Genomic DNA, 57,975 nt, shown 5'->3' with positions numbered 1-57,975 from the left:
TTGCTAAGGGAGGGGGGGTTGACCAAAACAATGACGATGCGGAGCATCGTCCACGAGCCGCGAAGCGGCGAACCGATTTTTTTTGGGGTGTTTATTTGAACCCCGTAAGTGATGTTTTCCTGGCATCTATAACACAATGGAGACCATAAAAAGCAGTGCATGATAACGTCTTTTTAAATCAAGTAACAGTTAAATACACAGTTATATCCAGAGTTATCATGTGTTTGGTTAAGTTACCAGATGAGTTGAATATCTTCTCACAATATTTGCACTTGAAAGGGTTTCTCTCCAGCGTGCGTTCTTTTTTCTTTCTTTTTTTCTTTTTTTTCTTCTTTTTTTTCCCCCCTTTTTTTTGTTTTTGTTTTTTGGGCCGCCCAAGGGGGGGGGGGTTAAACCCCCTAACCCCCCCCCCCCCCGTAGATCCGCGCCTGTTTAATCTTGTGGTTATCTTGTGGTTTCCAAACCACGAGATAACCACAAAATACTTGTAAGATTTTCTTTTTTTTACCGTCTGAATTGGCTTTCACCGTGTGAATGCGGCTAATAACAATAAACACAATTACAATAATGATGAGGATTATTATTATCATCATCATAATTATTATTATTATTAATATTATAATTGTTATCATTATTATTATTACTATTATTATCATCATTATGACTTATTAAGTAAGCAAATATCATTCCCCAAAACCCGGGGGGGGGGATGATTGTACATGCCATCCCCCCACCTTGTGAGGTGGGGGGGGGGATGCATCCCCCTAACCCCCCCCCCCCCCCCCCGTAGATCCGCGCCTGTTTAATCTTGTGGTTATCTTGTGGTTTCCAAACCACGAGATAACCACAAAATACTTGTAAGATTTTCTTTTTTTTACCGTCTGAATTGGCTTTCACCGTGTGAATGCGGCTAATAACAATAAACACAATTACAATAATGATGAGGATTATTATTATCATCATCATAATTATTATTATTATTAATATTATAATTGTTATCATTATTATTATTACTATTATTATCATCATTATGACTTATTAAGTAAGCAAATATCATTCCCCAAAACCCGGGGGGGGGGGGGGGATGATTGTACATGCCATCCCCCCACCTTGTGAGGTGGGGGGGGGGGGATGCATCCCCCTCACCCCCCCCCCCCCCCGTTGTCTACGCCCCTGGTAACAACCATTATCCAATTTCAAGAATATCATACTTCTACTCTACAACTGATTTAATTGCAATACGTTTAAAGCTGAGCAGTACTGATTTCCAACAGCGCCATCAAAGTAGTGAGCCGGGAAAGAAACAACGAAGGAGTTTTTCGATTTTGTCGTCTTGACATTTGATTGCTATGATTCATTTTCATGCTATACAATGTAGATATCTTTGATATCGTTCTAATAATTATTATAATAATATATAATCCAACTACCGGGTTTAAAAAAAAAATGAAAATAATGCAAGATAATGTCATAAATGGGAAATTATATGTTAAGTGTGCGCGCGTGTGAGTGTTTTGGTATGTGTGTTTTGGTATGTGTGCAAATACGTTGGGAGTGAAAATAGAGAGAGAGAAAGAAAGAGGGAGGGAGTGTGTGTGTGTGTGTGTGTGTGTGTGTGTGTGTGTGTGTGCGTGAGAGAGAGAGAGAGAGAGGGAGAGAGAGAGGGAGAGAAATGCATGGAGAGAGGCGGCGAGAGAGGAGGGAGAAAGGGGAAAGAGAGAGGGATGGCGGTGTGGCAGGGGAGATAAAGTTACCAACAGGGAGAGAGAGAGAGAGAGAGAGAGAGAGAGAGAGAGAGAAAGAGAGATAGAGAGAGAGGGGGAGAGAGAGGGAGAGAGAGAGAGTGAGAGAGAGAGAGAGAGAGAGAGATAAAAGAAGAAGAATGCAAGAACGAGAGAACAAGTAGGAGAGAGAGGGGGAGAAGGGAGGTCGAAATTACAATAGAGGCCACAGTTCTGAAGACATTTTTGTTCAACAGAAGGCTGTTGAAACTATAATTAGTAGTAGAAGTAGTAGACGTATCAGGAGTGGTAGTAGTAGTAGTAGATTTTGCATTCTGTTGTTGTAGTAGAAGCAGCAGCAGTAGTAGTAGTAGTAGTAGTAGTAGTAGTAGTAGTAGTAGTAGTAGAAGTAGTAGTAGTAATAATAGTAGCAGCAGCAGCAGCAGTATTAGTAGTAGTAGTAGTAGTAGTAGTAGTAGTAGTAGTAGCAGTAGTAGTAGTAGTAGTAGTAGTAGTAGTAGTAGAGGTAGTAGAAGTAGTAGTAGTAGTAGTAGCAGCAGCAGCAGCAGCAGCAGCAGCAGCAGTAGTAGTAGTAGTAGTAGTAGTAGTAGTAGTAGTAGTAGTAGTAGAGGTAGTAGTAGTAGTAGTAATAGTATAATAGTTAAAGTAATGGTAGTCGCATCATTAACATATTGATATCTAATTATCATATTATTATCATCATAATAATGATAAATTCTTTTCTTTTATAAAAAAAAGTTTGAGATATGCAATATTGTACCGTGTGACTTGCAGTAGACCTTTTAACTTGTAAAACATGAAGTAACCTTAACAATTCTTTTCTCTCTGAATTAAAATTATTCAAAAGAAAATTTGTTCGATTGTATTATACTTTTCATATCAATTCTTCCCCTGTTACGGGTTCAACTTATTTTGGTATATATAGAGCTGCCCCTGATTAGGTGTAATTTTTATCACGCCTTCTCCTACACTTCCTTACAAAACAATTAATTGCAACTCTGCATTATTTGTTGTCTCATAAGGTATTATTTTACTTGAGCACCCCCCCCCCTTGTCTTTTATATTTTTCTCTCTCTTCTTTCTCGTTATTGTACCACCTCATAATTTTACCTTATATTTACTTTTAAGTTTGAATCGTATAATTTTTTATTTTTATTATTGGGGGAAGTCCTCGACAAATCATTTTTGATTTTTGACTACCCCTTCCACATTTGCATTTTTTTTTTCTTTTTAAAACATACATTGCTCCAACTGGAGTCGTTTTTATATATAATGCACATGTTCTATTATTGTATTGTATGTAATATGTATTTCATTTTATGTAGCTCCCTATGTTTTGCATTTGTGGAAAATAAATTGAACTTGAGTGAATAATCAATCAGTATGTGGTCCTCGCGTTTAGGCCCTTTACAAATAACAGGGTCATTGGTGTCATTAGCGAATACATAACAATGACTTTGGGAAGGAAAGAGGTAGTCGACTGAAGATGGAAACTATGGTTTCATGTCGAGATGCCACAATGTGATTTATTTGAGAAAACGGGAAGGGTAAAAAAAAAAAATCACAACAACGGCATCATTACAAGAGCTTATCAATGCATGCATGCTGTTCTTTTAAAGGTAAAACAAAGTTTTGGTATGGGGTCATGAATTTGGTTCAAATGAACATGTTGGAAGCATAAGTGGTCCTATAATATGCAGTGATCGTTGTCGCGGTTCAACCCGAGCCTAAAGTTATGAAATTGTAAATAATAAACTCTTTATGTTGTATAGCTCCCTCTCAAGGTCAAGATATTAATTAAGCTATAAAACAATGTTTCTCGACGAAAATTGACCGATTAGCTATTCCCGTTTGGAAATTATATATCATATCTACATATTTTGAGATTTTCATGGTCGCAGCTACTATTGTACGGCTGTAGGCGCTATTTGAAATTTATCAAAATTTACCGGGAGCACCGGTAAATTTTAATATTTAATTTTTCTCGAAAGCAGAAGTGTTTTAGGAGCTAAATTTTCTAGTGCTTATAATACATCCATAGGGGCATCCAAATATATCAAAATTGTAAAGAATCCCTACCCCCCTAATTTTCAAAATTTCCCAAAATTTTGCATTACCTTTAAGCTTTAGAGTCCGAAAAACGCCTTTCAAGAAGCCAGCTTGGTACCAAGAGCACGCAAGAAGTACAATGAACTGTGAAATGAAACGAAAACACAAGTACAGTTTTTAAAGGCGTGTTCATTCAACAAACCCCTTACGTTCACTAAACAGAAGAGTTTACATTGTCAAAAAGTGACCCCCGTTTCATACGCAAGCTAGCTACTCATTTACTTTTAACTGCTTTCTAATGCAAAAAAATGTAACAGCAAATGTAAAAGTTGCACAAACAATTTGTTTAATTATATTCCTTAATTACAAACACAATTCATACATTTTCATTTATTTATTTATTTATTCATACATGTTTATACAGGTACACAAGATCTGAAATAAAAACATTTATATACCATTACTTTCTTCTAGATCAAGATTTTTAATATCGCAATCACTTCTTTATGTTTGCTGTCATAATTAAGTCATTTTAATTGCATTGAATATGGTTACACTACATTTCCAAGAGACAGTTTTATTTGTATGACATCATATACAGTGGATAAAAATATATTCTTTGGCAAATGAGTGTGATTTTCCTAAACAAAATGTTCTTTGTATGAGCAAGCGCGTAGCCAGGATTTCATTTTAGGGGGGGGCGGTAGTGAGCACGCGAAGCGTGCGAAGCGCGCTCTCTAGGGGGGGGGGGTGGGTGCAGGGAGGGGGGAGCTTTGAAAGAAGACGATTCGTTGTACCTTTCTCGACTCATAATCCTTGTCTGAATTCAGTCCCTCCCCCCTCTCACGCGAAGCTTTGACGTTTCATTAAATTATTAGAGAAAGAAGACGATTCGTTGAACCTTTCTCGACTCTTAATCATTGTCTGAATTCTGTTCCCCCCCCCCCTCTCTCGTGCGAAGTTTTGACGTTTCATTAAATTATTAGAGAAAGAAGACGATTCGTTGAACCTTTCTCGACTCATAATCCTTGTCTGAATTCAGTACCTCCCCCCTCTCGCGCGAAGCTTTGACGTTTCATCAAAATATTAGAGAAAAGAGACGATTCGTTGTACCTTTCTCGACTCATAATCCTTGTCTTAATTCAGTCCCTCCCCCCTCTCACGCGAAGCTTTGACGTTTCACTAAATTATTAGAGAAAGAAGACGATTCGTTGTATCTTTATCGACTCTTAATCATTGTCTGAATTCTGTCCCCCCCCCCCCCTCTCGTGCGAAGTTTTGACGTTTCATTAAATTATTAGAGAAAGAGGACGATTCGTTGTACCTTTCCCGACCCTTTATCCTAAATTTGAACTCAGTTCCCCCTTCACGCGCGAAGCGCGGAAGCTTTGATGATTCGTTGTACCGTTCTCGACTCCTTTTCCCTTTTTCTTCCTACGTCCTCTTTTTTTCCTCCTCTTTCTCTCTCGATCTCTCTTTTTTTTTGGCCGGCGTTTTTTTTTTTTTTTTTTTTTTTTTTTTTTTTTTGGGGGGGGGGGGGGGGGGCGACCGCCCCCACCGCCCCCCTTGGCTACGCGAAGTTATATTCACTGTATTATCATTCATATCAATACGGGTATATGTGTGTGTGGGTGGGGTGTTTGTGTGTGTTACAGTGTAATAGAGTTATAAGATGGGTTTATTTGCTGTTGAATTCTACAAGCATGAAACTACGACTGTTTCAGTTGATTTGTTTTACTATACCAACACGCACACTGCGCACACACTCAAACACATACACCCACACACGCACACGCACACGCACACACACACAGACAGAGATGCAGAGATTAAAGTTGCCTTGAGCTGGCGTTTTAAATAGATATGGCAGGTTTTGGCAGGGATTGTCGCGGAAGTTGTCGCTCATCTTGGCAAAGGCGGTTGTTAGACACTTAGCGGACAAATTGAGCGACAGTGTAGATCCGGGCAGCGTTTCATGAGACCGTCATAAGTACAAGTCCAACGACATCCCATTGAAATGCGTGTATTAAGTTTAACACACGTTTCAATGGGATGTCGGTGAACTTGTACTTATGACGGTCTCATGAGACGCTGCCCTGTTGATCTTGTAGTTCCGAGAAACGACCCCCATAATGCCTGTGTGTGTACTTACTTTGATTTTTTTTCCTTTTCCATTTGCTTACTTCACGACACAGTATATATATTAAAACGTGCGCACGTGCACAAAAATTTACTGTTCCTTTGCTTCGCCTAGACTTCGAGTCTCCACAGTCGACAAGTTGGTTAATTTAGCTGTATTTCAAAATGGGTAGGAAAAAGGACAGATCGGAGCTGGGCAAAAATAGAGGACCCGGTCGTAAAGCCCGTAAACAGGAGGAACCCTCTTTGCCACGCCATTTGACGAAATCATCTGAAGCGGGTAAATACTTTTCTACAGTCCCATCTACCTAAATTTCTGTTGGGCCGTATGTTGGGGTTGTCAAAGTGAAACTGTGCATGCAGTCAGTCCAAAAATGTACATGTTATATTTTGGTATGCGCAGTAACTGTAAGATCTATAACTATGAGGATAACGATTTAATCTATTATGGGAAAGTTCTTACATTTAAGTTTGATTGAACATGTTGAATGAGATGAATGCGATCTGCGATGAAACAATTTAGGAAATAGAGGTCTAGTCTCGAGTAAAGGAGGGGGTAATCGATCATCACCAGCTTTCGGCCGGTCCATTGGATGCATGGTAAAATCCCTTTAAAATACATCGCATAATAGTAGGGTGTCTGATCGCGCACCCGATGTTGTGTGCTAAAATTCTTCCCATAGAGATTACACGCATCCCTATGCAGCCTACGTGCATTGCGCGACCATGCAAAAAAAGTCAATTTTTTTTTTTCAAATCGAGATTCAAACCTTTATCAGTTGTGATCCTGAAGGTGATAATCAATGAATGAGGTGTCATATGAAAGAGCAGGTGAATTCCAATATTTCCAAAGGGGCGTAGCCCCCGAAATTCTAAAAATATCTTGGTCAAAACAGCAATTTAAACATTGTGTCCTGGCTAACTCTGAGGTTTGTCACTTTTGAGATATGACGCCCCGATCGATAAGTAGTCCCAGTCCTAAGGAACAATTCTATGTGATTATATTTTCGCTAGCCCCCAGGGATCACAACTGATAACAGTTTAAAAATACCCTTCTCGCTATTTGGTGGATCAGCTAATTAGGAGGCGTGCGCTCCGCTCAGTCCAAACCATGGTTACATCGCGTAACATCTCCGCGCACGAACGAAACCCCAAATTCAATTACACATTATAGTGACTGAAATTATGGTTGGCAATTCCCTCGATAAACCCGGAAGTGAATACACGTTATAGTCAATGGCAATATCGCGGAGACAACGTGCGTTGTCTCCGCGATATTGCCATTGACTATAACGTGCATTCACTTCCGGGTTTATTGTGCGACGAACGCCAACCATACTAGTCAATCGCACATGTCGCGGAGACAGCGTAGCTCAAGCTGCAAGTCGCGGATTGGCTTAGCAGCATGCGTACGATATGCATACGCTTGCATATCGCGCGATACAGCTGTTTGGCTAAATTTAGCAAAACAACATCACTCTGCGTGGACGTCTTTTTCGTCGATTTTGACCAAAATGATATGAATATACCAGCGTGTTGGAGGGGCTGTAACTTTTGATAGAAACATCGGTGAGACTTGAAATTTGAAATGTATTATTCTGATAACATTTTTTATTCAAATATCAAACAAAAATGGTGAAAAACGATCCCAAATTGAAAATTGAAAAATCGTTCAGACACCCTAATAATAGCACATCATATATCCCACACATATAATACCATGCCAGAGTCACTGAAGAACCACATTTGCAATGGAAAATATATCCTTAAAAACAAAACAAAAATCACATTTTAACGATGTAATCGACGGTCCCGCTACCCGAATCTGAAAAGTTGAGTATCTTACGCATGTTTGTAAGAAATATGGGTACCATTTAATGAGTTTTATTTCAAGTATTTTTCAGATTTAGAGCCCGATTTTGTGTGAGTTGCAAGCTCAAAAGTATCTCATCGCATGTATTAAATTAATGCAGCCGGGCCGGACACCGCAATGCACACACGATATCTCTGTCTAATTCAGTGCTATAGATCAGCGCGGAAACGCACGGCGTCTTCCTATTGACTTTGTACATGCGACCGAAAACTGGTTCGCTATGCCGATAACTGACTCCGAAACAGTGAAAATTGAAATGAATATTGTCATGGCAATTTGTGATTTTTTTCTGGGATTATTTTTTTGTTCTAATAATAATAGAGTAAAGGAGCCGGTAATCGGCCAGCTCCAGTTTTCGGCCGATTGGCCGATGCAAGGTAAAATCCCTCTAAAATACATCGCATAATAGCATAACACATATCCCACACATACCATACCATGCCAGTGTCACTGAAGAACCACATTTGCAATGAAAAATATATCCTAAAATATCACATTTTAGCGATGTAATCGGCGGTCCCGCTACCCAAATCTGAAAAATCGAGTATCTTACGCGTGTCTGTAAGAAATATGGGTACCATAAAATGAGCTTTATTTCAAGTATTTTTCAGATTTAGAGCCCGATTTTGTGCTAGTCGCAAGCTCAAAAGTATCTCATCGCATGTATTAAATCAATGCAGCCGCACACCGCAACGCACAGGCGATATCTCTGTCTAATTCAGATTCCAATATCCGATCACCGCAGTACTAGTTTTCGGCCTGGCAAGCTCTGGGGAGCTACGGCGTGGGATACCTGCTCCGCCCGCTAGTGCTATAGATCAGCGCGGAAACGCACGGTGCGTGCGCGCGCTTCCTATTGACTTTGTACATGCGGCCGAAAACTGGTACGCTATGCCGAAAACTGACTCCGAAACAGTGAAAATTGAAATGAATATTGTCATGGCAATTCGTGATTTTTTTCTGGGATTCTTGTTTTGTTTAAATAATAATAATATTTGCTTCATGATTTGAACAAAAAATGATAATAAATAGGAAGTAAAGGGTCCAAAAAATAGGATTTTGTCTTAAGTGGCCGAACTAACTATTTTTATTGACTGATAGACAGGGTTTATTGGGAAAAACTTTTTATCACTTGATAAACACGGTTTATTTTGATAAACACTATTTGTCGCCGATAAACAGAGTTAATCCAAATAAACACTGTTTATTGAGTGATAAACGTAGTTTTTCTCAATAAACACTATTTTTCAGTCAAAAACAGTGGTTATTAGTTGATAACATAGTCATGGGCGATATACAGTACACTGTTTACGGGCATTTTTTGTCATCTTTAAGGTAGAAAATTGGAAGTTGTACTGAAATGTTTGTTGATTTTTATATTGTATGTGTGTTTGGATTAGCGTGTCCATGTCCCTGGAAAATGGGACTAGCTTGAATGCTCCCCAGGGAGTAGAGAATGTGAACTGAAATGTGTTAAATAGAAATTGAATCCAGCGACAAGGGTGATAATAATACTGTAATCGCTTTTGTCGGTTATAACCGATGAAGCACTTTATAAGAAACAGTTATTATTATTGGAAGTAATTGCCCCAAAAGAAGAAGAGATAGAGAACCATATAAGTAGTACACTAAAGAATGTCAAAGAAGAGTTGAGAGGAACCAGACGTAGAGGAACAGGACGGAGAGGGAGAGCTCACTTCTGGCCGAGAGGTGTCAGTTTCAAACAGAACAAGGCGTGGCAACAGGATTACAACCAAAATAAACTTGTGAGTAGATGACTAGAAATGTGTGTTTTTACACAGTTTTTTAAAACCTTTTGTGTAGATGTTTAAAAGAGTACCTTTAGTTGTTGCTTACATTGATTTTCTTTTCATAGCAGTTACACAAATTTGAATTTATAATCACATTTTGGAATGGTGAGAAAACTTACTATTTTTATGAAAGAAATTTTGAAGTATCCCTTTAATAGATTTAATACTCCATGGTGTAAATTATGGTTCACTAAAAATTATTATTAATATACTAATGGTCTATGTGTAGATATTTGCAACACATGTGTGACATAGCTGTAATAATTGGGAAACTGATAATAATTCATAATTTGAATGGACTGGGTGCTGATAGCTGTCAACAGTGCTTCAGTTAGGGTAGTACAGGTAGTTCCGAAAACTTTTGGAAGGACAAATAAATGCGGGTTATCAATTACATGTATATGCTCTATAAATATGGAATATTATTATTACTGCTATTATTAAGCATCTGTTTGGTTTGGCTTATAATTAACTGTACTTTTGTATTTTTCTTTCTCTTTCATATCTTGTATAATACTCAAATAGTACTTTTGTTTATATTTCATCTTTTTCACTAGTGCATCTTGAGCATTTAGTTTCCAGTGGATAGACACCCTACAAATCTTATTTTTGTATTATTAATATTAATAATATATTTTCAATTTGAAGATGGTGTGGATATACAGTGATTCCCAACTCAGACCCATCGTTCAAGGAGAATCACTACATGTGGAGGGTCATCTTCAGTTTGGCATCAACTGCACACCAGGCGGAACCTGTCAGCATGTTCAGCAGGAACTCCTGTCGTTTAGTCCTGAGCATGACCCGGATGTAGTTGTGTTGGCCACAGGGACAAACAATCTTCATAACAAGACACACATGGGTCACCTAGAGAAGGCGCTGTATGGAGATAGTGAGACGTTCAGAAGTCTGATCCGATCCGCAGGGGAGAAGTTCCCTGGTGCAGAGGTGAGGTATTGAAAGTAATACTGGGGGTCGTTTCACAAAGAGCCTAAGTCAAACTTAACTCTAAGTTGGACTTAAAACATTATGGAGAGCCATTTGTAGCCTTAAAATAAAATGTATTCAAAAGCAAAAATTCAAATATTTTAGACTTTTCATGAATTCCACATCAACATTTGGCCATAGGAGGTAGTGTAATTCTCTATGCAGCCTGTAGTCAGTTTGGCATCTGTCTTGTTGATGTCACTGAGATATTAGGGTCACTTACCACTTTTAATGCATTCCCACACACTTCCCCATCAAATCTGATCGTTCATTGCAATCTAATACATGTTCCTGACTCTTTTCCTCCAAAGCTGATTGCAACCAGCATTCTCCCTCGTCTAGACTCCTTCGGAGGCTACGTTGATCTCTACAACGGTGGGTTTGCCACGGTCTGTGATGAGGAAGGAGTCTCCTGGATTGACTTGACCTCGTACTACCCAGAAGAGTCCACTGTCTTGTGGGCCAAAGATGGCCTGCACCTCAGTGAATGTACAGGGCTCCCTCTATACATGCACATCCTCAATGATGAGGTGCACAGGGTGTTGTTTGAAAGTAAGCTAGAAAAGATACATACATACAAGTGAAATTTTTGCTTTGTGATTCCATGTTTGATGAATTACCTTCTTGTTATTGAGTAGATCCAAGGTAATTGGGCTTTATGTGTTACCAAGTAAATCAAAGAATAGATACATGGATATTAGCATGAAGAAATCTGATGGTCCTATTATATTTGTTTATATACGCATGTGTTGCGTGAATCAAGGAAAACAAATATACAGTGTATATATCTATTTTTTATATCCCAATTATAATCATTGTTCTATTATACTTATGGGACACAAATAAGTAAATACCTTGGACTTACCATGTAGATTCTAGAACATCTATTTATTGTTGTTCTTGAAAAGAGTTTTAGTTTATACAACGGCACTGCTTCATGAAACTGTCATAAGTACAAATTCACAGATATCTCATTGAAACTTGTGTTTAATGTAGTACACACATTTTAATGAGTTGTCGGTAAACTTGTCCTTCTAAAAAAGGGGTTTTGTGAAATGCTGCCTACAGTGACTTTTGTTTTGTGCTACCCCATTTAAACTTGTTTCACATCACCTTTTATACTGATTTTTAACATACATTTTCATAAGTTAATCAGTACCTTTAATACAATGTAAATGTTGAGGCAAAGTTTCTTTTCTATTTTGAATGTTTTTGTCCATGCTAATGAATTAGAATTAACATTTATATGCTTTAGTGTTTTATATGCTTTGTTTAGTCCAGTGTTCTTACCTCTTTCCAGTGTATGCAAATCCTTTTAAAACAGACAACATGATTGAACGAGCAAACACATCATGAAGATTTATTGTAAAACATGGAAATGTTCTATAGAAGATAATACACTATCGTATGCTGTATTTTGTATGTGTTAAATGCGTTTATGATACGTTTAAGTAGCCCAGCTACTAGATCGAAGGAGTTTTTCCCTCTCTGATTAGAAATTCTAATTGATTAGACCCTTGAATTAGACTAACTTGCCCTGGCCATCTATATCACGTTGGTATTAGTTGCAACTAACTCACCAACAAACTCGGAGACCTTGGAGTTTAGTTAGTCTAATTCCACAATTTTACCATCATTATTTTCTTTGAGAGTTGGAAGACTGTGCTAGCCTGGTAGACAAATAGCCTGTTTTGTATTAAAAGGATTTGCCTTCGTTGTAGCAGTATATTTTACATTTTATTTTGATTAAAATATTAACTTGTGAAATACTTGTCATTGTTGTTGTCTCATCATTTTTCCTGTTTTAAGTGAGAGGCAGAAAAGTGTAACTTGAGAGAGCGAGAGAGAGAAAGGGGGTGTATATTAAAAAAGACAGATTTATGTCATTTTCATTTCATATTATTTTTATGTCGTATGTAAGTTACCATGTTGATGTGTGTGTTGATTTGTTTTGAAGAATCTTTGGGTTTGACACATGTATCTCTTGATTTGCAAGTTGAACAATGAGCAAATATTCAGCTAGTTTTATTCCCGTTTTTATTCCTGTTTCCTTTTTGTTTTCAGAAGTAATTTTGTTATCTTTAACTAGAGTAGCAGATCCTAAATCTGAATGATGTTAGTTGAATTGAAAAATTTACTTTAATCTCCTCATTTGTGTAAATTTTGTCTTTAATTCAACTTGTTTGTTATTTTTTTGCTTTCAGGTCAATCTAAGTCATCCAGCAGGCGTGCAAGGATAAGGTAATTATTTATTATTAATCAGAACTAAAGCTATGGTCACAAATCAGATTTAGGCATCGCCCAACAATTTTTTGGAGAAGTCGAGCAGGCTGTAGAGCCCTAGCGATGCCTAGGCGGTGCCCTGTCGATTTTCCGTCAGTCGCCGGTCGATTTTAGGTAAAATTTGGGCGAAATCGGAGAGATTCTCCGGGCGGCGTCCCAGCAGTGACCGACCGATGAACCACCGATACCCGAGCAGTCTCCCATTGGCCACCGCCTAATTTCAAGGAAATTACCCGGCAGCCAGCCGGTGATCGGCGGGGCGCCAAAATACGCTCGGTGTCCGAGCGTTCGCCGTCGAGTGATTTAAGTAAAAAATCAAAGCCGCTAGGTCAAAGGTTGCTGACCAATTTTAAACCGCACAGTGGCCGACTTGTGGCTTCGATTTTTGACCTAAATCGCTCGACGGCGAATGCTCGATTAGGTCGGTGCCTGGACGGCGACCGCCCAGGCACCGAGCGTACTTTTGGCGGTGTGTGAAAGTGAGCAGGCGCCGCCCAAATTTTAACTTCGCGTTAAAACTTCAGCAGCGACAGAGCGATGCCCGTAAAAACCGTTCGCCGTTGAGTGATTTAAGTCAAAAATCAAAGCCGCTAGGTCAAAGGTTGCTGACCGATTTTGAACTCGCCGCCCAGTGGCTGACTGATCTCCCAGCAGCAACCGGGCGACGAACGCTCAGCAGCCTTTGACTTAGCGGCTTCGATTTTTGACCTAAATCGCTCGTCGGCGAATGCTCGATTAGGTCGGTGCCTGGACGGTGACCGCCCAAGCACCGAGCGTACTTTGGACGGTGCGTGAAAGTGAGCAGGCGCCGCCCGAATCAGGGTCTGAAATAGCCCAGTTTAATAGGGTTAAACATGTATTAAAGGAACCTGTACATAAAGACCACCTGCCTATACCCGACCGGTTACACTGTATATTGCTTGACTCTGTTGGCTTATCTACTATTTATGATTCAGTTATGAGTGTAAGGGCAGTAATAATTATTCAGATATGGAAAGGTGAAAGAAAAACATTTATAGTTGATTGTCTTTTCCTATTTTTCAGCTTGTTCGGTGTTATTATAAGTACGATTTAGTGACCCGATGTCTGCCTTTGGGAATATTGCTTGTGTCTTTATACTCTTAATATTGTTACAGATATAGGCCCAAATTCACAAAGGAGGTTTGTCGACAAACCTAGGTTTATGTGGGTCATACATGTAAGACGTGTTTTTACGCGTTTCAGACTAAGGTTTGTCTGAAACGCAACGAAAAGTGTCATATGACGCACAAAAACCTACGTTTGTTGACACACCTTCTTTGTGAATTCGGGCCACAGGGTTTTGTAAAGTGTTTGGTTCAGGGCTGTAGGAAGGGATTTGGTTAGTGTGTGTACAAAGCAATTGCTTGCAGAAGCATTTGTATTTTGTTGTAGAGCCAAAGATGTCGATGAATGCATCTTGCTTTTACTTTTGTTATACAGAGCAGCAAAGAAAGCAGATAAACAGAGTGGTTTGAAGAGACTGGCTCAGGGACCTAAGAGGGCGCCATTGGTCGAGATAGAGGAATCTAACAGCGAAGATGACTTCGATGATGACATGAGCGACGTGGAAGAAGACCAAGACCTCCAGATGAAGTCCGAGAAGAATCCCGGGACCAAAGGAAAGAAGTCGATAAAGCAGCAAGTTGAAGAGGAGGATGATGAAGATGATGACTACGAGGACGATGAGGAAAGTGAAGAGGAAGAAATAGTGAGCAAGACGAGCTCTAAACAACTGAAAGGGAGGACTAGCAGTAAATCAAGTAATGCTCCTCAGAAAAACTTGAAGAAAGCTAAGCAGCAGTCAGAAGAGGAGGAAGATAGTGATGATGACTTTGATGAAGATGACGATGAGGAAGATGACGATGAGGAAGATGACGATGAAGAGGATGATGAGGAGATGGAGCTTAGCATGGCCGACAAGAAAGGTGAGAAATTGTTCCGGTTTGTTATTAAAAGTTTCGATATAACAAGATACCTGATGGAACAAGGTAATTCTGCTGGTCCCAGCTCTCTCTCTCTCTCTCTCTCTCTCTCTCTCTCTATTTTTTAAATCCTGATATAACAAGTTACATTATAAATCACGGCTTCATTGGTAAGAACCCAGGTTCAACTCCCGGACAGGCCCTTGTATACTGTATAATGAAGTGAGGGGTTTAAATGATCTAATGTATCATGTACATTGGCCAATCACTAACAAAAAATAAAGAAATTAAGAAGAAGAGATGAAAGCAAAAGAAATACTTGCAGTTCTGCACTTATTTCATGCTTGGCAGGTTCACATTTTTCTTCCTTTCCCAAATCTGACTCCACACACATTTACCTATTGACGTAATTTTCATTTACATACCAATTGTCCTTGTTTTAAACACTGCACTACTTTTAGCTACTTGCGCCCTCTATATAGAAAACAAGCCCTAAGCTGTGCCAGTTGGTCCCCCATGATCCTCTTTTTCTTATATTAATTGAGATCTGATTTAATGAGATAACCACCTGTCAGTGACCATGCTGGGTGGTCTAATCCCTCCTGGCCAAACTAGTACAGACTGGCTTTAACTAGTTTCTCCTGTACTGCATTGTCAAATGCTATTTTTCCTCACATTTTGTTAACAGGAGGAGCAAAGAAAGGTTTCACTGACCAGAACCAAGCTTGGCTCACACCAACGAGGAAGTCCAAACTTGCCTTGGGGTCATCAGATGAAGACGACGAGGATGACGACGACGAGGACGATGAATATGAGGATGGAGATGATGAGGAAGGAGACAGCGAGGAGGAGGATGATGATGAGTTGGTAAGATGGAAGGGTATTGAGAGAGTGAAGTTTACTTTTACATCCTGAGACAAAAGACATGTTGAAACGCAGTTTGTTTAAAAGCAAATTACATGCATCTCTCTACCCAGGTGTTAAATGGGTGCCTGGTTGGATGTGAATGTGGATGAGTGTGCTTGTAAAATGGCCTCTACTCCCCAGGGAGCGGAGTGTGTACCTTATCCATGTGGATTGGCAATTTGAATCCAATGACTAGGGTAATTTTAATACAAAGTACAGTACAAAGTAAAGTGCTTAGAAGTATAGTATTCAATGATATACAAATGTAACTGAATATTATTATTGTAACAAACTTCTAGATGAAATATTGTCTAAACAGGGATCATTCATACGTTAGATCTGAAAAAAGGGTGATGTAATGTTTATATTTATTGAATGCAAGAAATGTTAACTTTCTTTTCAGTGTTTTCGAAGTGAAAAATTACATACCGGTAGTTTGTTTTCAGCAAGGGGGAATATAAAAAAAATAGACAGGTTTGAATGTAATCTGAGATGTAGTTTCTGCCTAGAAAGACCATTAACGATCTACAGTGCCCACACTTTATGTCCCCAGAATGGCCTTCTTATACAGAATTGACTATCATGTAGCACCTGTCAAGAAAGGCCACCCATCTATTGCAGTCATTTAAAAAAAAATATTCTCTTAAATAATTCTGTTCTTTGTTCTTCCTTCTGTCTCTCTCTCTCGTGTTTTCTACTGGGCTTTCGCTCTATCTCTCTCTCTCTCTCACTCTTTCCCTCTCTCTCACTCTCTATCTCTTTCTTTCTCCTGTGCTCTCTCTTTCTTCTGTGCTCTCTCTGTTATTTTTTACTTTAAACAAAAACTGTTTCTGTTCCCCTCTCCTCTCTCCAGCTTGATGATGATTTTGGTGGTGCCGATTCAGATGACAGTGATGATGATGACGATGATGAAGGCGACGATGACGAGGGGGACATGCTTCCTATAGAGAAGGCATCTAAGAAACTGGACAAGAAGATCAAACGAGACAAGTAAGCAAAGTATTTCCCATCATTTGTCATGATGTGTAGTGTTTATTTCCTTCATTTTATTCTCGCCCAACATAAATATGCAAATTTAGGACTTTGTAGTCAATCTCATTTGTTCAGCTCCGATTGCACTATTGTTTCATGAAGAACAAAAAGAGAGGAAATGTTGAAAATCTTCATTTTTAAGCAATTGAATTATCAGACAGAGCATATCAATATACATTTTAGGGTATGTAAGTTTGAGCAGCTCATGTACATGTACATATGTTTATGAATCTCTACATCTGAATCTAAATCTGACGACTTAAAACCATTAATAAGTCATGAATCTAATAAAGGAGCTAATTGGGGAGAGAATGTTTCCCTGACTGGATCTTATTGATTGCTCCTATAATATGTGTACCATATATATATGTATGTATGTATCAAATGTGATTTAGATTGGTTGTACACTTGTACTAAAATTTAGCTGAACTAAAAATGTTGCATATGATCGGAAAAGCTTTGAATATCTAATTTCAGAAAAAAAGCTTTAGAAAAAATGAATCCCTTTAAGCCTCGGTCACAAATGCCATTACGAAGTGCTACAAACGATTTTCAGACAATGGAAATTCGGGAAGACAATGGAAAAACTGGGAGATTTGTACAAAATTATCGTTTGTACGAACCTTTGTGACCGTAGCATTATGTAACCATTCAATCCTTAGTATGAAATAAGCTTTTCCTTTATGTCTTTTAACTATTAAGGTAATCAGTTGTTACTCTGCCCCCCGATTCATGATTAATTATTTCCTTTTTCTCCAGGAAACTTGCAGAGGATGAGTTGCAGATCAGCATCTCGCAGACGGAAACGTTTCAGCTTCCAAGCGGTGAAGAGATTGAGAAAGAAGATATCCTTTTGCAATATCAGTAGATATTTCTTTATAGTTTCGTTTTGTTTCTTCAAAAGCAGAAAAAAAGTTCCTCATGTTTTTTCTGAAGATATATTATGGTTTCATTAGCATATTTGTACATGCCCTCAGAAAAAAACAAGTCTGTTCTTTCAATTTGAGGGAAAAAAATTAAATTAAGTTTTGTAGTTTACGTTTCAGCTTAAGTCACATGTTTATAACAACTTATTATATTCTTTGTACTATTGACCAGGGCTGTCGTTTAAAGCCGGTAACCGGTAAAACTTGCCGCCTATTCACTCGTTTCTTACCGGCTATAATTCCTATAATAAACCTTGCAAAAATCACAGAAAGTAGATCTAAATCAATGCTAATCCAAAATTTCCTTAATTTCGTCCAAGATATAATTAGTGCCGCACATACACGGCCGCAGTCGACGAAATCCCTTACGATCACGAACGCGACGTCGTCCGTACTTACCTAGACCTATCTATCTAACGTTACATCGCAGTTCTCCCCCCACAGCGCGGCGGCCAAGCCCGCCCGCCCGTCCCTACCCCATTGCGATCCTGATGCGCACGCGAGAAGACAATGCACTGCACAAAATATATACACACTGATCATAACAAAACTGAAGCTAGCTCGCTGTAACCAAACTATCCGTTGCCGATTTGATATTTGAAGATCACGGAAACCGGGGCCTATACACGTGCGTGCAATGTCTAGAGACAACGTACTTTAGATTCTGAGATGTGCAAAGCGGCAACAGAGTTTTGAACCCGGCTGAGTTTAGGCCGGCCACGGCCGTCCCCGGCGGACCCCCGCAGCTAGCTCGCATGATATATGCAGGCTCGCGCTCCGCGAATATTCAAAACTAACTTCCGATCGCAATCGATCTCGAAATGAACAGGAACTGAAGTAAATTCTTAAATGTATTCAATAATTTCATGTCAAAAAAAAATAATTAAATGAGAATTCATATGGGGAGCCAAATAAAAGTCACAAGTAAAAAAAAAAATCAAAATCTAGCCTCTGCTGCCCATTATTTAAATAGGTCTACTGTACATGTATTCAACAAATCATGATGTAGAAAGATTGAGTAGGCCTATGGTGCATCATCTCAGTTTAATTAAAAATTACAAAGTAATGGTACAAAGTGATAAATAATTATCAACTTAATAACTTTTCTTATGAGTTATGATTGTTCATGTAATATTAAACATGAACAATAGAGGTCTATGTGTGTTTATTACAATATAGACTAGACCCTATGTGTAATACAAGGTAGGAAAGATAACTACAAATTTTCTTCTTAGACTTAGGTATGCACCAGATTGCACGATTTCAAGTGGAAAATCCCAAAAGGTCCCTACCGTGGGAGGGGGGTGTCCACCCTCCCCCCCCCCCTCGGTCGGTTCGCTCCCTCGCAGTGATGGTACCTCCTATAAAATTCAAATTACCTCCTTCAAAAATAATTAACAAGACCCCTGCTATTGACTACTACTACCTATTTTGGAGGAATGATAATTCTTTTGTTATTCAAACCGATGCATTGAACTCTAAATTTCTGTCTTTTTCTGAAAGCTTTAGTGTGAAAGCATACAAAATACACTGTATTCCTCATTTTGTCCATAATCATTGCTTTGAATGTTAATTTATGTGTATAGGTCTCTTGAAAAATGCTTACTCACTAATATATCTTGGAAATATACCTTGGAAGTACCGTATTTGCCGGCATAAAGGCCGCAGTATTTTTGGAAGAGAAAATATCAAAAATTTGGGGTGCAGCCTTTACGACGAAAGAGTAAAAAAAAAAAAGTAAGTCAAAACCAGCACAAATTTGCACATATGGGACTAGATCTACGAACGATACAATAACTATACATTTCCACAATTTTATCTTGCATTGTTGACATGAATACGAAAACAAAGTTCCAAAAACAACATCTGCCGATAGATCTTGATCTAAGTTCGTGCCCATGCATTGCAAAAGTAAAGGAAGGGACCCATCTAACGGAGCTGCTGCGAACATCCATCCAAAGTTGCCATTTTGTTTTTCCATTTCATGCATTTTCGCATTACACCATACATTGTGGTAGGGGTATATCGGACACCAAATCTGCCTGCGATCACTTTTTTTAGCTAAACTTCCGGTAAATTATAAGAATATGGATGAATTTGGTATCAGTTTGTAAAAAAAATTTAGTGTTTTCAAGAAAATTATGATTATTTTTTTTTTTTTTTTTTTTTTTTTTTTTTTCCTCTTTGAAATGTCAAAGTTGGGGTGCCGCCTATGCGGCGGTGCGGCCTATGCAGTGGTGCGGCCTTATCGCCGGCAAATACGGTAGGCATTTAAATTCAAAAACGTATTTGCCTCTCGTTGACATTAGGATGAAGAATCCATCTTGGGACGCATGTTTAGTGGCGCTGTACAGCAGTTGGACAAACGAAGGGCTCTTCTTGGTCAAATTCATCTCTTCTTGACAACCAAAATTTAGACAAATTTGATTTAAAGATATTAAGTGAAGTGCTCTCCACAACTACAGAGGGGAGATTGTTCCATTCATTGATACATCTCTGAGAAAATGATCCATGTCTATTCTTCGAGTAAACTTGCTTCTTAGTGATCTTGTATCGATGACCACGGGTTCTATTATCAGTTGGATGGTCAAAGAAGTGTGCTGGATCCAGCTCTTCTAGGCCATGCATTATTTTGCATATCTGAATCATGTCTGCTCTTTGGCGTATGTAGGCAAGAGATCAATCATACCAAAATCGAGGGTTAGAATTAGGTGGAATTATGTTTTTCCTTGACTGTTCACACCGTCCGAGCCCACTGATCTGAGCATGGTCCATCAGAGGATCAAGGAGGTCATGGAGGTACTCGGTGACTTCAAGAACAGGAGAGAAGAGGACAGGTAAGAAAGAGGATTAATACAAAAGATATTAACATCATATATATCTGTAAAGCGCTTTGAGAGGGCCTGCGGTCCTGAAAAAAACGCTATAAAAGAACAAACTATTAATATTATTATCATCCTTGGTATTATGAAATTTTACTTCACTATCAATTAAAACGAAAGTGTCAACAAAATATAAAAATCTCCCTGAAAGTTACTGAAAATTTTTCTACATTCATTGATGGAAAATGTATAAGATATTTACCTGCACTTGCTACTCTCCACCCAGGTGTTAAATGGGTACCCGGTGGGATACGAACGTTCATGTGGTTGAACGAGCAAGTGTGCGCTTGTAAAATGGCGACTGGCTGGAATGCTCCCCAGGGAGTGGAAAATGTGCATACATTGTGTGTGGGTTAGCCTGAATCCGATAACCTGGGTAATAATATATCTGTAAAGCGCTTAGGCACATCGTTGGATCAATGTATTGAGCGCTATATAAACACGGAAATTATTATTATTATTAACTTTGTTGCTACCTTCATACAAAAAAAATCACCAAATCATGGATATTATCTTAACTTGAGGAGTTATTTCACAAGCAATTTCATTCTTTTACTGATCTCATTATTGAATGCATTTTTCGAGATTTACACTGAATGTTTGAAATGTGTTTCTTTTTAAGATAGTATAATCAAGCTTATTACACTTAATACTTCATGTTTAACTTCTAAATGTCAACCATTCTTGAAGATGATTTCACTAGTTTTCACCTTTGACCTTTCAGATCTCGCCAGGAGTATGTGACCATGCTACGACAGGACCTTATGACCTACTACAGCTACAATGAATTCCTCATCACGAAGATCATGGACCTCTTTCCTCTTTCAGAGGTATGGTAATCTGGAGTCAGGCTTTATTCTTAACCCTATTTAGCCCGGGGGGGGGGGGGGCTTGAGAAGCCCCCCCTCAACATTTTTCGCGATAATTTTTTAACGCGAGAAAATTTTGCACTGAAATTTTGTGACTTTTTTCTTTCAAGTCTTGCGCATCTTTTGAAAGAAATTTTTCGAAAATCGGACCTACCATTACAAAGTCACGTGTCCTTTTGTCTTCGCATGTCAGCCCGAAAATCGCTCATTTTTGTGATTTGTGTACAAAACATATGGAAATCTCATTTTTCAAACAAACAGATAAAACATTGGTTATTTGGTCTTGTTGATAGTTAAAGGTGTTTATTTTGGGGTCAAAATAGTTGAATTATAGGTGAAAATGAAATAAAACAACAAAAACAATAAAATACATAAGTAAAAAAAACAAAGAAATACATAAGAAATTATCAAAACAATAGATAACATAAGGAATAACCCTGGTTTTTCAATTGTTTGTGTTGTATTATTATTCCAAATGGTCTAACAAATATATGCAGTGAGAAAGAATGCTTAAATATGAATAATGTCTGATTTATGGGCAAAAATGTGAATTTTATGACCTTATTTGCATAAATTACCATAAATATGCAAATGAGTGAATTTTTCAAAAAATTGAAATTACCATAGTATTCTTTACACTTCACTTGACATGTATGCAAATTTTTGCGGCGATCGGGCGTTTCACGGCCGAGATCATAGGGGGGGGGGGGCCTGAGAAGCCCCCCCCCCCCGGGCTATGCAGTTTCAAAATAGCCCGGGCTAAATAGGGTTAAAGAATATAGTAACAATAATTATTTTTTAGGTTTTTGTTGAAATAAGTTGTCAGGGACTTGTACTACGTACATAACTACATGAATATTTTTTTGTCGTAATAGAATAATATCTAATATTCATTAGATATGATTTTATTTTGATATACTATGCCTGTTCCATACACTCCCTCTTGAGTTATTTTGGGTTCAGTATTCTGCAAATGTTCTGATTTTTAAATAAGAATGTCATTATTAACTTTTTATCAGATCAATGTAATACCAAAGGTGCCAACTGTCGAATTTGTGTTATGATAATTCATTTATGAACATGTATTAATGAAAGAATCGCACTGGTTGCTGGTTGAGTACAGGATAAAGTTTAAAATCTTGAGATTTAAGGCTGTCCACGATCAGGCCCCAGGATATGTGTCTTCCCTGATTGAAGAACATCATTCTCGTCCGGGTTAACACTCGTCAGGACTACTTCTTCTCCAATTTCCACGTACATGACTACAGATGTATGGTGATCGTGCCTTCTCTTTAGTTGCTCCACGCCTCTGGAATTCCCTCCCACCTACTCTCCGCGACATTGACAAGCTGAAAAGCTTTGAGTCAAGCCTCAAAACCCTTTTTTCTTCAGGCAAATGTGTAGTCCACGACTATTGAAGGAGAGGGCACGTACAAGTGCTATGGATCATCATCATTAGATTGTGTAGTTTACCAGCCAATGCTAAGACTAATCAGCTGTCTTTCTTGTATCTCCTTCTTCTAGCTGATAGAGTTCCTCGAGGCCAATGAGGTAGCAAGACCTGTGACTATCAGGACCAACTCACTCAAGACCAGGAGAAGGGACCTGGCCCAGGTATGTTTCAGAGCTTCAATAATTTAAGTTTTTTTTAATCCAGGGCCCCGTTGGAAGTTCTCCAATCAATCGCAATCTTTTCCAATGAGGTATCATTTGTTTTATTTGTGATATTACAAAATTTTCAATTTCTAGTCTCATCATAATAGACAGAGATTTTGAAATCAGATCTGCATTAGGTTGTGGGCACAGAGTTTTATTTTACTCAGTTTGTTCATGAAAACTTTACATTGTTCAATTATCTCTCGCCTTATATTTGTTTCTGTACTGCAGGCTTTGATCAACCGAGGAGTCAATCTAGATCCAGTCGGTAAATGGACAAAAGTTGGACTGGTTATCTACGATTCAGCTGTCCCTGTTGGTAAGTTTTATCATTTTGTTGTAATTTATATATTCTCCAAATAGTGTATTAATCATTTCATGTTTTAAATTTAGAAATTAAATGTGTGGTGTTATTGTGCAAAAGTCACTTTTTTGGCACCTAAAGGTATTTCTGCATGTTAAAGAGTTAAACAGCAAACAACTCTATTTGTGCTACAGAAGTTAGAACATTTTCAAAATACAAATAAATAGATCATGAATGATTCCAATAGACTTCCAATTGACAACTGCTCAGGAGTCAGTATCCTACACCAAGTGATGTCTAAACTTCAACCCTATGCCTCAACCTGTAACTTTGATGAATTAAAGCCCTAAGTAATTTTCAGACTCATTGGCCCGAATTCACAAAGCAAGGTTTGAGCTCAGACCAAGGTTTGAGCTCAAACCTCCTTTTGTTTCGCCAAACCTCCTTTTGTTATTTACAAACCAGGTTTGTAAATAACAAAAGGAGGTTTGAGGTCAAACCTTGGTCTGAGCTCAAACCTTGCTTTGTGAATTCGGGCCATTGAAGCATATGTCCTAGCACCGTTGTTATTTAAAACAGTTTATTTTATAGGGAGACAACATCGCCACTGACATTACAGATTCTTCAAAACCAGCTTTACCTTTCTTTATGTAGGTGCTACACCCGAGTACATGGCTGGTCACTACGTCCTTCAAGGTGCGTCCAGTTTCCTACCGGTCATGGCTCTCGCCCCTCACGAGGGTGAGAAGATCCTGGACATGTGCGCCTCACCGGGCAGCAAGACGACATATATAGGTGAGATTCCTCCTGAAATCTGCTTACTTCTACTAGAATTGTTGACAAATACTACCGGTAGTGGCAAACAAGAAGGGGAATGCTGTAATTTCCAGGATACTTTCGTCCGTGTTTTATTTTCATGATTTTTTATAACAATTGTTAACGGGTCACTAGTTTAACATCACATGACAGTTCCCATACAGTGCATTACATGGAGATGAGGAAAAACATCTGAAAAAATACCTCTACAATCCTTAATTTGTTCTTGGACTAAGAGATGGTACCTTCTTTCCTCTGGAAAATGTGGTATATAAATCCAGTTTTGTTTTTGTTACAGCCAATAAAATACATGTGTAATTGGAATTGTGGCTTAGATAACAAGTCAAGAAAACAATTAATCTAAAAAATGTCGGTGTCAGTTTCATCCACAAAAATTACCTGTACCGTATGTCATAATTTTGATTGTAACCCTGTGCTATTCTTCTCTCACGTCATCCTTTAGCTGCTCTGATGAAGAACACAGGAATGCTGTTTGCCAATGATGCTAATAAGAAGAGGGTTAGCGCCCTCGTGGGTAACCTTCATAGATGTGGGATCACTAATACCGTCATCTGCAACGAAGATGGAAAGTCATTCCCTAAGGTGGGCATTTACTGTTTACGGTGGACCTTATAATAACAGATGCGTAGTATTATAAAAGTGGAGACTAATTGCCATGCTTTCCTCTGAGAAGTGTAAGACGAAAAGCTCCAGTTTATCATTACTTGAAGCTTCAGTATGTCTTCATTATAAATTATATTCATTTTTTTAGTAGTTTGTCTTGCACACTTTTTTTGTTGTCTCTTACTCTATCCGGTTTTTGTCTCCCTTTTCCTCTCAATCCCTTTGTCTCTGTTTTTGAAAATCTGCCTTCTATCTGCCTTTGCTTTCTTGTCTCTTCTTTGTCTTCCTTCTGTCTGATTGTATGTATGCGTGTGGAAATATCTCTGTGTGTGACTTTGTTTATTATTTGTTAAAGTTTGTTCTCTATCCTTTCTGTCTTGTTTTGCACAAGCCTCCATTTCTGTCACTTTCTTATCCATTCTATTTGATTAGATTTTGGCTTAACATGCATTTTCCTTAAACTACATCACAACTTATCTCAGGCTTTCATATCCAAAGGGTGAAGAAGAGAAGAAGAAAAAAAAATCCCTATCACTATGTAGAAAATTACATTAAAAATCTTGTGTATTTATTGCTTTTGTTGTGTTTGTGACACCTTGTCTGTTAGCATGTCTTTTAGTCTACGTCTTTGATCGAAAATAAATGGCTTGATTGTTTAAAAGTGAAGCTTATGTAATCTCACCCCAGGTAATGGGTGGCTTTGACCGAGTGCTGCTGGACGCTCCCTGCAGTGGTACAGGGGTCATCGCCAAGGATACAGCGGTCAAGCTGAGTAAGGATGAGGGGGACATCCAGCGGTGCTCTCACCTTCAGAAGGAGCTCATCCTAGCAGCGATTGATTCTATCGATGCTAACTCTAAGACAGGAGGATACCTCGTCTATTCTACATGCTCTATCATGGTGGGTACAAAGAGCAACACATCAGTGATGTTCATAGGGAAATCTTCATATTAAGACTTTTTGACTTGGCTTTTACTGTTTGATCCCTTCCTAATGATCTAAACTGCCAAGAGGCTCTCTTTCTCTCTCCACACTCCTCCCGCTGTCTTTCTGCCTCTTCCTTTTCCTCCCTCCCTCCCTTTCCCTCTCTCCATATTTTTTTTCTCTCTCTCTCTCTCTCTCTCTCTCTCTCTCTTTTTATCTGTTAGATCATGGTAGGAACAAACTCTTCATTTTAAAGATTAATTGTAGCCATCTAATTGAATTGTGAAAGAAATGATAAGATAAAAATCACGAAACTAGGTTGATTTTGACATCGTAAGGAGCACCTATGTAGTATACACTATAATTAGCATGATAAGCACTATTTTAGAGAAGAAGGTAATAATATTAGGTTGATTTATATTGTGCTTTTTCCTGAGACAACAAAGTACTGAAGATCTTCATTACCCCTAGCTACTATGATAAGGAATGGCATTTTACGATGTTTAGAGGATGGTAGTATGTGGCAAAGATTGGTACACCATACCTTGTAATCCATAGTCTGGTATAATAACATGGATTGTGAATTATCATTATTATTGTTTCCATGGTTACAGGTTGAAGAGAATGAATGGGTGGTTGATTATGCCCTCAAGAAGCGTAACGTCAGACTGGTACCAACGGGAATAGACTTTGGGCAGGATGGATTCTCAAGGTAATATAACTTGTCTTTCATATTTCTCATATTCTCAAAGAAATGTTTTAATTTGTTTGCCTTGTGATAGGTTATTCTATTTTAGTCTTCAAATCATTAGTAATAGGACCTCATTAAAGAACAGTGGCATTATGTAAATTCCTCTACCCTTTTTGATTAACCACGTTTACTGTAACCCTTTTTGAATATGGTTATGAACATTTTTAAAAATTGTTGATATGTGTGAGGGAATAAATTTTTTTGTAATTGAATATTTAAACATATTATGTGTACAGGACCCTTCTGGAAAGTGTCTTTCTTATCGACACTACCACCCTGTCTAAATGAAATTACAGATAGATATAGTCAAGCCTGCTTTAGTGACTACCTGTCTACAAAGACCACCTGTCTACAAAGGCCACATTTGTTGTTTCCCTTGAAAATGGTTTCTCATTGAATCATGTACTAAAGGAACCTGTCTACGAAGGCCCCTTCTTGTTTTTCCCTTGGGCAGTCGCTATAGACAGGTTTGACTGTATATGAATATTATTATTGAATGAAATAATCAAACAGGTGTAGAATGGTATTCCTATTCAGTTTTACTTATCCAAACTTCTAATTCTTTCACTGATCTGCTTGTAGGTTCAAAGCCCGTCACTTCCATCCGTCCCTGAAGCTGTCTAGACGTATCTATCCTCACACTCATAACATGGATGGTTTCTACTTCGCTAAGCTCAAAAAACTATCCAATAAGATCCCAGGTGAGACACAAGACCTTTTTTTTTTTTCTTTTTTTTTCTTTTTTTTTCTGTCACCCCAACCCTTACAAAGTATGAGAAATATATATGATAAACGTTTATCATATAAAAAAACTGCACAGAATTAAAAGATTGATTTTATACCTCTGAAGGATCTAGAAAGGGGGTTGGGAAGGTTATAAACAGCCTATATAGCTACCTTTTCAATATAGATGAAGACACATTATTGGTAATTTGTCTAAAACAATTATAGCCCATTTAGCCCTATCATGAGATGGTGTAAAATATGTCTGAATAAAGAATAGAAAAGAAATGTATAGAGTTCATTATATCTCTTGAATGTATATTTTGAAATTTTGTAATTATATCATTTAAGTTTTGCTGACTCAAAATTGCTTGCATTCATTTACATGGAAATAATAAATATTCTTAGATTTTACTGAAGATACACCTAAGCCCTGTCTTCAAAAGAGTCAGGTTTGATTACAATCGATCACATGTCCTCCAGTCAATCACAGACTAATACCATCACCTATTTCTCACTTGCCGAGTTCTGATTGATATCAATCTCAAATTCAGCTTCGATTCAGCTTTATACTATACTAGGCTCTTTATTTTTACCAGTTATAAAAAGGAATTGAGAAGTATCCAATATTTTTATTCCCCTGTTCTCTCATCTTATTTCCTCCAATGTGACAGATTCTGAGAAGAAAGAGTCTGAGCCAGCGAATGATGGGGACAACACAGAACCGGTAGAGATAAAGGGAGAGGAGGAGCAAGTAACCATGGAAACCCCTCCAAAATCAGGCAAAGGAGGAAAGAAGAACCAGATGAAAGGATCACCCAAGAAACAGAATGGAAAGATGAAGGATGGACAGAAGGGAAAGGTTGATGAAGGGAAGGGACAAGGAGGGAATGGAAAGGGAAAGAAGAGGACAATGTCACCTGCAGTCCAAAAGAGGAATAAGAAAAGGAAAGATGGAAAATCAGGTTCCTCCTCTGATGTTGCCGAGTCCAAAGAAGAGGAGAGCCCCAAAGTGCCCAAATCATCAAAGGGGAAGAAAGGAGTAAAGCAAGGAAAAGAAAGTGAGAAGGAAGCGGTTAAGGTAACTGTTGATAGTAAGGAAGAAGGAAAGAAGGATCAGGGAGACAAGACGACAAAGAGCGGATGGAAAGTCTCGGTCATGAAGAAGAAAAAGATGAACGTGACACCTAAAGGGGGTGCTCCGAGGCCTAAGAGCTTTGGTGGAAAGGGAGCAAGCAGCGCAGCCTTCAGGAAAGAGAAGAAAAAGAAGAGAAATTCAGCTGGGTCTGCAGACTGAGATTACTCTTTTTAATCATGATCATCAAGAAGCTGATCATTTCCTTCAATATCAGGGACTTTGCTATCACACAAGACCCTCTCTGTAGGAGTCCATCCATGTAGACAGAGTTTTATTTTCTAGCAAATTGCTTGATGCGAGTTAATTTCTTCCAAGTACTAAGGATCATCTTGTTTGTTTAGATCCAGAAGGATGTCTGTTCTTTGTAGAAGCATATGAGTTGATACCCATCTGGATCTCAGTAGACGATGTGCGTTTTTTCAAGTTCCACAGAATGTCAGCTTTTAAAAAACTATATGTGACAAATTGTGGGAATTTGTACATTTTATTATGATGAAACACTAATGTTGTTTCTAATGAGTTGAGTCCTAACTTTTTTAGATTTTATGTTGTAAAAAAACATATGTTGTACCACGATGCTCAAAACAGTTTTCCTGTCAGGGCATTTTTTTTCCCATTTTTTTTTTCCATTTTTTTTTCTGGGGGGGGGGGGTGGCTAAGGGAGATGGTTTACCACATCTTGTCTGAATTACCTTTATGGTTTATAATAATAATAATCAAACATTTTTGTATAGTGCATAACACAAAGGTATAATTGCATCATTGCATGTCTCTATGCGCTTTACAGAACAATACATAAGGAGTGGAAATGGTGCGCTGGGTTCATAATTGTGAGATCAGTGCTAAATAGATATGTTTGCGAATTACTTCTGAACTTCTGAAATATGACTCATATGTTTATGAACTTCTCAGAACTTGTCCAAAGGACTATGGTTAATCAGGCTGGATGTCTGAGTTTAAGCCATAGGCAGATCTCGGAAGGAAATGAATGAGTTGCAGCTCAACCCTTTCAAAACCAACAGTCAGTCGCTATCTAGATGCGATGCTTCTCATTCAAGAATCACAGACTAGGGATGTCAGTTTTTAGACCCTGACACCTCTCAATTGCAGGCTTTAGTCACATAAAAGGGATCCGGTAACATTGTCTCAGATTCTGAAACAAAATCCTGGATTTAGCTCGTGCTGCAATGATAATTATAAACCTTTGGTCAGTCAGGAACCCCATGACTTTTACAAGCCGATCACCTGTCTGATTATCAAGATATTTATGATTGGAAATCAAAACCAAATTTTGCGTTTTCAAAACACAACAGTCTTTTGGGGGAAAGAGTATGGTAAAACCGGTCACTCAAAGATTTTAAACTTTTTTGAGGAACTTCTTGATCATTTTGAAGCGTTATTTTTTTAGGGCTTCACTATAACACCATATTACACACACTGATAACACGTAGGGCCATGCATCTCCGATTTAACATTGTTAAACGATGCCTTTAATAAAATCAATGCCTAAGTGATTCTTACTCCTGAGAAAAAAGAGAAATCTTCAGTTTAATTTCTCTTTCATTTGACTTAGGCTCATCGTATGTTAACTAATAATCAGTTTAAGATTGAAAATCGATGTAGAGCCTCAAATACTAGGAGATCCTCATAGAGAAGACCTGAAGTTAAGCAAAAATCTTAATTTGGTCAAAAACTTCCTAAGGCAATTTCTTTATTAATTTGATGATATTACACTTCATGTATGGGACTCCAACATGTCAGAGTCTCTATTCAGGCTTGCCGCCTTATACTGTGTGAAACCAACTGGTGTCTTTGGTAGACTTCAAGGATTTCAAGATTCAAGATTTAATTGGCCATATAATTATAATACAGAAATTTGTTTTCCATTGGTGTACCATGTAATATGTGAAACAAGACAAAAACAAAAAGTCTATGAGCACGTACGGTCCTCCGGCTTTCAGCACAAAATATAACAAGACAGTTATATGACTTATACATATCAGTAATTTTAAATAGAATTTTGAATCACATCATGAGTAAATTCAGGTATGAAGATAAATGTGAATATGAAACTAGTTTGGATCATTTGTCTATATCCTATCTGACTAACCTGGATCCACCTCACTGGTAGTTTAGAGGCAGATAGGTCTGTAGGGTGAAATATGCTAGAAAATTGTTTGGGAAATTTAAATTGTTGTCTTCTCTTTCACCCTATCAGATCAGGTGTACAAAGATATTTGAACATTCATGAAGTTTTTGAAGATGACAGAAATAAATCATTATTTACTCTTTGAAAAACCTACTAAAGTTTTTTCCTCCCATTTCAAGTATACTTGCATGAATGAAAGTCCTGTTGTTAAAGTTTACTAACTGAAAAGTTTACTAACTGAAAAATATGATGCTTATTATGATGATGATGATGATGATGATGGTGATGATGATGATGATGATGGTGATGATGATGATGATGATGATGGTGATGATGATGATGGTGATGATGATGGTGATGATGATGATGATGATGATGGTGATGATGATGATGATGATGATGATGGTGATGATGATGATGATGATGGTGATGATGATGATGATGATGGTGATGATGATGATGGTGATGATGATGGTGATGATGATGATGGTGATGATGATGATGATGATGATGATGGTGATGATGATGATGATGATGATGGTGATGATGATGATGGTGATGATGATGGTGATGATGATGATGATGATGGTGATGATGGTGATGATGATGATGATGATGGTGATGATGATGTTGATGATGATGATGATGATGATGGTGATGATGATGAAAGATGAAGGATAATGATAAAAGAGAAGATTGATAATGGAGAATAGTAATGATACTTGTAAGTATGATGAGAAAGATGATACTAGAGGATGATAGTGATGATGATTAAGGATGATGATGGTGTAATGGAGATGCTCTTGATGATTGTATTGCCGATGGTGAAGATGATGATGAATGGGGATGCTGCTGCTGATGATGACGGTGGTGGTGTTGAGAAGGAGATGGCACATGTAGGTACTTTTCAAGTAATGCTCTTAGCGGTGACAAGGTAAAAGTGATGGTGATGATGAAAATTCTACGCCTTTTGTGTTTGTAGGCTTGAAGATTGAAACAATTCAGCATCCAAGTTGGACCCAAGTTTGTTTTTTCATTCAAAATCTTCTAGCAATACCCCTTAATATTGAGGCCACTTTGTGTAAAGGAACAATGTTGATATTGTATAAGATAATTGTAAAGATATTGATAATAGTATCTCAAGGATCATATTAAATGTGAGATTCTTATAGATGGGTCACAATTATTTTAAAGACAATAATGGACTAAACAGTTCATCTTGAACATTAACTCTGTGTGCCATGCACATGATCTCAGTGCGCCACATTACATGGGATAGTCATACCAAAGTATTCGAGATCATTTAAATAATTCTAGTGTAAATTTAATCTACACAGGTGGTTAAAATGGTTGTCATGTACCTACTCAAGAAAGGAAAATCGGTGATTTTGCAAAGTTTTCGCGTTGCAAATAGCAATCACTCTGGCTCTTTCAATTGATTGATATATGTTGTTTTGTGCTAATCGGCGCTTGTGGCAAATAGATGTCAAGACTTTAAACTTAGGCGTCATTAGTTCACAGGCATTTATATTGTTCAATATAGATGAAGACGTCACATACCACGGAGAAGCGATGGGGATATCAAGCAACAAACACAAAAAAGAGACAATACCATTTTTGCTCTGCGAACAATATCCTCTTACCGAGATTTCAACTTAAACCGACCCTACAACTTTATTGCAACCCTAACCTTTATCCCCGGGGCTCTCAGTCATGTAGGAATACTGTAAGCATGCGTGATCACGGATTTTCCAGACACCCCCTAAACGAAAGTACCCCTTTACCGGACATTTTGGGAACATCATTGCGGTCCCTCCGTTTCCGGAGTGGGGGAGGGGGGGGGGGGCATAAGACTCCGCATTGATTTCCGACGTTTTCCGCTTAAAAAAATCGATGTTTATTCAAAGCATCTAAATAATTGACGTGAATACGTGTTTTGGATTATAAAGCTTTCTTTGAAGATTTCATGGTCAGTCTTTCCACATGTGTCATGAGGTAATTGGTTTGATCATTGAACATATCAACGGAGAGCACGCGGCCTTATCTAGTGGTGCAATCCATAATTTCTTTTTACAACAAGTAAAACAGAAGAAATGGCTTGGACAATGGACACATCATGCGGCAAGATGATATAATGATGATCAGAGTCCTAGAAGGCCGTCTACATGGAAAGAAATTGAGGGGAAGACCTCATAAAGGCTTTCTAGCTTTCTTGCGGAATGTGGAGCAACAGGATATGAAATGCTGAAACGGATGGCTAAAGACCGCAGTACTTGGAGAGACACTTGAAGTTGAACTCTGATTGGGTCACTGAACCTGTCATAAACTTACAGATCACTATTGATGATGAAAACATATTAAAGGAAGCCTAATGCTAAAAAAACAAGACTGATTGACGTATCCGTATGTACGGTGAATGATTTTAAAGAAACAAGTTAGCTAATTCCGTAACAACATTAGTTCTTCGTCTCAGACAGATGCGTTAATCCCGGCGTTAATCTGTCATTGTTACAAAGGGAAGTTTAGTTTATTGCTATTTTTACTTGGACAAAGGATTAGCTAATCTGTAGGTATCATTATAGTTCGATCCATAGTTGAGAATGCATGTCCATTAGTCACCTCTCCAGTCCCCAATGGAAAGCAATCGTGCCTTTTTTGTTTGTGCCCCCCCCCCCAAACTTAGGAACACATTTTCCAATGAAATACGCGATTCCCTAACTTTAGAAACCTTCAAGAGTAAACTCGAAACTTATCTGTTCAATATGTAATGTAGTTATATTTCGTTTGTTAATTTTATAAAGCCTTATGTAAATATTAGTTTTTATTATATAATTGTTGTTAGGAGATTGTTATTAGAATTATGTACAATGTATAAAAATGTTGTAACTTGGAAGTAAATTTTACTTTGTGTTTTTGTTAAGCGCTTAGAAACATCGTATAAAGCGCTTTTTTATTGTAATACATTATTATTATTATTATTATAAAGTGAGGTTAAGATGCATATATGTTTAGGATATCATCATTGTTCAATTCAACCTCTCTCTGACTCGATCCGATCCCTCAGCCTTGTCCTCACTCTCATAAATATTCCTTTCCTTTTGCCCTATTACAATATATCTCACAAAACACTGGCATATAAATGCGTTTGGAAGCTTGGTTTTTGAAATTATTTATGGAGGGTAGAAGCGCTGTCTGCCCCCTACGTACCCACAGAATCGGCACCTTTTAAACAAACTTTTAAAAACAGGTATGGATTACATCATTCCAGGTGCGGGGGGGGGGGGGTAAATAATCCGGAATTTCGAATGTGTTCCAATTTATATAACGATAAACCATGCTCAAGAAAATTCAAAATCATCAAATGCTAAAACAAATCTAGGGTTCTTGATAATCATTCTTGTTACTGACAAAATATGACATTTAATATAACTTTCTTATCGTCCATTGATGTACATTCAAGAATAGTGAGAGAAATATAGTAGGTCAAATATACAACATTAAAAAATCTTATAAAATTAAATATTGTTACGATATAGTTTGGCAAATGTTGTGCCTAATTGGAAAATTGATATAATATAACATAAAATGAAATAATCTTGTTATTCCAATATGCGATTTAAAAGGGAAATTAATAGGCTTATACTGATATAATTTCTTGGTTCGTTTTTGTCAAATTGCTAGTTGAAAAAGAGGAATGATCTTTGGTAGTTTTGAGATTTAAAGATTCAAATTAATTTAACACTTTTCCCTTCAATCTGCTTTTTTTAAATAAAAGGTTGTTGTATAACAATAATCATTACTATGTAGAATTGTAAACGGCAATGGGGCATAGGGGCATAAGCCGTCTGTGCCCTCGGCTGAATAGGCCTACTAGCATGACTAGCGGTCGATCTAAATTGCACAACAAAATGCCTTTTAACTGTGTAAATTTTCGTAGTTAACACCCTCTCTTTAATTTGTAATGTTATTCTTTAAAAAATTGCGTATATGCATGTTTATTTATATATAATTGTGGATAATTCCATGGCTAGACATACCACAATGCAGCCATCATTATATAATACAGTGATTTGTTTTCTTTCTTCAGTAAATATAATCTATCACCGATTATCAATTGAATACGGAATGTGGTGGTTCATGTCTTTTATGTTACAATAGAACGCATACAGTGGAACAAGTCTCTTGATGTACTTCTCCAACTCGCTCCTTATACTTTCCGTGTTGCGTCTTTTTCGTATGATGCGACTTCGCATGTTTAAGCAAACGCTTCCCGCGGGATTTCCTTTTCGTCTCCATGTCTGTATGTCTTGCAGACGCAAACGAAAAGCTCGATGACCGTCCCGAATCCCTACTTGATACCCGTTCGTATTTCTCCGAAGCAATGCGATATTTCGTACCGGCGTCGATATCGTCACTCTCTCTCTCGCCGTCGGAGCTCGAGTTGGACTCGTTTCCGGAAGATGAAGAACCACTGTCGGACGAACAGCTATCCGAGTCGCTCGATGATGACGACGAACTGGACGATGAATACGATTCCGAGTCCGAATTTGAATCCGAGGAACCTGAGCCCGAATCACTTCCTGACGATGATCTATGAATATAATAATGTGTAAAATGATTCAAACACTGGAACTACGTCGTAACTCAATTGCAAAGACTCCCTAAAAATCAACTCAAGGATGATTTTAATACCGTTTTGTATATCACATGAAAATCATATACGAAAGGTAATTTTTGTTTTCTCGAAAGTCTTTCAGATTTTGTTTCAATTATTATAAGAGCGGGAGAAAAAAAGAGGGACAGTCGTCTCAATACATTTTGTAAAGGGCCTTTATATGTTTTATAAAATAAATCAAAAAGCCCAAGAATAGTGTTAATGCAATTGAGATTAGAATATACTTTTTTGGTGGACAGTTGCTAAAATCGATTTTGATTTATCATTATTGATTTACCAATGCCGATTCCAAGGCCACAATACATATTTCGATCCATGTCTCAAAATATAGGCGTACAGTTACCCCTTTCCCATAGCATTATAAGTAGTTCGAAGGGCATTCTCTTCACACTTAGATACCACTGAGCGATTGGGATATCAAGAAATTGCAACAAACACACAAAAAAGAGGTAATACCTTTTTTGCTCCGCGATCAATATCCTACTCTTACATGCTCTTACCGAGATTTCAACTTCAACCCTAACTCTAATTCTGACGTTAAACCTAACCTAAAACCCTTTATCTTACAAAATTTGGAAAAATAAAGCCAGGAGCAACTGTCTGTCGCCGGTGCATAATTTTTTGTTTTCATAGATTTTATTCTTTTCTCTCATAAAGAAAATTTCACATAATTTATAACATTTTATACAAAATTACAAATAATCTTCACCTTTGCAAGTGAACATTTACCTTTAAGGTTACAATTAATTTTTCATATAAAATATATTTGCAGATGAAGTTACACGTTTGCAGAAAAAAAATGTTTACATAAACGAAATTTTAGTTTCACATTTTAAACAAATCGCACAAACAATTTTTTACAATTGCATATAGATTTCCAATTATTTCTTGTCTTTTCAAAACTTCCTTCAAAGCGAAAAAAGGGTTATGATAAAAAGAAGGAAAAGGGTAATGTCGGAGCGCCTAGTATAGGCGTGATAGGATGGTGCCGTGGAAATCAAGCTGGCCCTGAAAGCAATTGGCACCCCTCCATTAAAGACGGATAAATGATCGGAGAGGTCATAAGGCTATGCGCATTGATTTCCGCTTAAACAATCGATGTTTATTTAAAGCATCTAAATAATTGACGTGAGTACGTGTTTTGGATTATAAAACTTTCTTTGAAGATTCCATGGTCAGTTTTTCCACCCAACCGAAGCAGATCAATAATTGCCGAATGGCATGTGTCAGCGATCATGAAGCACTAACTTGTCAGTTAATTTGCGGAGACTTTATTTAAATTTCATTACATGCAAATTGTTTTTCGCCCTTATTTTGGTTTTCTCGACATATTTCAGAAAATCATCCATTTACAAAGGTTTGATTAATAGATATATTCCTTTTACTCTCATAATCTTTTTATTTGTTTACATTTTAATTCCAAGGCTTGAATTGTTAATTTGAAAACAGTAACTACTATTTATATAGTTGTGATCAAAATGCAAGTTATACTGTGCTTCAGCTCCAGGAAAGTTAAAAGTTAATTCTTTGCCGTCAATTCAACTAAAATGTTCATTTACTGGAACACCTATCTTTTAAAGCATAAATTTTCAACAAGTAATATACACGAGTATTTTTCATTTTTCTATTTTTTATTAGAAGGGGAAAAAAATTGTATACATATTGTGGGAAAGAAAAGAAATAATTTGAAATTTATATGCAAACTTGTCTAAGGAAATAGTACAAACTTTATTTGCGATTTGTTTAAAATGTGAAAATATAATTTTTTTTATATGAATATTTTTCATCTGTAAATGTGTAAATTCATTTATTTGTAACCTTGTATGAAAATGTAAATGTTCACCTGCAAATTTATTTAGACCTAGGCCTATGTGAAGATTATTTTGTAATTTTGTATACAATGTTATAAATTATGTAGAATTTTCTTTATGAATGAAGAGAATAAAAACCTATGAAAACAAAAACAAAATCCCGATGAAAATTAAAACATACTTACTCGGTACTAGATGCTGATGATGAGACGGACGATGAGCCGGACGACGATTGTTCACTCCTGATCGTCCTCTGACTCGAGTCAGAATATCTTCGGCTCGATTCACCGTGCTGTCTCGACGTCGAACTTCGGAGACTTCGAGTAGAGCCCTGCTGGTTGAGTTCAAGGGTGTGAGGAGGAGGAGGAGGAGGAGATGGCGGATGAGGATCTGCCGACATCGAATCTTGGAGATTCGATGCTGGATTGGTCAAAGCTGATTCGTTCGTCAGATGAAATATTGACGGGTCACGATGGTCATCATCGACGGCTTCGTGCTCGTCCTGCTGCATGACAGAAAGAAGTTTGTCATCCGATAAGGCATTGCAACTTGAATCGTCTACGACACCGTCTTCGTTCTGCGGTGTGGGGCATTTCATACCGTCATCACCATTAACATTATCATTGTCAGAATACCGGGTCTCATCTTGCTTATTTCCGACGTCATCTTCGTCCTCGGATTTTTCGGGATCTGTTCTCCTCTCATTAACATCATTGTCGTTCTGGTTTGGACTGGAGACCACCTTGGCATCGACGTCGTCTTCATGGTGATCGGATCTAAACTGGTCGTCCTCATCATCTACTATCTCATGCTCGCTCGTTCCGTTGACATTATTCCCACTAGTTACTGGACTTTTGTTTCTAAGCTGGTCGTCGTCATCATCCACTATCTCATGCTCGCTCGTTCCGTTGTCATTATTCCCACTAGTTACTGGACTTTTGTTTCTAAGCTGGTCGTCGTCATCATCTACTAATTCATGCTCGCTCGTTCCGTTGTCATTATTCCCACTAGTTACTGGACTTTTGTTTCGAAGCTGGTCGTCCTCATCATCTACTATCTCATGCTCGCTCGTTCCGTTGTCATTATTCCCACTAGTTACTGGACTTTTGTTTCTTTCATCATCGCTGTGACTCGGATCTTTGCCGATATTTTCGCTGTCTTCCTTTTCGACGTCTAAAGCTGCTTTATCGTCATCAGGCGAGGCGCATAGACTCGTGCGAGACGAACCAACTCCCGCGAACGTCATCCGACTTGGTAGGCCCTTGCCCTGCTCATCCTCCGGTGTCAATATCATTTTGCGGTTTAAAAAAAAAACCGAGATTCACGTTTTTTAAAATTTGGTTTAAATGAAAGCTGACGGTTCGTGTAAAATGAAAACGGTCACTATGTCTTGAGGCTAGAGATTCTCAGGAGTAACAGAGGAATGCGATGGTTAAAACATATTAAGTTAGCTGATGCCGTCGAATTAAAATCTGATTTTGTATTTTCCACTAAGCAATGTAGATGGTCAACTATCCTCTAGAAGTGTAAGGTTGCGCCAATTGCTCAATTAAATATCCCAATGCTATTGTGACGAAGTAGTTTACTTCTAAATTTGCTGAATGACAATGTTGGAGCTGATGCGAAAAAATGATAATTCAAATGATGACAAACAACAGATAACTATTCCAGAATAAAAGTGGACATGTTTGAAAGAGAGCAAGATGTTGTGCCCAAGCGGTGTTTCGTGAAATAAAGAGCCAGCTCGCCTGACAACTTGGAGAAACTTGTTTTCTTTGTCCCCGTCATAAAACACGACTTGCATCCCGATCGAGTGCATTCTATTCTGGTTTAATGAACACGCCCACTCTTTCCTCCCATGTCCCACATAATAGGACATAGGTGCTCAACGATCGTAAATAGGCTGTTCCGAATGAAATGGGGTGATTAGTTGATGCCTTAATCGACTGTTTAGGTTTTTAGACAATACCAAACATGCCGATTATAAGAGAACAATATGTCTACCAGCCTTGCTGTGCGGGTGCTCAATTCTTAATTGGTCATTCTTTTCCTTTCGTGCGTTGCACATTACGCCATCCCGCACAATATTAATAATGACATAACCATTAAAGTTAGGGAAATTAAGATGTCCTTGCGAAGAGTATCGGAGCAGAAAACACAGTTATTTAAGAATGGTGAAAATTGCTTCACAACACAATTGTTAAAAAATACACTTTTTTCATCACCATGATAACAGCTCCCCTGCAGTGATTTAATCCTTTAAATGTCAATTGATTGCTCTCAAAAATGGGTCATCATGATACAGCACCGTGTGCGATTCTAGGTATCTACGTATATTCACAGAATAATATTGGTTACTATAGGAGCATGTAAATATTTTATAGAATGTCACACAAGAGTTTACTTCTCTCTCTCTCTCTCTCTCTCTCTCTCCATCTCTCCCTCTCTCTTTATCTCTCTTTCTCTCTCTCTCTCTCTCTCTCCATCTCTCTCTCTTTATCTCTCTTTCTCTTTCTCTCTCCCTCTCTCAATTATTGATGGCTGAAATATCCCATCTTACAGCGTTTCATTATGCAGATATATATAACAGGACATTTATATATAACCCCAAATGGTACATTAACAGGACATCATAAAAGGTGGTATATTACCCTGACCCTAACCCAAATTCAAAACAATATAACTAATTAAACTAATAACTAATGAATAAACATATTGTTTCTCGGGAGGCCTATCAGTTTCCTCTGCCTGCAAATGTACGTAGAGGGCAGTAATTATATTGTTCAATCGTTAACCATGTCTACTTAATGACTCATTTCTTCACTACATATGTCCGTGTAATGACGATGTTAGATGTATATATACTTATGTATATACTGTTTTAATCATTATTATTATTATTATTATTATTATTATTATTATATAAAAGAAAATTCTTGCTAGTTTAAAAGTTTCGGAAAACTTTGTAAACATACTATTATGTACACGTAGTTTGAAAATTCAAAGGAGGGGAATAATTTACGTCGCGTTTCAATTGGTCCCCCTTAATCCTGCCTTACTCTTTTGGAAATTGCAGAAGCCGTTGACAAAACTGGAAATAGGAAATATGTGACTGCATTTGAGGCCGAAGAAAGTAAACAATAGACAAAGGTCTCACAGGATCATTATTGAACATTTATTCTTGATTCAGATGTTCCGTTCGTTTCACTCTGTGAAAACTGTATCATTGAGACACAAATGAAAGCCTCATAATGTGGATAATAACATCAGTTATAATCTACCCACACATCAGCTACATTTTTTTTGTATTTAGTATAATAAACTTGGATGAAGTATTAATAAATAAACATGTGGATGCAACAATTCCCCAGTATCACGTTTTCACTGTTTGACTGTAGGATGGTTTGGGCACAAGGTGGCGCTATTTCAATATAGTTTTTGAGGACCTTGAGTACTATTGCATGTACATGTACAATGATGAGCAATATACATACATATAATCGATATGTCAAAGGTGCACTAACTTCATGTGATGATCTAACACAAAAACATCTTCAAAACTCTACGATGAAAATGACAGAATAATATATTATGAATCACCAAAATATCACATAATTCATTAGCGCCATTAGTGTCCTAGGACGGTGTATGCGCTCTATAAGTTTACACTATTATTATTACTATTTCAAAGGAGAAAAAAGTACATTTTCAATCAACTTTCACTACATAATTATATACAGATGAGTGACATAATAAAGTATCAATATTTGAAATAAAATACTACAAACAATATTCCTAACTGTCTTGTATAGTTATCAATAAAATAACCATACCATACAAAAAAAACTATGACTTCATTTCTTACCGTGTATGGTTTAGCATCCTTTATTCGTCATGCTCCAGAATACTGAAACTGGAAATAGGTTTCATAAAGCATCCTAACAATGTGTTGTTATAATTGCTAAACATATTGATAGCATCATTGCTATATCATTATCACCCATCAACACCCTTCTAGTTGTTTTCCCGTACTTACAATCATCATCATAATCATCATTGAAATGCCCATCAAATACTTGGCTTTTCATAAAATATTCTATCAAAGTATACTTTACATAAATACATTCAAAATATGTTATGCAATTACACATTTTAGATTCAGCTTTGGATTCAGCTTTGGGTTCATCTTTGGATTCATCTTTGGGTTACAGTTTTTGAGCGTCAAGTAACGCCTGGCGGGAATGCTCCCCAGGGAGTGGGCCAGTATTGAATCCAATGACTGGGGTAATGATGTAAAGCGCTTAGAGACATTTGTATTAAGCGCTATATAAAAGCGGAATATTATCATCATTTGTTTATTATTATTGCTAAATAATAGAACAATAATGCTTACAAATTGCAACACCGTATCCTTCTTGAAAAAATAACAAAGCAGAGATGAATATATATTTATATAGGCCCACATTCAAAAGAAAACACACAGACAAAGCACCGCGTCAAAATAATGCCTATCCGATAATGCCTTTCACATAATTCAGTTAAAAATTGTCTTCTGTGTATTTCACTCTAATCCTGTCTAAACGATTTTGTCCATTTTTAATACTTGTTCTTAATGTAAAATGAAAATCCAATTGGTGGGTTATTATCTTTTCTAAATGCGTACATAATGCTCCTATGGTGTGTTAGCGTATATCGAATCTACTTGCTATATTCTACCAACAATGTGTTACCTACTAACCGTAAAGCTCATCTGTACTAGTTTATAGGAGGAATTAGACCACTGTGCAAGGTCACTGGAAAGGTGGTTATCTCATCAACACAGCTCTCAATTAACAAAAGAAAAAGAGGATCATGGGGGACCAATGGTCACCGATTAGGCATTGTGTTCTATATAGATGGAGCAAGTAGCTACACGTAGGACAGTGCGGCTTTAACTCAAAAATAATTGAAATTAATTTAATTTGCAATATGATATCATCTAAAGCTTTGAATAAAGTTATGTATTCTAATATTTGTCCTGTAATCATTTTCATAGTCTACCCCGGCAGGATTTAAATATATAACTCCATCGTAATAACTGAATTGCATCTGATATATCTTAGATATCCAGGTAGATATCGTATATTTGCCTGCTTTTTTTCTTCAAAATGTGGTGTTCTTTTGAGGCAGTGATTTTCCAAAAGGCAGTTTCTTCTTGTACGCCACTGTTTCCCAGAGGTCTTACCATAGGGCAGAGGTCAAAGGAAAATCCGATGTCCAATTGATTTTCTTATCTCTTTGTACCTTGTATTTCTTGTAAGAAATGATACTTCGGTACCTCTCCTATGATACTCATACCCGTGTATTTCAGGACACACAATTAAGTATAATGATGATGGCAGAATATGAATACCCTTGGTTGTAAAAATAACATGAATGTAATACTACCTTGCATTTCTCGTTTAGCGCATATAACAATAACCCTACCCTAGAAAATACCCTGGCACACATCGTGTGTTATTGCATACGTTCAGACTGCTGAATATTTGCATTATTATTTTATTTTTATTTTTACAAAAGCAGGTCTTAATATTAAACAACTGTATGCATAATTCAACAGAAGGACATTTTCTAACATGTTGCATAGGGGTTCGTTAAACAAACAAAAAAAACTCCCCAAAATTGGATATCTAAAATGAAAGGGCTTCCAGTGCACGGTTGAAAGTATTATTTGGGGAAATTTTACTGTCCACTAACAAAGAAAGGACTTTAATAGTCCATGCTTACTGTACCTATTTGGCTGTGTTTGGTCATTTGGTAAATTTCGGCTAGTAATGAAACAAAAGAAGATTCATGTTTACATGGTTACAATGGATGCTGGTTATTAACGGTATGAAATTACTGTTCACAGCCCTTGTGTACCCCCAAACCAAAGAAATGAGAAGTCCGTTACACCTCGTCCAGCCTTCTTCTTCTTCTTCCAATTGAGTACAGTCCTCTTTGTAGAGTATAGTCGTACTTGATTGCTGGGGTTGCAATCTCAAGAAAACATGATATCGAGTGCGGTGACAAAGAAGGTACAGTGTAAGTAAAAAGATGCATCTCTAATGGAGGGTGAGTTGTGCAAGACGGCTCCAGAAAGACTCAGTAGACGGAGCCGAAACCACTGTTGCAGGCAGGACATTCCTCAAGCAGATAGTACCGGGATGGAAGCTATACTGGTAGGAAAGGATTCTACAGTGCTGTTGTTTGAATTGTAGGTGATGTCCTCTGGTTTTTCTTGTGGACGGACGACGATATTTTAGAAGGTTACTGGAGGCCTACATCATGATGGCCTTTAGCACTACGTAGCCCACGGCCATTATCATCATAACCTGGAGAAAGCGAACATCACTGCCTAGTGGCGATGCCCCAGATTCTGCATCTGAAATTAAATCAAAACTATGGACTAGAACACTATTTTGACATACTTTTGACAAACCATGGATATCAAGTATATACTTCTTGAGATCTGATACGGTTTATGATTGGCAAATCTTAACAATTGTTCATCCGTTCTCAATGAAACTTTGTTGTTAATGTTGCAGTGATATCCCCTAATATATTAATGTGAATTTCACAAGGACCTAAGCCAAAATAAAAAAGCTGTTATAACTTTTTGTTAAACGTAGCATTTTGTCAAATTTTACAACGATTGCGCGTTGAAGAACATTAAATACAAAAAGTCTATACCTAGCGCCTGAACATTTCCTTGTAAGCTTATAAATTAACTTCATGAATTCTTGTTACAAAAAGATTGTTAAGAATTAAGATTTATGAAATTTACACAAGCCTTAACCTGCTAGATAAATTATCTTTAGCATATTTTTTATAGAGAAATACTGGCCATATAAAATCAAATAAAGAATACATTGAAGAAATACATGTTAGGCAAAGTTCATAGATCTCCTGAGAGTGAATGTCCTTAAAATGTTTGATGTTTGTTGTTTGACTAGAAAATATATATTTGAATAGTGGAATAAGTGTACAACCGTTTATTTGTTTCTTATAACAAAATATTTGTTTTTTTCCTAAAGCAAACCCCTCACGTCATAATGATTGCGATGTAAGTAAGTGAAGATAATATTAAAATTATGTGCATTTTAAGCAAAAAAACTTCTTGGAATCCTTTCTATTGTACTTAGGGTATATTTAAAAAACATGTTTTACGAATATAATATCAATCTAAAATGTTACAATGGTGATTAAACAAAAAAGATTATTAATTCGAACGACTTCGTTGGAAAGTTTGAAATACAGAAGCGATATGTATTACGCTTATTGGGCATGCTATGCTATAAGAGAAAACATAAATTGGGAAATGGTACGTCTTACAAAGGCCGTGATAACATTGCTTTTATAGGAAAAATCATTTTGAAAGACATATCGAGTTCAGGAGACACTGCTACAACAGTACTTACAAAATGTCATCGAGTATGGTGTAAGTAATTTCTGAGATGTTGCCAAACAAAATCTCGTCGCATTTTTCTTGACACCCCGAATTAAGTTTTGAGCTGCATGTCTTGTTTTTTGACTAATCCAATGCATTTCGATTCAGTTCATTTCAATTCCATTCATATCGATTAAACACATCTCATGTCAACTTACTATTACCGATCCTTATACAGAATACAAAAAATAAATATGATATCATTCTTTCAGTCTGTCATGATTTTCATTGCAATTAAAGATAAACTTTAGTTCTGGTTAAAAAAAAGAAAAGAAATTCTCACAGAATCAAACGGAACCTACACTGAATGTTCAAGATTACAAATAAATGTCATTTGTCAAACAATTTTGGTAGAAAATGTATACTGGCCGAGTAATGAGCATAGAAAGATAAGGAAATCAAGGTTAGTAGCCCCGACACCATTTGTGTAGTCCTATATCCATCTTTCTGTGTACAGGGCTTGTTACTTTACCAAGACTGGGTCAAATTTATTATGATTTTGATGACTCCAGAACCTTGCAGTACACAGCAATACTTGCATGCTACATGATCAACTTTTTCTGATCCATTCCACACCTTTTCTTTCACAATGCAATCGCATGACCAGAACTCACCTTTATCTTTAATCCAAAGTATGCTTTCTCTTTACTTGCGTGAACAAGGTTGTATTATTTTGTACGGTTTTAAAGAGACCATGCTAGTAAATTTTATAAAATCTAGATCATCACTTACAATTTGATTGGATGTTTTAATCACTGCTTCCTTAACGAAATACTATTGTTTAATCATTTGAAATCAAGAATACCTTTTACTTGAGTACCACAGTCCTCACCCATCCACCCAGGCTCGCAGGTGCAGTTATAGAACTCCTGCGTGGTTGTTGTCGTACAGTTTCCATGGATACAGGGGCTGCTGTCACAACTTCCAACTATTGTAAAATTGATAATCAATTTGACAGCTTCGTTGGTTTCATCCATACTCTCAGTGTCATATCTAGGGACCAGGGGCAAAGGTCTGTGAAGTTGTTGCCTTTTTCTTTTTACTCTTTTGATATTCATTTTTTTAATTAATTTCCTTATTCAAATAATTCCATTCTTCAATAACCGTCATTTTCGGGCATCTCTGTCAAACATAATTCATGACCTTGACATATCAAAGTCGTAAGTAAAAATGGCACCAAATTAGAAAGGTTACTAGAGTCCTGATTTATTGCGATTTACTAACTATAACCAAGCACATCTTAAAGTCAAAAATTGAATTGCTTTTATGTAATATTAGGCAAGTTTGTCAAAGAACATAGCATTTTGATTACTCAATATTTAGTTTATTCAATAATTAGTTGAGCATAACTAACCAAGGGTTAGGAAGACCTAACATTGAGCATTCACTGTTAGTGGTTGGGGATATTACGTTACCCATTGTCTTTTAATGGTTAAATAAAAGATTGGGTAAATATTGGTCAATTATAAACTGTTGTTTATTTCTTTTTCAAACCAACAATGATGGTAATTGCATTTACAAAAATATTTTTGGCAATAAATGCCTACTACTTTATGGACAGCATACGATCCATACTTTTTAAAGAGTTGTGTAAATTTTGAAAAACTATTTTACAACTTTTACGAGTGTAGGAAATTACAGACACTTTGCAACATATTATGTCCTAATACATGCTGGAAAGGTCGACGGATTATTTATGATTCTTTTTGTCATGTCACTATATTTTTATGTGTAAAAGCGTTTTGTATCTCAAAGAAAATTTCATTTGCTTTTTCACTAATTTTTTACTGTCCATTTCGTCTAATAATCATTTGATCTAATCAGGCTGAGGAAATTGTGGTCTAAGAATCAATTTCTTTGCAGATTTTGTTACAAGACTTTTTATTTAGTTTAGCCTCTAGGCCCTTACGATTCTTTGTGCAACCACTTTGTCTAGATTGTCTCTCTTTTTTTGTGGTTATAGTGGCCTATAGTTAATGGTAGAAATCTTCAACGTTAAACTACACAGAACACGGCGAAGTAATAAGAAAATGAGCTGAAAACTATGCCATATATAAAGTCCCACCTCCTCCCCCCAAATAAGTAAACAAGTAAACAAATAAATAAATGAATAAATAAAATAAAATCATATATTAAAAAAGGAATGTAACATTGAACCATATGTACCATGATGACAATCAGTACAGGAAGACGGCGTGTCTCTGCATCTGTTGCTATTGCATGGGATGCATTCGTGTAGGCTTGCATCACGGAACTCTCCTGGTTCGCATGCAGAGCACGTTCCGAGAGCTGTTGTGATGATAATCACCAGGATGAAACTTATCAAATTTTTCTGCATAAATGAAGAAAAAAATGCATTGTTACAGACAATTTCAACAGTGTTTTTTGCTTTCAATAGTTTCATTTTATTAATTTCCACTCTCTGAAAACAACGCATAAATATATACGACACAAATACTTCATGAATGAAAAGAAGCGAGAGAATTGTGATAAAAGGCAAAGACTTGATATTGATGGTATTCTTAATACGGACATAGCATTATTGTAATTAAGACAACAAAGGGGAGATAACAGAAAGTGAGGTTTTAGGAGTTAACATATAATACATTGAGAAATATGATATATAAATATATATACTGACCATAAATTTTCAACCTTCATTCATCATGTACATTCCTTTATTATATATATACACACATATGTGCATGACACACCATTTTGGTGTGTGATGTCCTTGTTTTTCTCTCGAACACATTTGTTATTCATATAGGACAAAAGCAGTGATTAAAAATAACATATTTCCTATTTTTTATTCGCTTAAAATTATAAAGCACATGTAAAAAAAAAAAGTTACAAAATTGAAGTTTACATGATATAAACAAAATTCAAAACATTCATACAAACACACAGAATTCAGTTGTATTGCATACATGCAAAACCTTTAAAATTGTCTTGACGATTATATGGTACATAATTCTCAGTTATCATGCAACGAATAGAAATTTAAATTAAAAATATATCTTGTTTGGTAAATGACACAATCCATGATAATGAATGTAGTGCACAAAATAATTTGATTACAATGCATGTAATGCTTGTTGAAAACATCATACATATAATCTCACGTAACAATTGACATGAGCAATTGAATCAGCATAAAACATCCATTACCAAGGAGAAAATTCAATATAAATGAGGTTTCATGAATGCACATGTACATTCTAATAAGGAAAGTCCAATCCCTTCATACCTTGTCTGGTGTCAGGTAACAAATTCAGAGAAAAAATGCCAGAAGCAAAATTGTCATAGATGAAAATGTAAGAGGTAAAAGAGTAAGAGGTAAAACATTCACAGGTAAAAATGTAAGAGCTAAATGTAAAGCTAAGAATGTAAGAGTTACAATTAAAAATGTAAAAGGTAAAATGACAGAGGTAAAGATGTCAAAGCTAAAAGTCATTGCATCTAGAAAAATGATCATTTAATTGTTTTACTATTCCACTAGATGTTGTTCATAAATATTATTTTTCTTTTGGTCTTATGAACTATCTGGGACGTGTTGTTGATATTCATTGTTAAGACCCTTTGCTACAGACCAATATTATAATATCAAATGTATCATTAATTCAATATTTATCTGATATCTTTACAGAAGCTATGTTATAATATTGTTGATGTACATGTAAACACATTCGGCTTGATTACTATCCTTGATTAGATCTTTGGTAACACAACATTACACATGTAGATCATCGTATGCTCTGTTTATGTACTTTTTTAAGATCGAATATTGTATAAAATCATACATCCTTTGCTATCTATCAGCCATTTTGATGCTTTAAAGTGATGCCGTTTAATTCGTCATCTCATATAGTCCCTGCACTAACACAAAAACGCACTGATGGGACTGAGCTTAAAATGTTATCTTATAATACCTATATAGATGCGCTGCAGAAATAAATTGATACTAGATTGCAACAACAAATTTGAAGGGTTATTCAAAGGGTAAATGATTCAGATAGATAACTATTTTTTATCGAAATGAATGAATACTAAGATACGAAAAAATTACAGTGTTATAAGTATAACAATATTCAGAAATATAGACCTCTAAATCTACTTACAAAAGCCATGATCTTCGATGGGTTATTCAAATGATATATAATTCAGATAGATATATATTTCCCATCTAATATTATACTCTTTATACAAAAAAAAGAATATGACTTTGAGATTTAATCAAAAATTTACCATCTTCCGTCGACGTTCTCTATCGGCGTACACTCGTATGTAACGAATGGTACGGTATTCACTTCAAAGGTTAAAGGTCATTTCAAGGTATGTTGTAATTTTACCAATATTCTAAAATGTAAGAAAAATCAAGAAATTTAACGAACACTTTACTTACGATCCCGCCACTGTAATCTGTAAAGATAAAGATATTGTTGGAAATTCATAGAATGAAACATTTAAGGGTGTCTAATAAAATGAAAAGACAGCAGGCCTACTGAGCAGTACATATGCTTAAAGTAGATAGCTTTATAATACCTGGCAGTGAGTTGACACATATATATTCCGAAGCTTGTAAATGTAAGTAAAAAAATCATGAAATAACCTTTCCAAATGGAATATTGTATAGTCGCCGAACAATCGTACAATAAATCCATATCAAATGGAATCAAAGGCATCAACGCTGAACAAGGAAGTAAAACAAACACATCACTGGCATACTTCGCTGTTGTGCGATGGGCATGTATGTAACACACAATGGTAGCTTTTTAATATATTTTTAACTGCAGTACTACACAAACATCACGTGACCCATCCAGGTCAGCACTGATCGATAGTATATTCGTATACAAATAATATTTTGAGATAACGGGCGAAGGGGGGGGGGGTGGGTTAAGTATTCGATTTTTATGTTATTTTGTATTTACCAATAGCAATACAATGTGTTTACATATACAAGAATAAGTATGCATTATAAATTCTATATTCTGCATTACACAGTAATATTGAAAATTCTTTTGTGCTTATGAAATTGTTATGTATCACTTAATATTCCATTCCACTGCTTTGAGCATGTTAATTGCAGGCTCCTGTTCTGGTATGTTGAAGTTCTGACCCTTTTCACATCTAACAGAGACGAATGTTAAACATCATTAACAGAAAGTTATCACAATCATTATTGGCATCATCATGATCATGATCATGATAAAAATGATACTAAAACTGATAATGACATTAATAACAACAACAACAACAATATTAATATGATAAATAATGATAATAATATGTATAGCGCATAACACATCGCCGATGTTTCTTAGGACTTGCAGAGACATTATCACCCGGTCACCATCGGATTCAGACTTGCCTCCAAATAATGTATGCACATTCTAGTGGATCCAAGTGTTGAGGTTTCAATCCCAGGTCGATCCAAGCCCGCCACTAACATCTTTTGACGAGACATTAATCCACATTTGCCTCTCTCCACCTTGGTGTAAATGGGTACCTGATAATTGCTGCGATGATAATAATTGCTGGGCCCTCCCAGTTGAACAGCAATAATTACTGATGCTGATGAGGTTCACATAGTTATTATCATCATTGCTACTATTGTTATTATTATTTATTATTATTATTATCATTATTATTATCATCATTATTATCATTGCTACGATTATTATCACATATTTTCATTATTATTATTATCATGAGCAAACTACAATGACTTTCGCATCATACCGGGAACCCATTTAACACCTGGGTAGACAATGGAGAATGTGGATTAATGTCTTGTTAAAGCACATAAGTATACCCCCTCACAGTCCCTCTCATTCAAACTAACTCTATATCACTGCTTCAATCCTGCACCTCCATGACCTCAATCGCCCGAGTTTATGGTCGCTGTATCATGCTTGACTAAACCCAAATGAAAAGAATCATACTACTTCCATTCTGTTTACATATTTAAAAAATATGAATATAAATGCTCCCCTGTAGTGATTTAATCCTTTAAATATCAATTGATTGCTCTCAACATGGGTAATCATGATACAGCACCATGTGAGATTATAGGTTTCATCGGACGTTTATTCACAGAATAATATTGGTTCCTATAGGAGCATGTATATATTTTTATAGAATGTCACACAAGAGTTTACCTATCTCTCTGTCTCTCTCTCTTCCTCTTCATCTCTCTCTCTCTCTCTCTCTCTTTCTCAATTATTGAGGGCTGAAATATCCCAACTTGCAGCGTTTCATTATGCAGATATATATACATAACAGGACATTTATATGTAACTCTAATGGTACATGAATAGGACATCATAAAAAATGGTATATTACCCCCAACCCGTCATGTTTTCAATGTTTGACTGTAGGATGACTTGGGCACAAGGTGGCGCTATTTCAATATAGTTTGTGAGGACCTTGAGTACTATTGCATGTACAATGTTAGGCAACAAACATACAGAGAATCAATGGGTGCACAAACTTCGTGTGATTATCTATGATGAAAATGACGGAATATTAAGTGATGAATCACCAAAATATAACATCATTAATTTCAAAGGAGAAAAAAATACATTTTCAATCAGCTTTCACTACATACAGTATATATACAGAGAGAGAGAGAGAGAGAGAGAGAAAGAGGGAGAAAAAGAATCAGTGTACCGTGTTTGATATCAAAATTATAAGTGACATGTACATTATCATTATTTCAAATTAAATTCAGCAAACAATATTCCTCATTGTCTTGTGAAGGAGTCATTAAAATAAACATATTATACAAAAAGTACTGAAACAAGAAATAGGTTTCATATGGCATCCGAAGGTTTTATTGTTATGATTGCTATAGATATCAATAGCATCATTGCTATATCATTATCCCCAATCATCACCACCATTCTCGTTGTTTTTCCCATAATTATAGTCATCATCATTATCATCATTGAAATGCCTACCAAATATTTGGCATTGCGTACAATATTCTATCAAAGTATACTGTACATAAATAAATTCAAAATATGTAATGCAATTACACATTTTAAATTCATCTTTGGATTTCTGAATTATAGAACAATAATGCTTACAAATTGCAACACAGTATCTTTCTTGTAAAAAAAAAAAACATAACAGAGATGAATATAATATTTATACCCATTTAAGAACACACACACAAACCAAGCACTGTGTAAAAATAATGCCCATCCAATATTTCCTTTCACATAATTCAGTTTAAAATCGTCTTCTCTTTATTTTCATTCTAATCCTGTCCATAATGATTTCGTCCGTCTTTAATACTTGTTTTAATGCAATATGAAGATCCAATCGGAGGCTTTTTATCTTTTCTAAAGGCATACATACATACTATATACTTATATGGTGTGTTAGAGCCTACATCGAATCTACTTGCTTATATTCTACTAACAATTTGTAACCTTAACACAAAAATTATTGATATTAAACTTAATTTCCTACATGATATCATCTAAAGCTTTGAATAAAGTTTTATATTCATATATTTGTCATATTCTTGTAATGATTTTCCTAGTCTACTCCGGCAGGATTTGAATATATAACTCTATAATAAATAATTCAATTGCATCTGACATATCTTAGATATTCAGGTTGATATCGTATATTTGCCTGCTTTTTTTCTTCAAAAGTTGGTGTTCTTTTGAGGCAGTGATTTTCCAAAATGGCAGTTTCTTCTTGTACGCCACTGTTTACCAAAGGTCTTACCATAGGGTAGAGGTGAAAGGAATATCCGACGTCCAGTTCATTTTCATATCTCTTTTTACCTTGTATTTCTTGTAAGAAATGATATTTCGGTACCTCTCCTAGTTTGAAATATGATACTCATGCCGGGTATTTCAGTACACACAATTAAGAATAATGATGGTGGCAGGATTGCATCGCCTGTGCAAGATGTTACAAAGCACTCAAAATAGCACATGTGTTAAGCACTTAATCATCTTATCCCCGTGTATTTCAGGACACACAATTAAGTAATTATGATGATGGCAGGATTGCATCGCATGTGCAAGATGTTACCAAGCACTCAAAATAGCACATGTGTTAAGCATATTATACCCTTGTATTTCAGAAAACATAATTAAGTATCATGGCAGAATGTTACCTATATGCACTCAAAACAGCACATTGTATAGTCACCCCTCTTACTACAAACTAAAACATAAAACATGAATATCCTTGGTGTTTAAAATTACATAAATGAAACACTACCTTGCATTTCTCGTATAACGCATATCACGTATAATGTCTCACATATTTAAAAATGACCCTACCGTAGAAAATGCCCTGGCTTTGGAAGATATTCAGTTGATCTTATGCAAAGTGTAGTATAAAGCACACGTCGTGTGTTATTGCATACGTTTAGACTAATGAATATTTGCATTGAAAAAAATATTTTTACAAAAGTATTACTTAATATCAAACAACTGTATGCATAATTTAAAAACATAAAGACATTTCCTAATATTCCCCGCATAGGGGTTTGTTAACGGTTTTTAAAAACATTTCAAAAAATAATACTCCCCGAAATTGGATATCTAAAATTAAAGGGCTTCCAGTGCACGTTTGAAAGTATTTGGGGAACTTTTTCCTTTCTCCACAAACGAATAAAGGTACCTCCTATCATGCTTGTATTGTAATTTTTTGGCTGTGTTTGGTAATTTGGTGTATTTTGGCAAATAATGAAACAAAAGAAGAATAATGTTTACATGGTGACAATGGATGCTGGTTATTGACAATACGTTTACAATTACTGTTCTCAGCCTTTATATACATACAACGAAACAAAATCAACTAAAGCTATTTTAGTGAGTTCTTCACCGAGTATGTTATATCAATTACATGGTTATGCACGACTGGGTACCCTTGTATTTCGAATTTACACAAAATTAATGGCTCACTTTAAAGTTAGTTTTGAGTTCAGGGCCTTGTTTTTATAAAAAGTTGCGATTGATTCAAATTATTTGCAACAGCACACTTACAAAAGAAGAGCTCCGATTAATTTCAAGTTACGATTGATTTGAATCAAACGTAACTCTTCACAAGATGGGGCCCTCGTCATGCAATTAAATTTAGAAAGAAACTCAACTTTTTACAAGAATAATTCTGGATGGTTATTATAGTTAAGACCTATTTTCAAGTAGAAAGTTTGGAAATCACCAGACTTGCAGCAAATCGACTTCATCCTGTTAAAAAAAAAAACATAGACTTACAAAGAAAAATACTGGACTCTAATACTGTTCATGTGGGAGTATATTGAAGGTACCAGAGTAACAACGGTTAACGATGAAGAGTATAAAGATTCATACCTATCCAAGCTAGGCCTACTAATGAGAGATATGCAAAAAGAGTATCATGTTGTTGTCGGTAAACTAAAATTTTCGAACCAAATTGTTCTACTTTGTGTAAGCTTGTTGTGAAACACTCGGAACAATGATCTTTGATCTATATTTAACTTGGAATATTACTGACCATAAGTTGGTTCTATCTGTTCTATAACACCGATATGACAAATAAGGCCCCGTTATTTTGGAAGAACATGATGAGAAGTCCGTCACACGTCGTCCGGCCTTCTGGTTGGGCAGATGACTTTATCACAGTAGCTCTTTCCATGCTTACTGGAGGCGGAAATCCATGATAGCTTACAGCAGTACGTACCGCAATAGCACTACCGCCAGGATAATGCAGACATTACTGCCTTGTGGCAATGTACCGCATTTTGTATCTGAAAATAAAACAAAACTAAGGACTAGAAAACTATTTTGACATACTTTTGACAAACCATGGATATCAAAGATTATAATACTCGAGGTCCCGCTCGGTTTATGATTGGCAACATCTTAACAAAATATATTCATCCATTATCAATGAAAACGTTGTTGTTAATGTTATAGTGATACCCCCCCCCCATATTTGTGTGAATTTCACAAGGATCTAAGCTAAAATAACAACACTATTATAAGTTTAGTAAAAACGTAGTGTTTATTCATTGTTACAAGGATAGCGCGTTAAAGAGCATTAATACAATACGTGTATACCTGGCGCCTAAACATGTCCTGGTAACTTCAATTTTGTTACAAAACGAGTATTAAGAATTAAGATTAATGTAATTTACAAAAGCCTAAACGTACTGGGTAAATTATCTTGTTAGGTTGGTGTAGAAATGTCATGAATAAGAATAAGAGTAATAACCATGCACTTTGAAGGCATTTGCGGTCTGAATCAAGAACTCAACTATCACTTTAAAGGGAACCTAACCCCAAAGAATAAGTGTAGGTATTCTGAAAAAATGAGATGTATTCCTGCCCTTTGATGTACAATATTCCTTACGAAAATTTACACGAGATGTATGAAGGAAGATATTGCTGGCATGATGTGATGACTTTTAGCATGACATGGGCACAGGACTCCTGAATCCTCCCTCTCTCTCTCACACATGGTGCACCCGCAAGCCTACTGTATACATTTACTTGATAAACGACTTCGTATAGTACGTCACGTTATCAAGAAAATGGCGATGCCCATGTCGTGCTGAGAAACTACATTATTCTTGCTTTATACCTCTCTCATACATTTTGGTGGAGAATCGTGTAGACTAATGAGCAATGATATAATAGATCTCTCAGAATAAGTAAAGTCATTTCTTGGGGTTCGGTTTCCTTTAATAGACCATTATAGTACCATTCATGAAATTTAGGGCATCACTGTGCTTTAGCGTAAATAAATATTTGTTTGGATGATTTAATCACTGCCTCGTGTGAATAAAATAATATATACAACTGCGTAATCATTATAAATCAGTTTCGTCAAGAACGCAGGAATCAGAGACACCTAAAAACACATCTTTCCATTAATATCAGCTGATCAGCAGTAGTCTTACACCATTTTTAATTTTGTTACATACTACACTTATAATAGTGTTGTTATTGCATTTTTTTGGATGTGATTTAACTCAAGTTTCTGTCACAAATATTATCGTTTTTGTTTCTGCATATTTCTGTGTTTGTTAATGTTTTGTGAATCAATTTCCCAAATCAACGTCATTGTTACTGTTTTATAGGTAAAAGCGATTTGTATCGCTTAGAAAATGCTCCATGAAAATCAGTATTATTCTTACCTTCCTCCGTATCACAGTCCATCCCCGTCCACCCACACTCGCAAGTACAAGTGTAAACGTCTGCAGTTGACGTGCAGTTGCCTTTGAGGCAAGGATTGCTGTCACAATGCCCCACTACTGTAAAATAATAATTAACATGAAAATAGCCTTGCAGTACACACCAATACGTACATGCTACATGATCAACTTTTTCTGATCCATTCCACACCTTTTCTTTTACAATGCAATCGCATGACCAGAACTCACCTTTATCTTTAATCCAAAGTATGCTTTCTTTTTACTTGCATGAACAAGGTTGTATTATTTTGTACGGTGTTTAAGAGACCATGCCAGTAAATTTTATAAAATCTAGATCATCACTGCGATTACAATTTGATTGGATGTTTTAATCACTGCTTCCTTTATAAAGAAATATTATTGTTTGATCATTTAAAATCAAGAATACCTTTTACTTGAGTATCACAGTCCTCACCCATCCACCCAGGCTCGCAGGTGCAGTTATAGAAATCTTGCGTGGTTCTTGTCGTACAGTTTCCATGTATACAGGGGCTGCTGTCACAACTCCCAACTATTGTAGAATAAGAATTAATATGATAATCAATGTGACAATTTCATTGTTTTTATCCATATTATCAGTGTCAGATCTAGGGAACAGGGGCAAAGGTATATGAAGTTATTGCCTTTTTCTTTTTACTCTCTCGATATTTATTTTCTTATTAATGTCCTCATTCAAATAATTCCATTATTCGACGACCGTTATCTTCGGGCATCTCTATCAAACATAATGCATGACCTTGACATATCAAAGTCGTAAGTAAAAATGGCACCAAATTAGAAAGGTTACTAGAATCCTGATTAATTGCGATTTACTAACTATAACCATGCACATCATAAAGTCAAAAATTGAATTACTTTTATGTGAGAGAACAGAAATATTAAGCAAGTTTGCCAAAGGACATAGCATTTAGATTACTCAATATTTAGTTTATTCAATGACTAGTTGAGCATAATTTTAACCAAGGGTTAGGAAGAACTAATATTGAGCATTCATTGTTAGGGGTTGGGGATATTATGTTACCCATTGTTGGTTTAAAGAAATCAAAATTGAGTTGGTAATATATATTTTTTTAATGATTAAATAAAAGATTGGGTAAATATTGGTCAATGAGGAACTGTTGTATATTTCTTTTTCAAACCAACAATGATGGTAATTGCATTAACAAATAGGTGCAGTTGTAGAAGGCAAATGTGGTTGGAGTGCAGTTGTCATTGATGCAGGAGCTGCTGTTACATATCCCAATTACTTTAAACAAAAATAAATAACACGAGAATCAATGTGGCAGCTCTACAATTATGGATTTGTCTTTAGACTAAGGGACAGCGCCTTGTATCCTTTGCAAAAAGGCGCTATATAAATCCAATAATTGATATTATCATTATCATCATTATTATACATTTCCTTATTCACCAATGTTTTAATGTTCAATACGTCTAATAATCGTTGATCTAATTAAGCTGATAACATTGGGGTCTAAGAATCAGTTTCTTTGCAGATTTTGTTACAAGACTTTTTATTTAGTTTAGCCTGTAGGCCCTTACGATTCTTTGTGAAACCACTTTGTCTAGATTTTCTCTCTTTTTGTGTGGTTATAATGGCCTATAGCTAATGGTAGGAATCTTCAACGTTAAACTACACAGAACACGGCGAAGTAAGAAGAAAATGTGCTGAAACCTATGCCATATAAAGTCCAACCTCCCCCCCCCCCCAAAAAAAAAAAAAAAAAAAAAATTATATATATATAATAATAATAATAATAATAATAAATAAATAAATAAATAAATAAACAATTAAATAAATAAACAAATAAATAAATGAATAAATACAATTTAAAGAATCAGTTATTAAATAAAGTACTGTAACATTGAACCATAATTTTATACCATGACAAGCTGTACAGGACGACGGCGTGTCTCTGCATCTGGAGCTGCTGCATGAGATGCATTCGTGTAGGCTTCCATCACGGAACTCTCCTGGTTCGCATGCATAGCTGGTTCCTACAATTGTTGCGATGATAATCACCACCGTGAAAGTTATCAAAGTTGTCTGCATAAATGAAGAAAAACATGCATTGTTAACGACTATTTCAATAGATTTTTTTTCATTACTTACATTTATTCATTTTCACTCTCTGAAAACAACGCTTAAAATATATACGACACGAATACTTCATGAATGAAAAGAAATGGGAGAATCATCATAAGAGGCAAAGGCTTGATATAGATGGTTTTTTTTTAATATGAACATAGCATTATTGAAATTGAGACCACAAAGGGGAGAT

General features: G+C 36.4%; 3 protein-coding genes across 3 annotated transcripts; 2 read left to right on the top strand and 1 right to left on the bottom strand.

The window, feature by feature from the left end:
* Positions 1–5,830: 5,830 nt before the first annotated feature.
* Positions 5,831–28,974, top strand: LOC582075 (25S rRNA (cytosine-C(5))-methyltransferase nop2). The gene is made up of 16 exons (XM_030986519.1): positions 5,831–6,210; positions 12,806–12,842; positions 14,346–14,830; positions 15,516–15,694; positions 16,587–16,723; positions 17,525–17,610; positions 20,435–20,528; positions 21,298–21,403; positions 22,967–23,056; positions 23,330–23,417; positions 24,057–24,197; positions 24,682–24,821; positions 25,530–25,742; positions 26,381–26,478; positions 27,100–27,218; positions 27,915–28,974. Exons 1-16 carry the CDS (start codon positions 6,096–6,098, stop codon positions 28,535–28,537), a joined length of 2,751 nt encoding a protein of 916 aa, XP_030842379.1. The 5' UTR covers positions 5,831–6,095; the 3' UTR covers positions 28,538–28,974.
* LOC115924434 lies at positions 8,944–12,798 on the top strand. Its single transcript, XM_030986520.1, has 3 exons — positions 8,944–9,569; positions 10,263–10,562; positions 10,913–12,798. Exons 2-3 carry the CDS (start codon positions 10,263–10,265, stop codon positions 11,183–11,185), a joined length of 573 nt encoding a protein of 190 aa, XP_030842380.1. The 5' UTR covers positions 8,944–9,569; the 3' UTR covers positions 11,186–12,798.
* Positions 28,975–33,680: 4,706 nt separating the features above from the next.
* Positions 33,681–38,945, bottom strand: LOC581983 (suppressor protein SRP40). Its single transcript, XM_781960.4, has 2 exons — positions 37,199–38,945; positions 33,681–35,118 (listed from the first exon to the last, which is right to left on the bottom strand). Exons 1-2 carry the CDS (start codon positions 38,305–38,307, stop codon positions 34,677–34,679), a joined length of 1,551 nt encoding a protein of 516 aa, XP_787053.2. The 5' UTR covers positions 38,308–38,945; the 3' UTR covers positions 33,681–34,676.
* Between the last annotated feature and the right edge of the window lie 19,030 nt (positions 38,946–57,975).

The sequence above is a fragment of the Strongylocentrotus purpuratus genome, unplaced genomic scaffold (genome assembly GCF_000002235.5).
Source record: "Strongylocentrotus purpuratus isolate Spur 01 unplaced genomic scaffold, Spur_5.0 spur5_scaffold_16, whole genome shotgun sequence".
Classification (NCBI taxonomy): domain Eukaryota; kingdom Metazoa; phylum Echinodermata; class Echinoidea; order Camarodonta; family Strongylocentrotidae; genus Strongylocentrotus; species Strongylocentrotus purpuratus.
Note: the sequence above shows the minus strand (reverse complement) of the source record. Positions and strands in the feature narration are given on the sequence as shown.

Coding starts and splice junctions, on each gene's coding strand:
- LOC582075 (XM_030986519.1), top strand. CDS start 6,096: ATGGGTAGGAAAAAGGACAGATCGGAGCTGGGCAAAAATAGAGGACCC. Junction 17,611..20,434: donor TGAAGAGATTGAGAAAGAAG/ATATCCTTTTGC, acceptor GACTGTTCACAC/CGTCCGAGCCCACTGATCTG. Junction 20,529..21,297: donor AACAGGAGAGAAGAGGACAG/GTAAGAAAGAGG, acceptor TTGACCTTTCAG/ATCTCGCCAGGAGTATGTGA.
- LOC115924434 (XM_030986520.1), top strand. CDS start 10,263: ATGGTGTGGATATACAGTGATTCCCAACTCAGACCCATCGTTCAAGGA. Junction 10,563..10,912: donor AGAAGTTCCCTGGTGCAGAG/GTGAGGTATTGA, acceptor TTTCCTCCAAAG/CTGATTGCAACCAGCATTCT.
- LOC581983 (XM_781960.4), bottom strand. CDS start 38,307: ATGATATTGACACCGGAGGATGAGCAGGGCAAGGGCCTACCAAGTCGG. Junction 35,119..37,198: donor TCATCAGCATCTAGTACCGA/GTAAGTATGTTT, acceptor TTATATTCATAG/ATCATCGTCAGGAAGTGATT.